The sequence below is a fragment of the Carcharhinus amblyrhynchos genome, chromosome 5, assembly GCF_965287045.1.
Source record: "Carcharhinus amblyrhynchos chromosome 5, sCarAmb.v2.hapA, whole genome shotgun sequence".
NCBI classification, from domain to species: Eukaryota; Metazoa; Chordata; class Chondrichthyes; order Carcharhiniformes; family Carcharhinidae; genus Carcharhinus; species Carcharhinus amblyrhynchos.
Genome location: NC_137328.1, coordinates 117,165,601 through 117,237,689, shown reverse-complemented (window position 1 = coordinate 117,237,689; position 72,089 = coordinate 117,165,601). Strand labels below are relative to the sequence as shown.

Here is a 72,089-nt window from a genome sequence, read left to right as displayed (position 1 = left end):
TTTAGAAGAGTGAGAGAGAACCTCATAGGAACTTCTAACAGGGTTAGACAGGATAAATTCAGGAAGAATGTTCCCAATGGTGGGGGTGTCCAGAACTAGGGGGTCATAGTTCGAGGATAAGGAGTAAACCCTATAGGACTGAGATGAGGAGAAGTTTCTTCACCCAGAGGGTGATGAATGTATGGAATTCACTATCACAGAGAGTAGTTGAGGCCAAAATATTGTGTGATTTCAAGAAGAAATTAGATATAGCTTTGGGGGCTAAAGGGATCGAGGTGTTGAATTTGATGATCAGCTACGATCAAAATGAATGGTGGAACAGGCTCGAAGGGCCAAATGGCCTGCTCCTGCTTCTAGTTTCAATGAATGTTTCTTCATAGACTCTTGACCTCCCCACAACTTAACTTTCCTGCTTATCTTTGCGTCTTCAGCAAATTTAGCAATCATACATTTGATCCTTTCATTGATGTAAATTGTTTCATGCGGCACTCTACTCGTCACATCTCGCTAACCTGAAAATGACTTGTTTGCCTCTATTCTCTATCTACTTAATCAAACGTGGTTTCGCTTTTACGTCTGTTGATTCAGCCTGATTGCATTAATATTTTCAAAGTGCCCTGCGGTAACCCCTTTAATAGGGAAACTGCTAGGATTTATGACACATTAAGCTACCTGGCCTAGAGTTAGTTACATTTGATATTTTCCAATCTGCAATCCTTTGAGCCAAAGGTGGGATTTGAATGGATTTCACAAGGATGTGGTTTTAAAATCAAGGTTCGCTCAGACTGGGAGCCAATGTAGGTCGCAGAGCACAGCGACAGAGAAACAGGACTTGCTGCAGCAGAGTTTGAGGAGTTCAGGTTTACTGAGATTTCAGTGTGAGAGGTTGACCAGGAGGGCATGGGATTAGTCTACAGGTAATAAGATAACAAATGAAAGTTCCAGTAGCAGGTGACATGTAGTAAGGTGGAGACAGATGTGCTAGAGCTGGGTGTTCTTCGCAATGAAGGTAAGGAAACTCATCATGGGGTCGGGTAGGTCTTTTAAGAAGATAGCTTTTAGCATTCAGCCATTGCATTGCTAAAGTCAGCTACAGGCTTTGACTTTGATTTATTATTGTCACATGTATTAACATAGAGTAAAAAGTATTGTTTCTTGCGTGCAAGACAGACAAAGCATACCGTTCATGGAGAAGGAAAATAGAAGTGAAGAATGTAGTGTTACAGTCATAGCTAGGGTGTAGAAAAAGATCAACTTAGTGTGAGGTAGGTCCACTCAGAAGTCTGACAGCAGCAGGGAAAGAAGCTGTTCTTGAGTCCATTGGTACGTGACCTCAGACTTTTGTATCTTTTTCCTGACGGAAGAAGGTAGAAGACAGAATATCCGGACTGCGTGGGGTCCGTAATTATGCTGGCTGCTTTGCTGAGGCAGCTGCAAGTGCAGACAGTCAATGCATGGGAGGCTGGTTTAAGTGATGGACTGGATTACATTCACGACCTTTTATAGTTCCTTGCGGCTTTGGGCAGAGCAATATCTTTGTCCTGACGGTAGAACAGAGAATGTCTGTGTTTAAGTGAGGTGGGGTAGGGCAGATAACTCCATTTTGATTTAAGGATTTTTTTTTGACTTGATTCACTCATGTTCTTTAGGAAAGGAAATCTGTCCTTGCCTGATCTGGCTGACATGACTGCAGATCCACAGCAACGTGGCAGGCTCTCTAAGTGAACCCTCAAATTGCCGAGCAAGCTACTCAGTTCACCAAGATCCCAAAGACAATTGGGGATGGGCAATAAATGCTGCTCCAGCCAGTGACACCAATGTACCTTGAAAAATTTACTTCGGTTTATATTAAATTTCAGGACACTATTTCAGTCTGAGTGGGGAAAGAGAGTAATGAGCTAGCTCTGTATGTCCAAAGTAAGCACAATGCAAAAGTTTATTTCTGTATTAGTCACAAGTAGGCTTACATTCACACTGCAGTGAAGTTACTGTGTAAATCCCTTAGTCGCCACACTCTGGTGCCTGTTCAAGTACACTGAGGGAGAATTTAGCACGCCCAAAACACTTAACCAGCCCGCCTTTCACACTGTGGGGATACGGGAAGAACGTGCAGTCTCCACACAAACAATGACGGAAGCCGGGAATCGAACCGGGATCCCTGTGAGGTGCTGAGAGGCAGCAGTGTTAACCACTGTGCCACCATGCTGCCCCAAGGCGCATTAAACATATTGGTAACCCCTTTTTGAACAGTCCACCTGCCCTGTATGTGTAGTTTGTGCCACCTGACCGTTTGACACCCAAATATCTCAATCTTACATTCAGAAAGAGGTGGAAATGATAACAAATCATTTTAAAAAAAAACTCCTGAAAAATTTGGCTTGAGGTTGCACCATTTCTGATGAAAAATCACTTCTTCCGCCAGTATACAAACTGGTACTTGTAAGCTCACCTGGCAGCGATATGAGACAAACTGTCCCTTTGACCTGCTTACCAGTGTCAGCACCAAAATCTTTATTATTTCCCATCAAATCACCAGGGACAATATTTTTCCTCTATTCAAATGCCTCCTTTTTATTTTAAGATTACGTTCTGGCTAAACATTTTATTCGGTGCTTTGCTATTTCAAATTTAATTATTGCAAATGTTAAGAGGGCAAAGAATTAATGGGAACCTGTGGAGCAACTTTGTTTACACAGAGGGTGGTACATATGTGGAATGAGCTGCTGGAGGAAGTGGTTGAGGCAGCGACGTTGACGACATTAAAGAGGTGCTTGGACGCATACATGGATAGGAAAGGTTTAGCAAGATATGAGCCAAATGCAGGCAAATGGGGTTAGCTTAGATGGGCATTTTGGGTGGCATGGACCAGTTTGGGTCAAAGGACCTGTCTCTGTGCCATAGATTCTCTGATTCCATATTGTCTTGGGCAGTTGTAGTACAATTTTAAAGTCAAGTTTATTTATTAGCCACAAATAGGCTTACGTTCACAGTGCAATGAAGTAATATAGTGAAGTATGTTCAAGCTAACTTGTTACTGTGTCAGAACTTGGTCAGTACTTAGCCTGATTCAGAAGGCTGTGGGCTCAAGTCCCATTCCAAAGCCTTGGACACAAAAATCTAGGCTGATACTTTGCTAGGACCGAGATAGCTCAGTTGGCTGGACAGTTGGTTAGTGATGCAGAGCGATGCCAACGGCATGGGTTCAATTCCCATACCGGCTGATGTTATTCTGAACCTCGCCTGAGTTGTGGTGATCGTCAGGTTAAACCGCCACTAGTCAGCTCTCCTCCTCGAAAGGGGAGAGAAGCCTCTGGTCACCTGGGACTATGGTGACTTTGTCTTTACTCGGGCAGTGCAGCAGTGTTTAAGGTTCCATCTTCCAGATGAAGTGATAAACTGAGGCCCCTTCCGGGGGATGTGCAAGGTCCCACAACAATTTTATTTTCAAGACGAGTGGGAGAGTTATTCCCCAGTGCCCTGGCTAATAATTATCCCTCTGCCAGCTTCACTAATCACAATCATCTTTTTGATTGTGGTGCCTTGGTGTTTTTCTGTGTTGCCACAGTGACCACACTTCAAAAATATTTCATTGGTTATTAAAGGACATCCTGTGGTTGGAAAAGGCATTATGTAAAATGCAAATCATCCTTTAAAATGCTCCACCCTAAAACTAGAGGGCATAGCTTTAGGGTGAAAAGGGAGGGAGACAAAAGGATCCAGAGGGACAATTTTTTCACACACAGGGTGGTGAATATCTGGAACAAGCTGCCAGAGGCAGTAGTAGAGGTGAGTACAATTTTGCCTTTTAAAAAGCATATTGACATTGCATGGCTAAGGTGGGTATAGAGGGATTTGGGCCAAATGTGGGCAATTAGGAGCAGCTTAGCAGTAAAAACAGGGCGGCATGGACGAGATGGGCCGAAGGATCTGTTTCCACGCTGTTGGCACCCCCGCCTCACTTTCGGCCATTTTCTTGTCCGGAATTGACTCGAATGCGAACAGCCCTGAAAGCGTCCAACTTGTGCAATGACTCTCGGTGAGCCTTCTCCTTCAATCCACCTCTGTGTAACTGGACATTTATTCTCCAGTTCCCAGTGGCCTTTGAGAAAATGGTGCTGAAGCATCTTGAACTGTCACGTGGTGATATGCTGCAGCTGACTGACTCGGTCAGGCCCCTGCAGAGTCCAGTTCAGTGTCAGCCTCTGGGTGGGAGTTGGAGTCACGTGCGGGGCCAAACAAGGTAAGGATAATGGGTTTCTTTTCCGAAAAGCTGGTTAGGTTTTTTTTTGGAAATGGTACCCAATTTTGTTTTAAGAATGTCATGGTGTGATTGGCTCTCGTTTCCTGGGTTACTGATCTGTCCAAGGAGAGATATTGGATAGTAGTAATGTCACTGTACCAGTACTGCACTGGTCCAGTGATGTTACTGTGCCCAGTGTTATGGGGAAATGCATTCAAACCCCAACAAGGCAGTTAGTGGAATTTGAATATAATTAATCAAATCTGGGCGGCACGATGGTACTGTGGTTCGCACCATTGCCTCAGTGCCAGGGACCCGGGTTCGTTTCTGTATGGAGTTTGCATGTTCTCTCTGTGTCTATGTGGGTTTCCTCCAGGTGCTCCAGTTTCCTTCCATAGTCCAAAGATGTGCAGGTTAGTTGGATCGACCATACTGAAATTCCCTTGAGTGTGCCAGGATGTGTAAGTTAGGGGGATTAGCAGGTTAAATATTTGGGGTTGTAGGGATAGAGTCTAGATGAGATGCTCTGTCAGAGAGTGAGTACAGACTTGATGGGCCTAATGGCCTCCTCCTGCACTGAAGGGATTCTGTGGATTCTAAATTCAATTAATGGAAAATATGAAATGAAAAACTATTCTCAGTAATGGTGATATGAAACTATCATTGATTATCATAAAAACCAACTGATTTACTGATATCCCTCAGGGAAGGAAATCTGCTGTCCTTACCTGGTCTGACCTCTATGACTCCAGATCCACAGCAATGTGGTTGACTCTTATCTGCCCCTTGAAATCAATTCAAAGGCAATTAGGGATGGGCACCAAATGTTGGCTTGCCAGTGATGCAGCCATCCATGAAGGAACTGCAAAGCTATAGCTAGAACTATAGCCACTATACTGCTGGCTTCGGGGTTCAGTGGTGCAAATGCTCCCACCCTCATCAGATATCTGTATCCATTACTATCCTGGGCCCTGGTTGACAGTTCGGTTTACAGTACGCTGACTATTTTCCCCTACCTAGCATCGTGTTGCTGTTTTCTTGTGTCCTCATGACCATCCTGAGCTCCCTTAACACGCACCAAGGTTTGAATGTGCGGAATGTCACCGTTTGTGGCTCAGCATCGCACAGTTTAGTCTACTTAACCTTCTTAAGCCTGACAATGCCTGCTTATTTCATAACTTGAGGGATTTAGTTAGCCATGTGGAAATTATACAATTTTGCGGATATAAGGAGTGGGATAGTTTTATTTTCTACTTTGGTGATGATCCATTGTGACTCGGAGCTCTCTGTACATTAGCTTACACAATTTCTCAGTCCTGTAAATGAGTTGGCCCTTTCTTTGGACTTGCCCCGAAGGCGTGACCTTCTCGCCTGATTATCAGGGAGACTACTTTTGAACTCAACTTTTGATACTCCTCAAGATGAACCAAATAATCTAGGCTGATAACCTTGCCACTACTGTTTGACAATCTCATCACGCTGTAGGGAGACCTGTCTTGCCTAACACGCTTCCTCGTGGATTTATGATCCAATTTATGACAATTCCTCAAGACTGTTTTAAAAAGAGGCGCAGATTTAAATGATATCAGGAATTTGGGCGCAGATGAACCATGATATCGTTAAATACTGGGACAAGCTTGAGGGGCTAAATGGTCTACTCCTGTTCCTATGCTCCTGCTGAGGCAATGGGTTTTAAACTTTCTTGCTGACTAAGTTTGATTCCTACTCTTTCAGCGTGGTTCCGTGATCTGTTGCTGTGTTATCTGCAGCCAGAGGGGTTTGAATGAATGGTGAGATCCTGTACTGCTTTCAGTGCATTTGTTAATTTTAAAAAGAGTATTAGTTGTTGATGCTGCAGCCTTTATCTTGTGCCGCAGGTCATGATTAGGTTCACGGGGAGCGTAGGTTTGGACCATAGAACCAGCGATGGGTTACGGCCAGGTGAAAAGTGTCTGAAATCAGCACTGCTGCCACACGGCGCCAGGGACCCAGGTTCGACTCCCAGCTTGGGCCACTGTCTCGGTGGCGTCTGCACGTTCTCCCCATCTCCTCCAGGTGCTCTGGCTTCCTCCCACAGCCTGAAAGATGTGCTGGTTGGGTGCGTTGGCCATGCTAAATTCTCCCTCAGTGTACCTGAGCAGGTGCCAGAGTATAGTGACTAGGGGATTTTCACAGTAACTTCATGGCGGTCTAAATGTAAACCTAGTTGTGACTAATAAATAAATTTTTACAATGTGCTACAGAACTTATTATTCTCTTTCTTCACTCAGGCTGCGACAGTGCCTTCAAATTTAATACAAACCAAAGTAGCTTTTTTTTTTAATTCATGGGACATGAGCGTCACTGGTTGGGCGAGCATTTAGAACCATAGGATCATAGAACCCTACAGTGCAGAAAGAGGCCCTTCAGCCCATCGAGTCTGTACTGAACACAATCCCACCCAGGCCCTACACCCATATCCCTACACATTATACCCACTAATCCCTCTAACCTACACGTCCCTGGAGACGAAGGGGCAATTTCTTAGCATGGCCAATCAACCTAACCCGCACATCTTTGGACTGTGGGAGGAAACCGGAGTACCTGGAGGAAACCCACGCAGATACGGGGAGGATGCGCGAACTCCACACAGACAGTGACCCGAGCTGAAAACTGAACCCAGGACCCTGGAGCTGTGAAGCAGCAGTGCCAACCACAGTGCTACTGTGCCGCCCTGGCACGGTATTGCCCACCCTTTATTGCCCATCCCGGATTGCCCCTGAGATGGCGGTGAGCTCTCAGAATCTTACAGTGCAGAAGGAGATGGGATTTAATGGGATTGAAGGTTATAGATAAGCCTGGTAGGTATGGATATGATCGGTGCAACTTGTGAACCTGTTTGTGCGGTAGTGTTCTATGTTCTATGAGACCATTGAGTTTGCACTGACCACAATCCCATCCAGGCCCTATCCTGATAACCCCATACATTTACACTAGCTAGTGTGCCCCTGACACCAGGGGGCAATTTAGCACGGCCAATCCACCTAACCTGTACACCTTTGGACTGAGATATTCGCACATAATCAAGTGGGCTGATTCTCTGAGTCTTGTTGCGAATCCCTGGTTTCAAATTTCGCAAGGGTCACAGGATGGACAAGGTGTTGGGAAGTTAAGAGATATTTAGTCAGCATTTCTGTTTTGAACCCCCCCCCCCACCCCTCCCCAAATTCCCATCCAATTTCCTTTGTAATTGTTTACTGTCTCACCTCCTCTACCCTCGGAGGCAGAGAGTTCCAGGTCATTACCATTAGCTGCATCAGAATATTCTTCCGGTTATTTTGGAGGGTGCTTAATAATAAATGAACTGAATGAAATGTATCCTAATTGTAAAAATTTCTTTTTGCAGACAATCAGTCGTCATTTTAGGACCATTCCAGTGAACGAAAAGGAAACGCTAGCCTATTTTATCTACATGGTGAAAAATGATAAAATCAGACACGATCAGAAAGCTGACAGCAGCATTCACTGAAACAGACATTAACTCTTCTTTCATTGATCACACGGTGACGCAGTGACAAGAGGTCCACTTCTAAAGTCAGTCACACTTAAACCTTTTTATTCTTTTAAAGCATCAGCTGAAATTGGCATGCGACTTTTTATTTTATTATGTTTTTTAAACATGAAGAGATTTCGGTCTGCGATTATGATTTTGTTTTTGTTTCCCGGTCTGGTCTCTGAATTTTAACGTCTAGAACATGTTAGTTAAACAAAGCCCACAAACAAAAAGATTCGCTCTGTGTGTATTTTTGTTTTGCTCTTGAATGACGTCCTGTTGGAAAGAGAAAATGACAATTGGGGGGTGGGGTGGGGGGGGAGTGGGCTTGGTGGTGGGGAAGCGCGGTGGTTAGCGCTGCTGCCTCACAGCGCCAGGGACCCGGGTCACTGCCTGTGCGGAGTCTGCACGTTCTCCCCGTGTCTGCGTGGGTTTCCTCCAGGTGCTCCTGTTTCCTTCCGCAGCCCAAAGGTGTGCGGGTTAGGTTGATTGGCCATACTAAATTGACCTTAATGTCAGAGTTGGGGGGTTGGGAGTTGGGGGCTAGCTAGGGGCAAATATGTGGATTTATGGAAATAGGGCCTGGGTGGGATTGTGGTGAGTGCAGACTCGATGGGCTGAATGGACTCCTTCTGCACGGAAGGGATTTTACAAATACTTTAAAAACACTGCCTTTAGGAGGTGCTGCAGGAACTTGAGATCTCTTTACTATTTTATTTGTTTTGTCCCTTCCTATTCGCAGCCACTGGGTTGCAATTTGGTTGACCCCTGCACACCGAGAAGGTGGACGAGTGTTAGAGTGTAGTGAATACAGCTCTGTGTCACAGTAATATCACGGCAGCCGCACATTTTGCGGGATTTTTGAAAATATCTTGGCTGTCGTGGTAAGCAAGAAGACTCGACTCGGAGGTGGTGGGTGGGGCGGGGGAGGTGCGGTGGAAGAAGGCCCGTGACCGGGAATGTTGTCACGCTTGTTGATCTTTTATTTGTGCTATAAAACATTCATCATAGTTGGAAGTGAACCATTGTCCTGCCTGCAACAGTGATCGATTTGTAAAGTTTGAACTTTTCTTGTGCAGCGGGATTTTCAAGATTGATTACAGTGTTAATTTTTTTCCCCTCTGTGCACAGATGTACAATGTACTGTACAATGAGACTGTCAGAAACTTTTGTAATATTTACACTTGTCAGCTTCAGTGGGTTGGGGGTATGGTTGCAGGGTATCGGTCCGTTACTACTGTACCTTGTGGGCTACTTATGACACAATTGTCAATTTTGCATTAAACAGATGTGCACAAATGACTTGTTCTTTTGTTATTTGGTAAGTTCAGAAAGCAGAGTTAATTGTCAAAAAGAAGACGACAAAGTATTTAGTCATCGTCTGTCTTTCTGTCTCCCCCTCCCTCCCTCCCTCCCTCCCTCTCTCTCTCTCTCTCTCTCTCTCTCTCTCTCTCCCCTGCCCCTCTCTCTCTCTCTCTCTCTCTCTCTCTCTCTCCCCCTGCCCCTCTCTCTCTCTCTCTCTCTCTCTCTCTCTCTCCCCTGCCCCTCTCTCTCTCTCTCTCTCTCTCTCCCTGCCCCCCTCTCTCTCTCTCTCTCTCTCTCTCTCTCTCTCTCCCCTGCCCCTCTCTCTCTCTCTCTCTCTCTCTTCCCCCCTGCCCCCTCTCTCTCTCTCTCTCTCCCCTGCCCCTCTCTCTCTCCCCTGCCCCTCTCTCTCTCTCTCTCTCCCCTGCCCCCCTCTCTCTCTCTCTCTCTCTCTCTCCCCTGCCCCCCTCTCTCTCTCTCTCCCCTGCCCCCCTCTCTCTCTCTCTCTCCCCTGCCCCCCTCTCTCTCTCTCTCTCCCCTGCCCCTCTCTCTCTCTCTCTCTCTCTCCCCTGCCCCTCTCTCTCTCTCTCTCTCTCTCTCTCCCCTGCCCCCTCTCTCTCTCTCTCTCTCTCTCTCTCCCCTGCCCCTCTCTTTCTCTCTCTCCCCTGCCCCTCTCTTTCTCTCTCTCCCCTGCCCCTCTCTTTCTCTCTCTCCCTGCCCCTCTCTTTCTCTCTCTCCCCTGCCCCTCTCTTTCTCTCTCTCCCTGCCCCTCTCTTTCTCTCTCTCCCCTGCCCCTCTCTTTCTCTCTCTCCCCTGCCCCTCTCTTTCTCTCTCTCCCCTGCCCCTCTCTTTCTCTCTCTCCCCTGCCCCTCTCTTTCTCTCTCTCCCCTGCCCCTCTCTTTCTCTCTCTCCCCTGCCCCTCTCTTTCTCTCTCTCCCCTGCCCCTCTCTTTCTCTCTCTCTCCCCTGCCCCTCTCTTTCTCTCTCTCCCCTGCCCCTCTCTCTCTCTCTCTCCCCTGCCCCTCTCTCTCTCTCTCTCCCCTGCCCCTCTCTCTCTCTCTCCCCTGCCCCTCTCTCTCTCTCTCCCCTGCCCTCTCTCTCTCTCTCTCTTTCTCTCCTGCCCCGCTCTCTCTCTCTCTCTCTCCTGCCCCGCTCTCTCTCTCTCTCTCTCTCCTGCCCCGCTCTCTCTCTCTCTCTCTCTCCTGCCCCGCTCTCTCTCTCTCTCTCTCCTGCCCCGCTCTCTCTCTCTCTCTCCTGCCCCGCTCTCTCTCTCTCTCTCTCTCCTGCCCCGCTCTCTCTCTCTCTCTCTCCTGCCCCGCTCTCTCTCTCTCTCTCTCCTGCCCCGCTCTCTCTCTCTCTCTCTCCTGCCCCGCTCTCTCTCTCTCTCTCTCTCCTGCCCCGCTCTCTCTCTCTCTCTCTCTCTCTCTCTCTCCTGCCCCGCTCTCTCTCTCTCTCCTGCCCCGCTCTCTCTCTCTCTCTCTCCCCCCTGCCCCGCTCTCTCTCTCTCTCTCTTTCCTGCCCCTCTCTCTCTCTCTCTCTCCCCTGCCCCTCTCTCTCTCTCTCCTGCCCCCCCCCTCTCTCTCTCTCTCCCCTGCCCCCCCTCTCTCTCTCTCTCTCTCTCTCCTGCCCCTCTCTCTCTCTCTCCTGCCCCTCTCTCTCTCTCTCTCTCTCTCTCCTGCCCCTCTCTCTCTCTCTCTCTCTCTCAATAGGCCCGAGGACTGGGAGCAGTTTAAAATTCAGCAAAGGAGGTCCAAGGGATTGATTACGATGGGAAAATAGAGTATGAAACTAAGCTAGCGGGGAGCATAACAGAGTGTAAAAGTTTCTATCGGAATGTGAAGAGAAAAACATTGACAAAAACGAATGTAGGCCCTCTAGTGTTGAACAGGGGAATTCACAACAGGGAAGAAAGAAATGACTGAGTGATTAAATTTGTACTTTTCCTTTGTGAAGATTGAAGCAGACATGAAAAATGTGCCCGACCATTGAGAGAAACATATTTTAGTGAGTAGCTGAAGAAAATTAGCATTAGTAGAGAAATTTCTAGCACGAGGGGGCATGGCTTTAAACTAAGGAGGGGTAGTTATAGGACAGATGTCAGGGGTAGGTTCTTTACCCAGAGGGTGGTGAGGGATTGGAATGCCCTGCCTGCTGCAGTTGTAAATGCGCCTAGTTTGGGGGCGTTTAAGAGGACTGTGGACAGGTTTATGGACGATAAGGGATTGGTTTAGGTTAGTGGGTCATTGTTGTTTTTTTTTAACTGGTCGGCGCAACATCGTGGGCCGAAGGGCCTGTTCTGCGCTGTAATGTTCTATGTTCTATGTTAAATAGTTTTGGAGAAATTGATGAGATCGAAGGTGATAAATCTCCAGGTCCTGATAATCTTCATCCCAGAGTACTTAAGGAAGTGGCCCTGGAAATAATAGATCCATTTGTGGTTATTTTCCAAAATTCTTTGGACTCTGGAACAGTTCCAACAGATTGGAGGGTAGCTAATGTAGGCCCACTGTTCAAAAGATGTATAAGATAATGAAGGGGATGGATAGGGTAGAGGTAGAGAGATTCTTCCTGCTCAGAAAGGACAGCGGGACTAGAGGGCACAGCCTCAAGATAAGGGAGGGGGGGCAGTTTAGAACAGAGTTGAGGAGGAACTTCTTCACTCAAAGGGTGGTGAATCTCTGGAATTCTCTGCCCGTTGAGGTGGTGGAGGCTGCCTCGCTAAATATATTTAAGACGTGGGTAGATAGGTTTTTGAGAGGCAAGGGGATTAAGGGTTATGGGGAGAGGACGGGAATGTGAAACTGAGCCACTTCAGATCAGCCGTGATCTTACTGAATGGCGGGCCAGGCTCGAAGGGCTAGATGGCCTACTCCTGCTCCTATTTCTTATGTTTTTATGTTCTAAAAAAGGAGGTAGAGAGATAACGGGTCACTGCAGACCAGTGAGCTATACGTCAATACTGGGGAAATTACTAGAGTTTATTATCAAGGATTTCATAACTCGGCATTTGAAAGGCAATGGTATAATCAGACAAAATCAGTATGGATTTACAAGAGGGAAATGATGCTTGACGAATCTACGGGAATTTTTTGAGCTGTAACTAGTAGAACTGACAATGTTTATTTAGACTTACAGAAGGCTTTTGATAAGGTCTCACATAAGAGACTACTATGTAAAGTTAAAGCACACGGCATTGCAGGTAATGTCTTGAGTTGGATAGAAAGCTGGTTAGCAGCTAGGAAGCAAAGAGTTGGCATAAGTGGGTCCTTTTCTGATTGATAGTCAGTGACTAATGGGTTCTGCAGGGATCTGTGGGAGGGCCCCAACTGTTCACATTATATATTTAATGATTTGGAAGCAGGAACTGAATGTATTATCTCTAAATTTACAGGTGATACGTAGAGTCTCTACAATGGAAAAGGAAGCCATTTGGTCAATTGAGATTACATCAACCTCAATCTCACCCAGGCCCTATTCCTGTAACCCCAAGGGCACTGTAGAACATAGAACATAGAACATTACAGCGCAGAACAGGCCCTTCGGCCCACGATGTTGCACCGACCAGTTTAAAAAAAAACAACAACAATGACCCACTAACCTAAACCAATCCCTTTTCGTCCATAAACCTATCCACAGACCTCTTAAACGCCCCCAAACTAGGCGGAAGCTTTCTGTGCCTGCTGGGTACCACAGGGATTGGGGTGTATTATTGACCCCTTTAACCACATTTTAATTTGATGTTTTAAGTTTCCTATACGTTTTTTGCTTTGGGCAGTTCCCCTACTTTTGGGAGCTGCCCCTTCTAATTTATCCCTGAGTTAATTTGATTTAGTCTATTCAGTTAGCCAAAAAGATTGACTCTCTTTGATCATAAATCTGTGTAATTCACCCTTGAATATATCCAATAGGCCAGCTGACTATTGGCCATGATACTGGGAGAACTGCCCTACCCTGTTTAATAGTGCCATGGACTCTATGTCTGTCGACCAAATTCCAAGGACCCTCTAAGGAGAAATTCTATGTCCACATTAAATGGATCACTTCTTATTTTGAAATTATGCCCCTATCCCCCACCCGAGTTCTGGATTCCCCGGAAGAGAAATTATCCTCCCTGCAACTCCCCTGTCAAGCCCGTTCAGTATTATATGCTTCATGAAGGATCATCGTTCATTCTCCTCGACTCCAGATGTGGGGTGGGATTTTCCTGACCCTCAGCAGTGTGTTTCACGGTGGCATGTTGCTTGTTGCCATTGGAATCTTATGGTCCCACTATAAGATGGGCCCTTTGCCACTGGGAAACTGTGGTGGGGGTGCACTGTCAGTGAGACTATAAGATCCTGCTGGTGTAAACAGCAGCAAGATTTCAGCAGTTGTCTCATCAATACCCTGTACAACTGTAGCAAAACTTCCCCGCGTTCCCCTTGCAATAAGGGTCTACGTTACTAATTACCTGCTGTAACTGCACGCGAATTTTTAGTGATTCATATATCTGGGCACCCAGATCCTTAGGTATGACAGCATTCTGTAGTCCCTCCATTTCAATAATATTCTGCTTTTTAATTCCTGTTATCAAAGCGGACAATATTTTCCCATCTGGTGATTTTTTTTTTGCCCATTCTCTTAATCTATATCCCTTTGCAAACTGTATCCTCCTCACAATTTGCTTTGCTAGCTATCTTTGTACCATCAGCAAATTTCACAGGATCACAGAATACTACAGTGAGACCCTTCGGCCCATTGAGTCTGCACCGATGCAAGAAAGGCCCTAACCTGTCCACCTAATCCCACTCGCCAGCATTTGGCTCCCATCCTTGAATGTGCCAAGTACTCATCCAGGTACTTACTAAAGGATATGAGGCATCCCGCTTCCTCCACCCTCCCAGGCAACGCATTCCAGACCGTCACCACCCTCTAGGTAAAAAGACTTTTCCTCAGATCCCCCCGAAACCTTTCGCCAGTTTGACTGCAATAATTTGTCCCTACATCCAAGTTATTAATATTGTTCATAAATAGTCATGGCTTCAGAACCGATCCCTGTTACACTCCAGTTTTCCAACCTGGAAATGATCAATTTGTCCCGGCTCTCTGTTCCCTGGCAGTTTAAAGTTTCACAACATCAGGTTAAAGTCCAACAGGTTTATTTGGTAATAAAAGCAACTGGCTTTCAGAACGCTGGCTGCCCTTTCGTCAGGTGAACAGCAAGCGCTCTGAAAGCTGGTAGCTTTTGCTACCAAATAAACCTGTTGGACTTTAACCTGGTGTTGTGAGACTTCTTACTGTGCTCACCCCAGTCCAATGCTGGTATCTCCACATCATTCCTGTCAGTTTGTCAATCCTCTATTCATGCTAATATATCAAACCTGTCATCTTGAACTATTAAACCTTTTTTGTTCAAACAGCTTTTGGAAATCCAAATACACTACATTGAAATACAGAATTCCTATAGGACAGAAGGAGGCCATTCGGCCCATCAAGACTGCTACTGGTTCCCTTTTATCCATCCTGCTTGTTACATCCTCAAAACTAAATTTGTCAAACGTGATTTCCCTTTCGCAAACTATCTTGACTCGGCCTGATCGTACTGTGACTATTCTAAATGTGTTGCTATTACTTCCTTAAGATTGGATTCTAGCTTTTTCCCAATGACAGATGTTAGACTAATTGGCTTATAGTTTCCTGTTTCTTGTCGTCATGAACAGTGATGTTGATTTTTCCCATCACTGGGACCATTCCAGGATCTAAGGAACTTTGGAAGATTACAATCACTACCTCTGCAACCTCTTCCTTTAAACTGCGGACCATCAGGTCTAGAAAATTGTCAACCTTTATCATAGAATTCGTACAGTGCAGAAGGAGGTCATTCTGCCAACTGAATCTGCACCACCTCTAAGGCACAGCATCCCATTCTGGCCCAATCCCCAATAGCCCATGTATTTACCCCACTAATCCCCCTAATCTATGCATCTCAGGACATCAAGGGACAATTTAGCATGGTCAACCACCTAGTCTGCACATTTTTGGACTATAGGCGGAAACTGGAGGACCTGAAGGAAACCCACACAGACATGGGGAGAACATGCAAACTCCACACAGACAGTGACCCAAGACTGCAGTTGAACTCATACCCCTGGTGCTGTGAGGCAGCAGTACTAATCACTGTGCTAACCCAAATTAGTCCCATTAATTATTCCAGTACTTTTTTGCTGGTAATCATGACTGTTTTGAGCTCCTTGATGCCTTTCAAGTTTCTTTTTGTGTCTTCTGTGAATATAGATACGAAACATATCTTCAATGACATTTCTTTATTTCCCATTATTAATTCTTAAGTCTCATCCTCTAAGGAAATAACACTTATTTTACCTCCCTTTTTATATACACACAGAAGCTTTTCCTATCTAGACCATAGAACATAGAACATTACAGCTCAGTACAGGCCCTTCAGCCCTCGATATTGCGCCGACCAGTGGAACCAATCTAATGACCCTCTAACCTAAACTATTCCAATGTTATCCATATGCCTATCCAATGACCATTTGAATGCCCTTAAAGTTGGCGAGCTCACAACTGCTGCAGGCAGAGCATTCCACGACCTTACTACCCTCTGAGTAAAGAACCTACCTCTGACATTCGTCCTATAATTACCACCCCTTAATGTAAAGCTATGTCCCCTCGTGTTAGCCATCACCATCCGAGGAAAAAGGCTCTCACTATCCACCCTATCTAATCCTCTGATCATCTTGTATGCCTCAATTAAGTCACCTCTTAACCTTCTCTCTAATGAAAACAACCTCAAGTCCCTCAGCCTTTCCTCATAAGACCTTCCCACCATACCAGGCAACATCCTGGTAAACCTCCTCTGCACCCTTTCCAATGCTTCCACATCTTTCTTATAATGTGGCGACCAGAACTGTACGCAATACTCCAAGTGCGGCCGCACCAGAATTTTGTACAGCTGCAACATTTGTTGCAATCATCTGCTTTTATTTTTCTTTCTAGTTTTCTTTCATACCCTAATTTCTCCCTCATCATTTTTTAAAAAGTTATATTTTCCTCATTTCGAACATTTTCCCAATCCTTTGGCCAACTACTAATCTCTGCTGCACTGGACCTCTTTTCATTCAATTTGATACCATCCTTCACTTGATTAGTTGGCCACAGATGATGCATCATTTGCATAGTGTCTTTCATTCACAGTGGAGTATATAGAAAAGACTCATAGAAACCCTACAGTACAGAAAGAGACCATTCGGCCCATCGAATCTGCACCGACCACAATTCCACCCAGGCCCTCCCTCCAAATTTTACCCACTAATCCCTCTAACCTATGCATCTTATGACAATAAGGGACAACTTTACTGTGAATTATGAAATACCCCCTTAAATAACTGCCACTGCTCCTCTTCCCAATTTAACCAATTTTCCTCAGCTAACTCTGACTTTATATCCTTGTAATTGCCATTATTTGAGAGTAAGGTGTGAAGGTGTGCCTGGATGATGATTGGGGGCAGGGGAGAAAGGGGGAAGAGAGAAGATTGTGTCAGATAGCCATTGGGGCCCGGGAGTGGTGGGGGCTATGTGCAAGTGGATCCAGGGTTTGGGGGGGGGGGCAGGGGTGAGGGGGGGTGGTTGTGGTGGTGGGGGGGGGTGGGATAAGGGGGTCAGTCATGTTGGGCGGGGAGTCTAATGTCTGTGGGGGCCAGAGGAAGACTGTATCTGGCCCGGGGGGGGGGGGGGGGGGGGGAGGGGAGGAGACGGGGGGGGTTGGTGGTGGGGGGATAAGATGTTGGGGGAGGGTCCAATGTCCGTGGGAGCCAGATCTGGCCCAGGAGGGATCTTGCAGGGGTGCTATTTATTTTAGTTTGTTTCCTGCGCATGTGCAGTCCGAGGCTCCGAGCGGAGCTGCAGGTTTTTGAGCATGTTAAGCCCCGCCCACTGCCTTCTGTAGCAAAAAACGGACGCGCCCAAAATTGTGTTGGTAGGGTGCTTAAGATTGGGCCTAAAAATGCGACCAAAAAAACGGATCTGGAACTCTCCCCGTTTCATGCCTGCCCGAGACTGAGAAAAAAAATTTAATAAAATCCGGTCTCGTACTTGCAGGTGCAGTTGCTCTGCTTCACAAGAGTGTCCATCAACCCCCACATGCTTCAGCTGCAGCACAGCACCTGCCTTGCTACATATATCAAGTTTCATTTGACTAACTTGTTTTCACATTTAGAAATTTTACTCAACGGTTGCCTGTAATTATGCCAAGTTATTTAACTATAAATTTAACGCAGTACGTACATCACCCCATTTGCAATTGTTTAAAATTGTTTAGAGAGATAAAATATTTTTTAAAAACTCACTAAACAATCACCTTCTCGCCTAATTAAAGCCCTGAACAATCACTAGCCACTGGAGGTTGAAAAAAAAATTTAAAAAGCAACATTGACTTCCTTTTCTGAAATGAGTTCACACCCAGGTTAGTGCATGTACCTCGCTGCACTCAGGCCTTATGGGATCATAGAACCCCTACAGTGCAGAAGGACGCCATTTGGCCCATTGAGTCTGCACTGACTCTCTGACAGAGCATCTTACCCAGGCTGACCTCTCCCCACCCCACCGCCCCATTCCCTTAACCCCACGCATTTACCCTGCAAATCACACTAATTTGCACATCTTTCATACTAAGGGGCAATTCAACATGGTCAATCCACCTAACCTGCACGTCTTTGGACTGTGGGAGGAAACCAGAGCACCCGGAGGAAACCCACGCAGACATGGAGAGAATGTGCAAACTCCACACAGACAGTGACCCAAGACCGGAACCAAACCCGGTTTCCTGGCGTTGTAAGGCAGCAGTGGTAAGCATTATGCCACCATGTGCCCTATGGGTATTATGGGTTGGGATCTTCACCACCTTCAAGTTCCCCTCCAGGCCACTCACCATCCTGACTTGGAAATATATTGTCCGTTCCTTCACTGTCACTGGCTCAAAATCCTAGAACTCACTCCCTGACAGCACTGTCAGCTTACCTACTCTATATGGACTGCAACGGTTCAAGAAGGCAGCTCACCACCATCTTCTCAAGGGCAATTAGGGAATGGGCAATAAATGTTGGCCCTTGCCAGGGTTGCTTGCACTCATTGAATCAATAAAAACAAGCATAACCTGACTATCGTTTTAGGTAGCTGAGTGAAGAATTACGATGTGGCGATGCTGGCGTTGGACTGGGGTAAACACAGTAAGAAGTCTCACAACACCAGGATAAAGTCCAGCAGGTTTATTTGGTAGCAAACGCCACTAGCTTTCGGAGCACTGCTCCTTCATCAGGTGGGTGGGAGTTCTTTTCTCAAACAGGGCATATAAAGACACAGACTCAATTTACAGAATAATGATTGAAATGCGAGTCTTTACAGCTAATCAAGTCTTAAAGGTATAGACACTGTGAATGGAGAGAGCGTTAAACACAGGTTAAAGACATGTATTGTCTCCAGATAGGACAGTTAGTGAGATTTTGCAAGTCCAGGCAAGTTGTGGGGGTTACAGATAACCCTGAGCAGAGACTGATAGCCAAGTTCTGCACACATGAGGACAGCCTCGACTGGGATTTTGGGTTCAAGTCACACTATCTGTAACTCCCACTCACCTGACGAAGGAGCAGTGCTCTGAAAGCTTGTGGCATTTGCTACCAAATAAACCTGTTGGACTTTAACCTGGTGTTGTAAGATTTCTTACTGTGAAGCATTATGCGCAGTTCTGGGGGGTGGGTGATGAAGGCAGGGAGAGGGGGAGTTGAGGGTGATGCAAATTGAATCCGAGGCCATATTCAGATCAGCTACGATCTTATTGAATGGAGGAGCAGCCTCAAGGGGATGAATAGCTCACGGCTGCTCCACATTCTTACGTTCTTATCTAGATAGGCTGGGCGAATGGGCCAGGAAATGGCAAATGGAATTTAATGTTGGCAAGTGTGAGGTGGTCCACTTTGGTAGGAAGAATGGTAGGAAGGACTATTTCTTACGGGGCGAAAAACTGCAGCAGGCGACGGTGCAGAGGGGCCTTGGGGTCCTTGTGCATGAGTCGCAAAAACCCAGCTTGCAGGTGCAGCAGGTGGTCAGGAAGGCTAATGGGATGCTGGCCTTCATAGCGAGGGGGATTGAATATAAAAGTAGGGAGGTCTTGCTGCAGCTGTATAGGGCATTGGTGAGGCCGCAACTGGAGTACTGTGTGCATTTTTGGGCGCCGCACCTGCGCAAAGATATTTTGGCCTTGGAGGGAGTGCAGAGGAGGTTTACTAGGCTGATACCGGAGTTGAGGGGGTTGAGCTATGAGGAGAGGCTGAATAAACTGGGCTTGTACTCGTTAGAGTTTAGAAGAATGAGGGAAGATCTCATTGAGACGTATAAGATGATGAATGGGATGGATAGGATAGAGGTGGAAAGACTCTTCCCGCTCAAAAAAGACAGTAGGACTAGGGGGCACAGCCTCAAGATAAAAGGGGGGCGGTTTAGAACGGAGTTGAGGAGGAACTTCTTCACTCAAAGGGTGGTGAATCTCTGGAATTCTCTGCCCGTTGAAGTGGTGGAGGCTGCCTCGCTAAATATTTTTAAGACGCGGGTTGATGGGTTTTTGATAGGAGAGGGGATTAAGGGTTATGGGGAGAGGGCGGGAAAGTGGAACTGAGCAGCGACAGATCAGCCATGATCTTATTGAATGGCGGGGCAGGCTCGAAGGGCTGGATGGCCTACTCCTGCTCCTATTTCTTATGTTCTTATGTTCTTATGTTCTTATGATCCTTTCAACCCAACTCATTTATTAATCATGACTCAGCTTCATGTCATTTTAACCAACTTCTTGTGATCATGGAACAGTCCCCTGTGTTTCCAGTAGAGGTCACACAACAGCAGTCCAGAGCAGGAAGCCCTGAGAAATGAAGGTTAATTGTATTCCAGTTTCGGCATGGTGGCATAGTGCCAGGAGATTTATCACAGGGCCAAGCGCCCAGGTTCGATTCCCGGCTTGGGTCACTGTCTGTGCAGAGTCTGCGCATTCTACCTGTGTGCCTGCCTGGGTTTCCTCCGGGTGCTCCGGTTTCCTCCCACAGTCCAAAGATTAGGTTGACTGGCTATGCTAAATTGCCCCTTAGTGTCAGGGGGGTTAGCAGAGTAAATACACAGAGTTGCAGGGATAGGGTGGGATTGTTGTCGGTGAAGGCTCAATGGGCCAAATGGCCTCCTTCTGCACTGTAGGCATTCTATGATCTGATTGCTCCTCTACTGCTCTCCAAGACACTGAAAGCCCTCAGTCATCTCCATCCCTGGTTGCCACATTTAACGCAATTTCCTTAAACCCATCCTTACCCCAGAGGGAATGGCCCGGGCAATCATTAAAATAATTTGCTTCTAATTAGGACTTAGGCAAGTAGTGTGTAGAGAGAGGAAAAAGAAAACTACAATCAGAGTCGGAATGTTTGTGAAATAAAAAAGCTTTTGACCAGCTGAAACTGTTTAAGTATTTTTATTATACCTTTCAAAACAGTGACAATATAACAATAAAATTGCTTTGATATATCATAAGAGAATCTATAAAATGGGGCGCTAAATAGTTTTTATGTTAAGTTTTAAGATGCCACAAATAGTAAGTGTTACTTGAATGTACATTTTGGAACAAGTAAGTTCACAGTTGCTGGGAAGACAAGCTGTGCAGGATCAAGAGAGAATTATGGAATTAGTTTGGATAAATATCAGTAATTTATATGCATTTGAGCTTGTTCTTTTAGCAGCAAGAAATTAAAAGTAAGATTGCTGCTAAACAATAATATATGACCATCATGTGAGATGGGCAACAGAAGCTGTTGACTCAAAGGCTACATTGAAGCACGTGTACAACTGAGTGTATTTTAGTGCTGACATTATCTAACAGGGTTAGACAGGGTAAGATTCAGAAAGAATGTCCCCGATGGTGGGGGAGTCCAGAACCAGGGGTCATAGTTTGAGGAGAAGGGACCTTTTAGGACTGAGGAGAAATTTCTTCACCCAGAGGGTAGTGAATCTGTGGAATTCACGACCAAAGAAAGTAGTTGAGGCCAAAATGTTGTCTGATTTCAAGAAGAAATCGGATGTAGCTCTTGGGGCTAACGGGATGAAGGGGGAATGGAGGATCAGGATATTGAATTCGATCAGCCATGATCAAAATGAATGGTGGAACAGGCTCAAAGGGCTGAATGGCCTCTTCCTGCTTCTAGTTTCTATTCTTTTGGGTCTATAAACATAGAAAATTATTTTACAATTGCTCACAGGGCATAACAGCTCTCATATGGTGAGTCACATTCTATATCTGTTTCTAAATAAAAGTTAGAAGTGTTCTGTACACAGGGAAGCACTTAATTCTTCATTTGGTTCCAGATGGTAAAAGGCTTTCCTGCTGCTGTTAGATTTCCTTCTTATTGAGAATTGCAAGGAATCACAAAAGAAATCTTTGGTCCAAAGAAAATGTCCCTGAAACAGAACAAGATTGATTCAGTCAAGCAAAATGCTGTTAAATGTCAACAGTTCCTTTAAGGCCACATGTCAGCTTTGACAAATACTGGCTGTGATAATTGAGTGGTGCTGGTTAACAAGTGGCAACAGTTAATGGGTGGCGCTAATCACTGATGATCAATGAATGGGAGCTAGTTAATGTGTGGTGTTAGTTAATTTTAACAGACTTCTCCTACTCGAGAAGGCATGGCCCCTGACTGCAGTTCTATCTTCATGCTGCATCCACACAAATGATTCCATTTGTGAATTTGCTGCATTGCGATTGTGGGGACTGCTTCCTCCCCTGTCTTGCACAGGGACACGACAACTCAATGTTCTACCCAGGGATAGTGTAATGAGTTCACAGAGGCACAAGTCCCTTCACCAGAATCCCTTTATTTACAATTCCAACAGCGGTGCACAGAGTGCTATCAGTCAGCAGCCCACCCCAGGGAGTGCCAGAGGAACTGACACTCCCGGTTATATACAAACTAGATCGGCCGATCAATTGCCTTCTCAATCAGGGGCCGCTTTTATGGCCCAACCAATTAAGCAAAATCAAATTAACTCAGGGACGATTCAAAAGGGGCCGCTCCTTAAAAGGAAGGGGACTGCCCGAAACAAAAGGCCTTTTCCTAGGTGGTGGGAGGTGTGGGCGGAGTTAATGGATAGCAGGCTGGTTTGTGCGGTGCGGTGGACTGGGCTTCATTCACTATCCTTTGTTTGCTCAGCTGTGATGTGGATTATAGAGACTGCACTGTAAAGATAGTCAGAAGCTTTTTCCCAGGGTGGAAGAGTCAATTACTAGGGGACATAGGTTTACGGTGCGAGGGGCAAGGTTGAAAGGAGATGTATGAGGCAGATTTTTTACATAGAACATAAGAAATAGGAGCAGGAGTAGGCCATCTAGCCCTTCGAGCCTGCCCCGCCATTCAATAAGATCATGGCTGATCTGAAGTGGATCAGTTCCACTTTCCTGCTTTCTCCCCATAACCTTTAATTCCCTTGTCTGTCAAAAACCTATCTACCCGTGTCTTAAATATATTTAGCAAGGTAGCCTCCACCACTTCAATGGGCAGAGAATTCCAGAGATTCACCACTCTTTGAGTGAAGAAGTTCCTCCTCAACTCCGATCTAAACTATCCCCCCTTATCTTGAGGCTGTGCCCTCTAGTCCTGCTGTCCTTTCTGAGCTGGAAGAATCTCTCTACCTCTACCCTATCCATCCCTTTCATTATCTTGTACGTCTCTATAAGATCCCCCCTCATCCTTCTAAACTCCAACAAGTACAGACCCATAGAGGCTGGTGGGTGCCTGGAACTCACTGTCAAGGGAGGTAGTGGAAGCGGATACAATAGTGACTTTTATGGGGCATCTTGATAAGTACATGAATAAAATGGGAATAGAGGGATACAGTCCCTGTAGGGGGTTTTAGTAAAGTTAGGCAGCATGGTCGGTGCAGGTTTGGAGGGCCGAAGGGCCTGTTCCTGTGCTGTAATTTTCTCTGTGTTCTCAAAATGGAAACTTAAAACATCAAATTAAAATGTGATTAAAGGGCTCAGTAATACACCCCAGTCCCTGTGATGTCCAGCGGACACACGAGGCATTAACAGTGTCCTAGGACACCGTATGCTCCCCCTCCAGGACACCCAGCCAAGAAGATACCCCTTAATCAGGGAGTTTGTATTCCAATAGGCCAACTTCAATGGCCTGATTAAAGTCATTACAGTTAGCTAATTCAATATAAATAGTGTTTGGAGGTGGGGGGGGAAGGGGGTATGGGGGGAGGTGGTGGTTGGGACCTTCTTCATGTTTGGCCCTCTGCGTGTGGACGGAGGTTGCTGAGGCCCAAAAATGCCAACGCCAGTTCCCAGCGCCATTCCTGGTGCCGGCTTTTTTAGAGGAGGAAGGTTCAGGGGACATGCCTCCACGCTGATGAACTCATTGGGAGCCTTGTTAAGCCTAAGTAAAGGAGGGCCACCAGAATTTCTCTTTCGGTGTCCACTTTTCCACATTGGTTGGGGACAGCTTAAAAGACAGGGATTGGTGAATGGCAGGGGAGGGGGTTGGTGGGAGCAATGGTCCAGGCAAGCATGGAGACTGTTGTCCTGGATGAGAGAGCCGGCTGCCCTGTCAATGTGCGCCCTCCCCTCCTCACCCCACACTGTGACGGCCTTGTTGGTGCGAGAGCTGAAGTTCTGTCCCTGTTACTTGCCACCAAAGCTTGCCGCTCATATTCAGCTGGCAGGCCACTGCTGAACACCTACCTGCCAATCTCCTTCAGACTGGGAACCTGTTGCCACGCCAACTAAGGAGGCAAGTCTATGAATATCACAGCAAGTGACTGTTTCTTCCTGGGAGCAGTTCTGGGTCCCAGAGACAGTCCTGTGCCAGGAGGGCACAACCCAATAACTTTGGCAAATAACTTTGTCAAGGAGATACTGTACATAATGGAGTAACTTAGATTTTCATTTACTCGGTCAAATAAGAGCAAACAAAGAAGCACAATTTTAAGCTACATTCACAGGAACACTGCTGACTCTCAGTGCCAGGGACCCGGGTTCAATCCCAGTCTCGGATGGCTCTCTGTGTTGGGTTTGCAAGTCCCCCCTTCCCCTATGTCTGCATGGGTTTCCTCTGGGTGCTCTGATTTCCTCCCACAGTCGAAAGATGTGCAGGGTTGGTGAATTGATCATGCTAAATTGCTCCCAAGATGCGTAGGTTAAAGGAATTAGTGGGGCAAGTGCTTGGTGTTACGGGAATAGGGTGTGGGGCAGGCTTAGGTAAGATGCTCTGTCGGAGAGTCAGTGCAGACTCGATGGGTCAAATGGCCTCCTTCGGCACGGTAGGGATTCTATGATTCAAGATAGACTAGCTATAAACTACTCAATTTGTAACATCGTGTAATTTATTACATTCAATCATGGTAAGTCATTATTTGGTAGCTCAGGATTCAATTATTCAGGCAAATTCAATTTAATTCATTTTAAAGTTGAATCTGTTGACAGGAGACATCTGATATGGAAAGAAATAATTTGACAAGCAAATCTTTCTTTGTGGAGAGCATATATTATTGATATGTTCTGATTTAGGACATTTCATTTACGATTGATTTATCCATTATTATTATCGACAACATAGACAAATGAATGTTTGGCTCAAAGCCTGGTGTGGTAGAAGTGGGTTCCAGTTCATGGGGCTCTGGCACCAGTACTGGGGAAAATGGGAGCTGTATCATTTGGGTGCTCGACATCTGAATTGTGCTGGGACCAGCTTTCTCGTGAGCTGCGTAACTGGGGATTTAGACAGGATTTAAAACTAAATAGTGGGGGAAAGGATCAAGTTTGGAAAGATGTGGCAAATCAAAAAGTAAAGTTAATTTATTAGTCAAAAGTAAGGCTTACATTAACACTGCAAGGAAGTTACTGTGGAATTCCCCTAGTTGGCACATTCGGGTCAATGTGCCTTACTGGCACGTCTTTCAGACTGTGGGAGGAAATTGGAGCACCTGGAGGAAACCCACAAAGACACGAGGAGAACATGCAAACACTACACAGGCAGTGACCCAGGGAATTGAACCCAGGTTCCTGGCGCTGTGAGGCAGCAGTCACTGTGCTACCGTGCCGCAGTACAGACAAGGCAAGAGAGAAACGAACACATATGGAAAATAATAAATAGACCGTGGCAGCAAGGGATAGAGTACAAATCTAAGAATAAATCCAGAGATAATGCCAGAAGTTACAAAAGTAATAAAAGGGCAAAACTAAAGGCTCTGTATCTGAATGCACGTCACGTTCAAAACTAAACACATGAACTGATAGTGCAAATACATTTAAATAATATGATCTGAGAGCCAGAGAGGTGGCTACAGGATAACTTTGATTGGGACCCGAACACTGAAGGGAAAATGACATTTAGGAAAGAGAGGCAGCTAGGAAAAGGTGGAGTGTGATTGGTTAATTAATGATGCTATTAGCACAATAAAGACTTAAGTTCAGGAAACCAGGATGTAGAAGTGGTTTGGGTAGAGACGTACCCACTTGGTAGGATGGAGTATAACAGAAGAAATAGTGGGAGTTTGTCAAAAAGCTATGGCGATAATCTTTGGGGGATTTTTATCTACTTAGAATTGGAAAAAAAAAATCAGATGGGGAAAAGTAGCCCAGAAAAAGATTCATAGAAAGTTTTCAGGATGGGTCCTGAGGGCATCACATACTGAAGCCAATGAGAGAGCAGCTAACGGATATTTGAAAAAAAGATTAAGAAAGTATTGTAAAATAAGACAAGGCAAATTAATTCAACAGGTATTTTTCATCAATCTTCACTTTAGAGAATACCAACCATCTCTGATCCTATTACTTACCCGTTCTTAGGGGATTTTCATTGCAGTGTTAATGTCAGCCTACTTGTGACTAATAAATAATCTTTACTTCATTAATGTTAACTATTCAAAAGAGAAAAGGATGATTTTCATTTATGTGGCACTTTGAAGAATAATTATTGGCCAGGACATGGGGCAAAAATCACCCACTTCTCCTTGAAATAGTGCCATGGGGTGTTTTAAATCCACACAAGAGGGCAAGGATCAATGTGGGGGTCTCAGTCATTTACAATCTATGTTAAAGACTTAGACAAAGAGGCAGAGATCTTAAGTTTTTTAAATTCTTTCACAGGATGAGGGCATCTCTGGTCAGGTCAGCCCTTATTGCTCATTTCTAGTTGTCCTGAAGAAGGATGGCAGTGAGCTGCCTTCTTGAACTACTGCATGTGGTGTAGGTACACCCACAGTGCTGTTAGGGAATGTGTTCCAGATTTGCTGTCAATACAAAGCTGGGTAGAAATTTAAGTTTTGAGGGGAACACAAAGCAAAACAGACAGGTTAAGTGAAGGGGCAACAAGGTGGCAGAGGGAGTGTAATGTGGGCGAATGTGAGGTTATTCGTTTAGGCTTGAATGAAAAAGCAGCATTTCTTTCAAAAGACATGAAACTTGTAAATTATAATGTTCAAACATTCCTATTAAAAAAAATACAATTTAACAGAATTCAGTGAAACCGGATTAAATCTGTAATCTCTTATTTAATCTCTTTATAATTACTTAGCTAAGATTTGTACATATACATGACATGGCTGCAAGCTGTGAGTGACCACACAATGACATGCTCGGCATCGTATCTATGAGTTATGAGAATGGGTGGCATGGTGGCGCAGTGGTTAACACTGCCGCCTCACAGCGTCAGGGACCTGGGTTCAATTCTGGCTTTGGATCACTGACTGTGTGGAGTTTGCACGTTCTCCCTGTATCTGCATGGGTTTCCTCTGGGTTCCTCCCACATTCCAAAGATGTGCGTGTTAGGTTGATTGACCATTGCTAAATTGCCCCTCAGTGTCAGGTGAAATAGGTGGGGTAATGGGGAAAGGGTCTAGGTAGGATTGCGGTCAGTGCAGACTCAATGGGCCGAATGGACTGTAGGGATTCTATGAGTTAACAAATAGAATTCAATGAACTTTGAATTAATTTCAGGAGTTGTTGCTGTGCCAGAGATCTCATGTAACATTTAATATAATTACTGTACTGTGTGTCTCCTTAGGACATTCAGATTTCCATAACTTTTAGGCTTAAGATGAGACTCAAACGTTTGCGTGATTTAACAGGCTCCTTGCCATTTTCTCTATGCATTGGTGAAGGATATAATAGACATGGGTAAGATGGGTATAGAGGGACATGGGCCAAACACGGACAATTGGGACTAGCTTCGTGGTTAGAAAAAGGGTGGCATGGACAAGTTGGGCCGAATGGACTGATTCCACGCTGCAAACCTCTATGACTCTATAAATACACAGTAGCCATTCATCGCAGGATTGGTTAGGGCGGTAGACTTCACCGACATAATCATTTCCATCAACTTGGTGCTCATCTCTTCCGACACAAATGCAATTCTGTGATTCCTGATCACTGGTCTTCTCCTGGAGAATAGTGAGCCCCTGAGACAGGCTTGCAGTTCATCCACTGGCTACCGATTTACTGAAATACTTCGAGAATGAGCTGGATCTGATTCTGGCCGGTGCTGAGATCACCTCATACTAAAAGCAGTGCTGCGGAGCATGAGGACCAGCAACCTCCTCGACTGGGTTTGATCGCTTAAAGTGTTTGGGGAAGAACGTCCCAGATTTCTTATCTAAAATCAGGTGGAATTTTGAATTTTTCTTTGACTCCCAGGTTTTCAATAGGAATCCAGATCAAGTAATGCACTTGGCATTGTGAATGTGTGTGGCGGAATGTTTGATGTTGGACCTCTTCAGTCCCTTCTCAATCACTCCACCCCTCTCCTTGCCTATTCGCTTAGGCTAAAAGAGCCTGTTCCTGCCTTTATGTTGTATTTGACCAAGGTGAACTGTTGACCACATATCCCCACTAACTATTTCCAACTCCACCCCCACCCCACTTCAGCTGGTGCTGAAATCCTCATCCATTCCTTTGTTACCTCCAGACTTAACTATTCCAACACACTCCTGGATGACCTCCTGTCTTCCACCTTCTTCAAATCTCTGCTGCCCATGTCCTAACCAGCAGCAAGTTCTGTGCGCTTGTCAGGGATCTACATCGGCTTACAGTCTGCCAATACCTCGATTTTATCATCTCGTCTTTATTTTCCAAATCTCTCTATGGCCCATCTCTGTAATCTCCTCCAGCCCCACAACCCTCTAAGATCTCCCAGTTTCATTCATTTTAGCCTCTCGCACATCCCTGGTTTTAATTACTCCACTCTCTGTGGCCATGCCTTAATTTTTCGAAGCTCCATACTCTCGAATCTCTACCTCACTTTCCTCCTTTAGGCCACATTTCGGTCGAGCTTTTGCATATCAGTCCTTAAACCTCCTTGTATGATTTGGTGTCAAATTTTGTTTGATAATTCTTTGTGACAAGTTTTGGGTCCCTTAAAGAGTGCTACATGGATACAAGTTTTTGTTGTCCGTTGCTCATTTTAACATAATCTATCTGTGCCATTAATTGTCTGTCAAATTAAATTACATAATTAAAGAAAATAAAAGACTCTTACAATGTCACTCAAAAATGTCTCAAAATGTCTTGAATGCAGGTTGTTACATACATGTAGCATGTTTGATGTGGAAAATGTCTCAGGGCACTTTACAAAGGGAACAGAAAAAAAGTCATAATAGGTAAACAAGCAGTTGTCTAGACGCTGGGGGAAGGAATAAGTAGGCCACTAAAATCTTGGCAGAGAGGATAGATTTGGAGAAGGTTCTTAAAGGTGGAAAGACTTGGAGAGAGAGAGTTTGAGGGAGATTGGTTGAAGAAATAAAGGAAGGAGAGGCTGCATTGAAGGTGAGAATCAGAGAGCTGAAGGATGCATGTGTATAGTGCCTGTCAAATCCAAGGGCCAGTGTGAAGAATAGTAATGAGATGAATGGTCTTTACTCTTCCTATGGAGTAGATTGGACAGTGAATCTGTAAGTGTGCATTCAAACACAGAAATTAGGATGTTGTCCGCTTTTAAGAATGGATACAGGAGCAAGAGTAGACCAGATAGCTCATTAAATTTGAAGATTTGAGTTTAGAAATAGGGATGTTTTATTGCAATTATACAGTGTATCAGTGAGGCCACACCTGGAGTATTATTTGCAGTTTTGGCATTCTTATCTGAGGAAGTGCAGCGAAGGTTTACCAGGCTGATTCCTGGGATGGCAGGTCGGTAACATGAGGAGAGACTAAGTCAGCTAGGATTCTATTCATTGGAGTTTAGAGAGTGAGAGGGGATCTCATAGCAATTTATAAAATTCTAACGGGATCAGACAGGGTAGATTCACATATCTGGCATAGTCGGGACCTTGCTGGGAACCGGGGGGAACAGCAGGGAAATCATTTAAATCAATTTTTAATCTTGGGGGTATCTGTCGGGGAGGGGCGGGGCCTGCTGGGAGAGGAATCATCACTGTTGGGGTGGGGGAGGGAATGTTGGAGATCAGGGCACTCCTGGACGGGGGGAATTGGGGGTCAGGGCTGGTCTGGGAATGCTCGTGGGGGAGGGCGGCACTGTGGAGGGTCCCTGGCTGGCCAGTATTCGAACTGGTCAGCAAAGTGCAGACTGACAGTTTGGGGCCACTGCGTATGCGCACGAGTTCAGATTCTGGCACGAATAGGCCCCACACCCAAAGCTTATAATGACATTCACGAGAGTGACCTCTGCGTTGCACAGAGTGTGGGAGGCTGCAGTGTGAACTCCCGCTGAAAAAACAATCGTGATTTACACCAGTTTTTTCCTGCAAATCCAGCACTTTGAGATTAAGCACTTAGAGATCTTTCTCTACACCTAGCTATGACTGCAACACTACATTCTGCAACCTCTCCTTTCCTTCTCTATGAACGGTATGTCTTGTCTGTTAGGCGCGCAAGAAACAATGCTTTTCACTGTGTGTTAAAACATGTGACAATAATAAATCAAATCAAATTTGATCTTTTTTGGGAGAATTGCACCCCCCCCACCCCACACACACACACACAATCTATCTATCTCCGTTTTAATTGTATTCCACGAAGGCACATCCATAATCCTCTATAGATTCACAACCCTTTGAGTGAAGAAATATCTCCTCATCTCAGCTGTAAATTATTGGTCCCTTACCCTGAAACTTGAAGATGAAATATAATGTGAAGTTATGCACTTTGGTAGGAAGAATAAAGGAGCTGAATATTACTTAAATGGAGAAAGATTGAAGCACAGGGGGATTTGGGGTCTTCGTACATGTTTCAAAAAATCTAGCATCAAAGTTCAGGAAATAACAAGGAAGGCAAAAGGAACATTGGCCTTTATTTCAAAGGGAAGGGAGTAGAAAAATGGGGAAGACTTGCTAAAAGTATATGAGGCACTAGTTAGACTGTAAGTAGTTTTGGTCCCTTTACGTAAGGAATGATGTATTGGTGTTCAACCTGGTGTTGTCAGACTTTTTACTGTGTTCGAGGAAGTCCAGAGGAGGTTCACTCGGTTGACCCCGGAGGGATTTTCTTATGAGGAGAGGTTGAGTAGGTTGGGCCTGTACTCACTGGAGTTTAGAAGAATGAGAGGCGACCTTATTGAGATATATCGGATTCTCGGGGGCTTAACAGGGTAGATGCTGAGCAGCCATTTTCCCTTGTGACTGAACGAGGATCAGAGGGCTTAATCTCACTGTAAGGGGAGGTCACCCATTTAGAAGGAGATGAGGAGGAATTTCTTCTCTCAGAAGGTAGTGAATCGGTGGAATTCTTTACCACAGAGAGCTATAGAGGCTGGGTCATTAAGTATGTTCAAGGCTGAGACAGACAGATTTTCAATCAGTAAGGGAATCAATGGTTTATTTATTATTTATTAGTCACAAGTAAGGCATTAACACTGCAATGAAGTTACTTGAAATTCCCCTAGTTGCCACACACCGGTGCCTGTTTGGATCAATGCACCTAACCAGCATGTCTTTCAGACTGTGGGAGGAAACTGGAGCACCCGGAGGAAACCCACGCAGACACGGGTAGAACGTGCAAACTCTACACAGACAGTGACCCAAGCCGGGAATCGAACCCAGGTCCCTGGCACTGTGAGGCAGCAGTGCTAATCACTGTGCCACCGTGCCGCCCACCATGGGGATTATAGGGATAAGATAGGAAAGTGGAGTTGAGGATTATTCAGGGCGATTTTCCCATCACGACCTGCAACTTTTCTGGTGGGCCGGACTGGGAGATGCGCATTGTCGACCTTTTCCCAGGATTTCCAGGAACACACGCACATCTCCCAGAGCTGGAGAACAGTCAGAGTCTGGCCCACGCTGGAAACTGGCGGGAAGGCAGGTAAGTCATTCGAATCTTCTTTTTAATGCAATTTAAATATGCTTCGCATTTCATTATCGGGAACTTGCCGATCCCGATTGAATCTCCCATTCCAGCGGGGTTTAGAGTAACTCCCCGCATTTGGGGAACTAGCGGGAGACCCCACCGGAATGAAGGGGGGGACAATGGGGGCCTCCCAGGAGTCGGGTAGTGGGAGGGAAGGTGCCCTCTGGGCATGTGCACCCTGGCAGTGCCAGCCTGTGCCCCCGGCACTGCCCAAGGGGCAAAGTGCCCATGCCCAGGGGACACATTGGTGCTGCTCATCATGCATCAGTCAGTGACAAGGGGGTGGGACCTACTGTGGGTGGGGCCGAGAGGTTAATTGGTGGAGGTGGGTGGGGGGTCCCGCTGCCACTCTGCCGACTGGATCAGTCTGGGACGAAGGGAGGGCAGCGATTGGGATGGGCTGGTTGGGGGGGGTGGGGAATGGAGGGGGGGGAGGGGTTGGTGGTGGGGAGGGAAGGTGGTGGTGGTGGTGGTGGGAGGCAGTCTGCTGGGGGTGGGGGGGGTTTACCTCGCGGAGGGGGTTTGACCCCAGGAGAGAGGGTCAGCGGGAGGAGGGGGGGAGGAGGGGTTCTGCCAGGGTGAGGGAGTGGGAGGATCGCCACTGCTGAGTGTGGGACATGGGGTCAGTCCGGGGCAGGGGGATGGGTCAGGGCTGACCTGGGAATTGTTGTGGGGGTTACCATCGGGCTGTGGGGGGATGGAGGGCAGCATTGCAGGTTGGGCCAGCGATGGAGCTGACCAGCAAAAGGGGAGACTGACAGATCGGGACCACTGCGCACGTACAGAGTTCCAGAACTGTCAGACTCCGGCACGAATAGGCTCCACCATTTTTAATGAGATTCACGATTGGGACCTCTGCAGTGCACACAGTGGGGAATCTTCGAGTGCGAAGTTGAACTGAGAAAACAGTCGTGACCTGGGACAGTTTTCCTACCAATTCAGCACTTTTGGGAGAATCGCCCCAGTTATTTAAGATCAGTCATGAATGATCCAGTTGAATGGTGGAGCAGACTCGATGGGCTGAATGGCCTACTCCTACTCCTACATATTATGATCAGACTGTTCCCTTGTTCTCAACTCCTCGGCCAGAAGAAACAACCTCTCTCTCTCTACCCTGTCAAATTCCTCCCGAAGCTTGAATATTTCAAGGAGATTACCTCTCATTCTTCCGAACTCCCGGGAATGTAGACTTAACTTATTCAGCCCCTCATCATAAGATAATCTCATTGCAAGCCAGTGAACCTTTGCTGAACTGTCTCCCTTGCGAGTGTATCCTGCCTTAAATATGACAAAATTGCACATAGTTCTCCAGGTGCCATTTGCTCTCTACCTCTGCAATATTTTAACATAAGAACATAAGAAATAGGAGCAGGAGTAGGCCATCTGGCCCTTCGAGCCTGCCCCGCCATTCAATAAGATCATGGCTGATCTGTCGTGGCTCAGTTCCACATTCCCGCCCTCTCCCCATAACCCTTAATCCCCTCGCTTATCAAAAACCCATCAACCCACGTCTTAAAAATATTTAGCGAGGCAGCCTCCACCACTTCAACGGGCAGAGAATTCCAGAGATTCACCACCCTTTGAGTGAAGAAGTTCCTCCTCAACTCCGTTCTAAACCGCCCCCCCTTTATCTTGAGGCTGTGCCCCCTAGTCCTACTGTCTTTTTTGAGCGGGAAGAGTCTCTCCACCTCTATCCTATCCATCCCATTCATCATCTTATACGTCTCAATGAGATCTCCCCTCATTCTTCTAAACTCTAACGAGTACAAGCCCCGTTTATTCAGCCTCCCCTCATAGCTCAACCCCCTCAACTCCGGTATCAGCCTAGTAAACCTCCTCTGCACTCCCTCCAAGGCCAAAATATCCTTGCGCAGGTGCGGCGCCCAAAACTGCACACAGTACTCCAGCTGCGGCCTCACCAATGCCCTATACAGCTGCAGCAAGACCTCCCTACTTTTATATTCAATCCCCCTCGGACTTGGATCCAATGTCCAGAGTAAACTTGGCATTGAAATCCATGTAATGGCATAAAGTTGTGGCATTCACTCACCAGGTACCCATTAGACGTGACAGAAAACATTAGGCTGGTACCTTCAAGCGTAGTGAATTTTTAATGCCACGCTAAGTCTCAATTAATGTCAAACAATCTCTTTGGCACTGGAAGTTTACTTTTATAAGAGTGGAGTCCCATTCTTTCAGAGTTTAATTATTGTTTGAGATTTTTTAAAACTTAAATTATTTTGACTTTGCCTTTCCATCTCCTCCCCTTTGTTTTGCTTTCTGTACAATTGTACAATGAATTAACTGATATTTCTTGATGTAATCATTCACTCTAAGCAAGACAGGGTGGTTGTTAGATTGCCAATTCATATAATGTCTGGATTTCTTGAAAAACAAACAAAAATACAATTTTAAAATTGTTTTTGTGAGAAATTAAAAAGGAAACAGCACATTCAATGTGCATCCTTGTATGGAATCACAATATTTTTCATACGTATTTTAAATGTTAGATTCTATGTTATCTCAGTGACAACTTTAAGGCTGAAGATTACATTGCTTGCTCAAGCCACAGATCTCCTGTGCAAGGTGCCATGCTGTGAAGGCTCCCTTGTAATTGTAGGCCAGAACTTCCAAGGAATGCCGCAGTCGGACTACAACAGAATCCCTGTAGTGCAGAAGGAGGCCATTCAGTCCGTCAAGTCTGCACCAACTCTCCTTGAAAGCATCTTTTTTAAAATTAATTTGTGGGACATGGGAGTCACCGCCTGGACCAGCATTTATTGCCCATCCCAAGTTACCCGAGGGCAATGAAGAGTCAACCACATTGCTGCGGCTCTAGAATCACAAGTAGGCCAGACTTTGTGATTCCAGAGCCGCATGGTAGCACAGTGATTAGCACTGCTGCTTCACAGCTCCAGGGTCCTGGGTTCGATTCCTGGCTCGGCTCACTGTCTGTGTGGAGTTTGCACATTCTCCTTCTGTCTGTGTGGGTTTCCTCCAGGTGCTCTGGTTTCCTCTCACAGCCCAAAGATGCGCCGGTTAGGTTGATTGGCCATGCTTAGAAATTGCCCCTCAGTGTCCAGGGATGTGTAGGTTAGAAGGATTAGTGGGTATAATATGTAGGGATATGGGGGTAGGGCCTGGGTGGGACTGTGTTCGGTGCGGACTTGATGGGCTGAAGGGCCTCTTTCTGCACTGTAGGGTTCTATGATCTAGACTGGGTAAGGATGGCAGATTTCCTTACCTGAAGGACATTAGTGAACCAGATGGGTTTTTCCAACAAACGACAATGGCTTCATGGTCATCAATAGATTCTTAATTCCAGATTTTTAAAAATTGAATTCAAATTCCACCAGCTGCCATGGAGGGATTCGAATCTGGGTCCCCAAAACATTAGCTGAGTTTTAACCACAGCTGGTACCAGAGTCTCAAGCGTATAATCCCGGTGGCAGCTCAGTCTGGTACCACTAGGCCATCACCTATCTAGACTCGCCCCTGTAACCTCTTGTATTTAGCATAGCTAATCCACCTAATCTACACATCTTTGGATACCAAGGGGCAATTTAGCATGGCCAATCCACTTAACCTACACACCTTTGGAGTATGGGAGGAAACCCAAGCACCCAGAGGAAGCTCACGCAGACACGGAGAGAATGTGCAAACTCAGCACAAACAGCCACCCAAGACCAGAATTGAACCTGGGTCCCTGATGCTGTGAGGCAGCAGTGCTAACCACTGTGCCACCGTGCCACCCCTATTCCACTCCTTTTTACATATGCTGGAGACCAGCTGCACATCTTGTGTCCGAGCTTCTGACTCAGGCCTCTTTAGAAAAATGCGACGTATTGGGTTCCTAAGGCCTTCCTTATGGAATAGCAGAGTCAGAGGAAAGGAAGCCTTAAAGAAGTAGGTTTAAATATCCAAGCCAAATTGAGAAGGGGGGATTAAGACGGAGTGGGGGAAGTAGTTGTGGGGTACTGGGAGGAGGGAGGTGCTGTTTGGGCGTGTAGCTAGGATCAGGACAGGGATTAGTTGTGGGACTGGGAGGGTGTTTGGGGGGGGTGGTGACGGGGATATGGGTGTTAGTTGTGGAAACAGGGTGGGGGGGTGGTAGTCTTGTCGTCCAGTGGGGATTTGGGGATGTCACGAGGTCGTTGGGGGGATCAGGAGGGTGGTCAGGTGGGGAGGGGTTGGGGATTAATTATGGGGTTCATTGAGATAGTCGTGCCTACTGGAGGAGGGGGAGGGGGAGGGGGAGTGGGGGAGGTTCGGGAGGCGGCCCAGGGATTAAAAATGCTTTAAATTCCTAATTTTTTTCCTGGGTAACTATTCAGCGAAGAGAGTCAGAATCATCTAAAGTCTCTGATTTAAATTGGAATTTCAGAGCAGAGGGTTGCACCAGAAGTTTAAACTTCCCAGGCAATTCCTGTCCTTGTGTCGGGACTTCCAACCTGTCCCCCAGACATCATCTGGGGTATACGCCCTGGGTGCCACTCCCCTGGAGCTCGGCAGTTCAGGGCCAGTAATTCACTGCTCAAAGGACCATTAACTGTCTGATTTCAGCTCTAGGTAAGAGGGAGAGCCGTTCCTCAGCACTGACCACAAAGTCTGGGCTGGTGACTTTATGTAGATAAACAGAATTGAAACAAATCCCCTCAAACAGGAATAACATTAAACCAGTGTCCTGTCTGTGCACTGGCTGGATGTGGTTCGGGGCCACTGCTCATGTGCACAGACCTGCTGGTTTCAGTCTCTTGGGCGAGAATAGACCCCGTTCCCCGTAATCTAATGATATTCACGCTTTTGGTTTCTTCATTGCACAGAGTGTGGGAGATTCGAATGTGAACTCCCATCGAAAAACCCAACGTGAATTGCTCCAGTTTTCCCGCAAACTCAACATTTAGAAGTTTTTGGGGAGAATTCCGCCCAGGTGTTTCACACTTGTCGGTGCAGACTCGATGGGCCGAAGGGCCTCTACTGCCCTGTATGATTCTGTGATTACATTATTGGCTGGTAAACACTTCAGGTACAGGGGATAAAAGGCATTTTTTAATGCAAATTATTTACAAGTAACTCATTGCATGTGAAAACTCCTCAGGGAGGGGTGCGGGGTGTGGGGGGGGGGGTGCCTGAGGGTGTTTATTTTGTTTATTAGTGTCACAAGTAGGCTTGCATTAACACTGCAACAAAGTTAATGTGAAAATCCACTAGTTGCCACACTCCGGCGCCTGTTCGGGTACACTGAAGGAGGGTTTATCATGGCTGATGCGCCTAACCAGCACGTCTTTTGGACTGTGGGAGGAAAGTGGAGCACGGCAGGAAACCCACGCAGATATGGGGAGGATGTACAAACTCCACACAGACAGTGTCCCAAGCCGGGAGTTGAATTTAGGTGCGGTGGGGCAGCAGGGCTAACCGCTGTGCCACCGTGATGCCCTCTGTGCCACTGGCATGTTGGTAATAAACTAAAAGACACTCCACGCATCCACAGAATTGGTGTTGTAGGGAAGAGCGAATTGTAAATATTCAGTATCATTATTAAACTAGACTTGGCAGTATTTATCAGCGAATCGCAGTACAGTACAGGGAAAATAAAAGTGTGTACTAGTTTGGTAAGTGACTCATTTACTCCTGGCACTGTTCGCAAGTTTAGTGGTTGTGTTAAAGCTGCTCCCCCTGGCGGTGCTGTGAGCTATGCTGCTGGCGGTGTCTGTAACAGGAGCGACTTACTTGGGACAACAAAGCAATTCCTGGAAATTGCAATAGCAGACGACCTCGCAGTCGTTCCCGGCCCAGAAGTGATCCGCCAGCCCCTTGTCAATGGGTCGCAAGTGCTCGGTCCCAGCGGGGATGTTGTGGCAGCTTCTTCGACCCTTCAGCAGTTTTTTGTAGCAAGACATACGATTGGCAGGCATGGCTTGGGCAAGGAGCAGAGAGCTCAGAAGCAGGAAAGTAGTGAGCACTCTCATCTTTAACTGTGGAGCAGAAGATGGCAAAGGTCCTTTATCGACATATTGTATCTGAGAGACACACAGATATATAACATAACATCTGCCATATGTAATACATATTATATAATACATAACTTCTCAACCCCTGGACAAGAAAGGCGCTGATTTCAATTTTGTAACTCCTTTTTGTAACCCAAATATTTACTTTAAAAAAAAATCAATTTAGGAATAATTTCTGAATGAATTCGACATCCGCCAACTCAGACCTGAGCTTGGGGACGACACAAGCCATTGAATTCTCTATTAACTGGAAGCCAATCTATTACACACGGATAGTCTTGCAACCCAGGCAAGAGTGTGGGTCGATCACTCTTTCGTCAGTCATTCTCAGCCAGACAGGGTGGTTGCTACGCTACCAATTCATGTAGCAATCCAGATTTATTGAAAAAAAACAAGCAAAAATAACACACACACAAATACATACATGTATACAAATATATATATATATACACACACACACATATATCTGTAATGACTGCACTTGTGAGAATTGAAGAGAGGGAAAACACATGCAGTGGTAAGACATATATGCAACCAAGACTGTTAAAAAAAACTTGAATAAATTCCTAACTACAGCCTTTATTTCCAATTTGGATAGTCTTAAATTGTGCAGATGTAAAAGATAATTAACTGGAGCAGCGATATATGTTACATTGAAGATTGCTCGCTAAGGTACAGCTGCTATTTTTTTAATTTGCAGGATTTCGAATATAGATTTGTTTATATTTATGCGGTTTAAAGACCACTTACCTTTCTGGAGTGGTGTGTGCCTACAGCTGAGCGAGGCAGATGTGGACTCCTATAGACGCCTAGGCACTTTACCCTTCCTCCCTCCCCTCTCTCTCAGTGTGGGTTGGAAAAAGACACGGCCACAAACGGGGCTTTGTGCTGGGTCTCGGGTAATTGCCAAGGTTTGTAGCCAGCCAGTCAATCACACACACTCTCTCTCTCTCCCCCTAGCTACCCAGGGATTTTAACTAGCCAGGATCTGCAGGGGGTAGGGGGCTGGGGGTAGGGGGTGTGGGGGAGGGACGAGGGGGGAGGATTAAGTGTCGAGCGAGAAAAGAAACACTTTTGGAAAGAAACAGCGATTTGCACAGAGCAGGAGGGAAGAGATGGGGCCTCAGTCTGTGCACTATCAAGCTCCGAGGGTGGAATTAAGATCCATCCGGCTCAAAGCTCTCCTTTGTCTCCCAGTCACTTACAGACCTGTCTCTCGGCCAGTCCCCTCTATTGAAATGAAAGAAACTTGCAAAGGAAACATTCGGTGGAGGGCGAGAGAAAGAGGAGCATGGGCTCTCGTGCAGTGAGCCAGTATAGACCCGCTGGGCCGAATGGCTCCTGCTGTTTTTATGATTTAATAATTCCGTCTGGGGTTTGATGGAAGAGACAGATTTCTTTCAGACAGAGAGAAAAAAGGCTTCATTTTCACAAAAGGAGCGAGTTTCATTGTTGCCCACGTGTTTTAAGTTACCTGGCTATTTTTCACTGTTGATCTTTTCAAGGCATGTGGCTTTGTAACCGGCGTTGCAAGTTATGTTCTATAGTAGCTTTAACCTCATCAGGCGGGAAACATAATTAATTTCTGCAGATTTTACTTCTTTCTTCGCCTGAAAGGAGGGACACATCTTGTTTCCCTGAACTATCACTGGCAGGATTGGAGAAAGTAGGCGAACTTTGCCCAACTTTGCAAGTGTGGGAAGCACAAAGCCATTGCCTCTGCAAAGGAGATCTAATAGAGTAATGATTGTGGCTTTGTCCGGACATATTTAGTGGTTATCGCTGCTGTTCCAGCTGTTTCACCTGTCCCACGGCACGGTGACACTGCTGGCCAGCGGTGTTTGTTATTGTGGAGCCCAATTCTGTGCATGATGGACCGGAGCACAGAACGAGAGACCACACTCAGCATTTCTACACCATCTCCAAGGCGAAATCTCATCGCCAAGACTGAGCTGTTTCATTTGATGGTGAGGAGGCCCTCTGCTGGAAGATGCGCAGGAACCCAGCCAGCCCATTTTTAAATAGATTATTTATCAAGTAGGCTTACATTAACACTGCAATGAAGTTACTGTGAAAACAACCTAGTCACCACACTCCAGCGCCTGTTTGGATGCACTGAGGGAGAACTTAGCACGGCCAACGCACCTCGCCAGCACCTCTGTGGTAGTGTGAGAGGAAACCAGAGCCCCTGCAGGAAACCCGCGCAGACACGGGGAGAATGTGCTGATTCTGCACAGACAGTCGGCACAGTGGTTGGCGCTGCTGTCTCACAGTGCCAGGGACTCGGGTTGAATTCCAGTCTCGAGTCACTGTGTGGAGTTTGCATGTTCTCCCCATGTCTGTGTGGGTTTCCTCCGGGTGCTCCGGTTTCCTCCCACAATCCAAAGATGTGCGGGTTAGGTTGACTGGCCATGCTAAAATTGATCCTAGTGTTAGGGAGATTATCAGGATAAATATGTGGAGTTATGGGAATGGGGCCGAGGTGGGATTGTGGTTGGTGCAGACTTGATGGGCTGAACAGCCTCCTTCTGCATTGTAGGGATTCTATGATCCTACAGTCTCCCAAGCCAGGAATCAAATCCCAGTCCCTGGTTTGTGAGGCAGCAATGCTAACCACTGTGCCACCCTTAGTGATATTAGAAAAAAGACCTCAGGGTATTTCTCCGTAGGCGCTGTTCCAAGTGCTGTTCTTTTTGTGAATCAATCTTCTGCCGAGGCTGCTGCCTCCAGCTGTGACAAAGAGCCATCCAGACTCGAAACGTTGGCTCTAATCTCTCTCCACAGATGCTGTCAGACCTGCTGAGATTTTCCAGCATTTTCTATTTTTGCTGCTGGCTTAAATCAAAACTCACTTTCAAACCAACTCTATCCTCTCAGACTTTGATTTGATTTGGTTTATTATTGTCACATTTATTAGTATACAAGTGGCGGCACGGTGGCCCAGTGGTTAGCACTGCTGCCTCACAGCGCCTGGGACCTGGGTTCGATTTTCACCTTGGGTCACTGTCTGTGTGGAGTTTACACAGTAAAAAGTCTGACAACATTGGATGTCAGACTTCTTACTGTGTTTACCCCAGTCCAACGCCGGCATATCCACATCGTGTGGAGTTTGCACACTGTCCCTGTGTCCTCCAAGTGCTCCAGTTTCCTCCCACAGCCCGAAAGACGTGCTGGTTAGGTGCATTGACCCGAATGGGTGCCAGAGTGTGGCGACTAGGAGAGTTTCACAGTAACTTCGCTGCAGTGTTAATGTAAGCCTTACTTGTGACACTAATAAATAAAACTTTACTTTAGCTGTAACTTATTGATTCTTGTGCACTGTACAGACAAAGCATACCATTCATAAGGTACATAGGGGAGAAGGAAAGGAGAAGGTGCAGAATGTAGTGTTACAGTCATAGCTAGAGTGTAGAGAAAGATCAACTTAGTGCAAGGTAGGTCCATTCAAAACTCTGACAGCAGCAGCAGGGAAGAAGCTGTTCTTGAGTTGGTTAGTACATGACCTCAAATGTTGTGGCCAGAATTTTACCTCGTCCATCTTGTCTTTTGATATGCTGGGTTCCTCCATCACTGAGAATCTGGATATTTGTGAAGCTGCTTTTATTGCCCTCCACCATTTAGAATTGGATGTGGAAGATTGTGGATGACTGCTGATATAGTGGTTGTGGGATCACTTAGCTCTGAATGTAGCAATGTTTAGTATGTGTGTAGCTCTCTGTTGTAGTTTCGCCACGTTGATTGTTGAGCAGTTGGCTATGGAACATGGGCTTGCAGCACAACAGCCAAGATGTTGCCAAGACCAATAGTCTTTGTTTTATCTAATGCAGCCAAGCGCATCTTAAGGCCATGCAGGGTGAGCCAAATTGACTGGATAATGATATTTATGCTGGCAACCTTAGGAAAAGCCCAGTCAAGATCATTCAATTGTCATGTTTTGCTGAAGACTCTTGTAAATATTTTAACTTAAGTCCCTTGCGTATGTGTGGTGCCCTACAAATGTAGTCTTGTTCTACTCTCAATAATAATGCAGCACCTTGAGTGTGCAAAGGCAGACCTTTGTCTGCTTCCATAGCTAGTAAGTCTTGGAATAGGTCTCCGGGTGCTCAGGCTTCCTCCCACACTCCAAAGATGTGCGGGTTAGGTTGACTGGCCATGCCAAATTGATCCTAGTGTTAGGGAGATTATCAGGATAAGTATGTGGGGTTATGGGAATGAGGCCTGGATTACCCATGGCAAAGTTCAAAGTGCAAAACTTATAAGAACATAAGAGCAGGAGTCGGCCATCTGGCCCCTCGAGCCTGCTCTGCCATTCAATCAGATCATGGCTGATCTTTTTGTGGATTCAGCTCCACTTACCCGCCTGCTCACCATAATCCTTAATTCCTGTACTCTCGTCAGGCGTTATACCTTGAAGAATGCCACTTCACATCAAGCATGGCTCAGCAAGAATCTCTCCCGCTCCTACTGCTAGGTTATGCTCTCTCATGTTGGAGTTGATCATTGCCCAACATTTATGTGGCATGAGCATCACTTGTCACATACAGAGTTAGCCCTAGATACTGTAATTGTTGTAATCCAGGTCAGAAACTCCCAAGGTGCCTTATGAAATCAGCCGACACTGTAAGACCATAAGACCATTCTTTACAATTTATGTAGATGATTTGGAGTTGGGGACCAAGTGTAGTGTGTCAAAATTTGCAGATGACACTAAGATGGGTGGCAGAATAAAGTGTACAGCGGACAATGAAAATCTGCAAAGGGATTTAGATAGTCTAAGTGAATGAGTGAGTCTGGCAGATGGAGTAGAATGTTGGTAAATGTGATGTCAACCATTTTGGTAGGAATAACAGCAAAATGAACTATTATTTAAATGGTAAAAAATTGCAGCATGCTGCAGTGCAGAGGGACCTGGGTGTCCTTGTGCAGGAATCTCAAGGAGTTGGTTTACAGGTGCAGCAGGTAATGAAGAAGGCAAATGGAATTTTGTCCTTCATTGCTAGAGGGATGGAGTTTAAAAACAGATAGGTTGTAGCCATCAAAGTGCTGGTGAGGTCCACACCTGGAGTACTGTGTACAGTTTTGGTCTCCTTACTTGAGAAAGGATATACTGGCACTGGAGGGGGTACAGTGGAGATTCACTAGGTTGATTCCAGAGTTGAGAGGATTGCCTTATGAGGAGAGGCTGAGTAGACTGGGGCTATACTCATTGGAATTCAGAAGAATGAGGGGAGACCTTATAGAAATATATAAGATTATGAAAGGAATAGATGAGATAGAAGCAGGGAAGTTGTTTCCACTGGCAGGTGAAACTAGAACTAGGGGGCATGGCCTCAAAATAAGGGGAGCAGATTTAGGACTGATTTGAGGACGAACTTCTTCACACAAGGGGTTGTGAATCTGTGGAATTCCCTGCCCAGTGAAGCAGCTGAGGCTACCTCATTGAGGTTTTTAAGGCAAGGATAGATAAATTTTTGAACAGTAAAGGAATTAAGGGTTATGGTGAGCGGGTGGGCAAGTGGAGCTGAGTCCACAAAAAGATCAGCCATGATCTTATTGAATGGCGGAGCAGGCTCGAGGGGCCAGATGGCCTACTCCTGCTCCTAGTTCTTACGCTCTTATAAGTTTTGCACTTCGAATTTTGCCATGGGTAAGCATAAGATTTTTCACTCCAGATATGATTCAAATGACCCTCTAGGGAGCTTTTACCAAACAAAGTTTATTTAAGAATACAGTTAACTCATAGAAAGAAAATTAGCAATCGCTTTTATCAATTACAAAGAAGAAAAAGAAATTCTGATTTTGTATAAACCTTAACAGCTCGATGTACTATTCCAACACATAAACATTCTTACAAACACACACCCCAGTCTTGGTTTAGCACATAAAGTAAGTATGCTCACACGATGCTGGATCTTACAGCTTTGCAACACCTGATGTGAATGGGTCCTTTGGATGGAGAATTGAAACCCTGAATTCTCCATCCTGGAACCCCCAGCACACCTCAAGTTAGAGAGAGCCAATGCTGGCTTCTAGCTTTTAGCCAGCAAACCACTGACAGCAAAAAGTTTCACTCCAGCGAGGCAAGAAAGACTACTCCCAAATATCCAGCAGAATTTCCAATACCAGGGAGAGAGACAAAAACAATCTTTGCAATCTGGATCCAACAGCTTCTAACTAAAAATTGGCAAGTCATGTCACAGCTTGATAGAACCTTAGTTAAGCTGCACTTCAAATATAGTATTCAATTCTGGTCAACAAATTACCAGAAGGATGTGGAGGCTTTAGTGAGGATACAGAAAAGACTTACCAGGATGTTGCCTTTTATGGAGGGCATTAGCTATGAGGAGAGGTTGGAGAAACTTAGTTTGTTCTCACTGGAATGATGGAAGTTGAGGGGTGGTCTGATAGAAGTCTGCAAGGTTACGAGGGGCAGGGACAGCGTGGATAGTCAGAAGCTTCTTCCCAGGGTGGAAGAGTCAATTACTAGGGGGCATAAGTTTAAGATGCAAGGAGCAAGGTTTAAAGGAATGTACGCGTCAAGTGTTTACACAGAGGGTGGTGGGTGCCTGGAACTCACTGCCAGCGAAGATAGTGGAAGCAGATACAATAGTGAGTTTTAAGGGGTATCTTGACATGAATAGGATGGGAATGGATGGATATGGAAGGGTAGGGGGTTTTCATTCAGACGAGCAGCATGGTCAGTGCAGGCTTGGAGGGCTGAAGGGCCTATTCCTGTGCTGTTATTTTCTTTGATCTAAAGCTCAAACTAACACTGGAGTTCCCTACAAAGAAAAAAAATCATTCCAAAGCACCTGACCTGCCAAACAGTCGTAAATTAACAAGTCAGAAAGGTTGTAAACTCCAGGGCATTGCATTAGGCCCAAATTAAAAATAGAAAAAAAAGCCTATATAAAGCCTAATAGAAAAAAGAATTAGAAAAATAGAAATGTGTCTTCAACAGACATCACGGCAATGATACCAAAGAAAACAGCAGAGAGACAGGATTAAAGGCACAATAGTCTCACAGACTGAATAATGACTTTTTGAGGTTGTACCTAAAATGGCAAAGCAAACAATTAGTCAAGATATTAATACAAAAAAACCGTGCCTGGATCACAACAGTCATTCAACTTCATTATAATTCATTTTACCTGAAAAACCTTGAGCTGTTAGGGTTCTTCTGTAAACACATATTCCGTTTAAAGTTACATGGTTCAAAAATTGAATAAATATTTCACATTTCATTTCCTGAGTTAACAAATAAATTTATTCCATATTGTAATGTTCAAATAAAACCCTGCGCATTAGGCTCACCCTCTCCCTCCTCCTTTCTGGAGCAGCTGTTCTTATTTTTGCCAACAGAAATCACAGTTAATTGAAATATTTAGAAATATGTTATGCTCTGTTAAAGTGTAACTGTTGCCTGGGAGAGTAGGAAGTAACATTCCAGGAATAAGGTTTAAAATCTTAAATTTCAACTTGGCCATGAAACAATGGCCATGACTAATACTCTGCTCATGGCTGATCCCTGTTTCCAATTGATGAAGGGTAAGGAATGAGAGGTGGAGTGAAAGGGGCTGTGCGAATGTGCCTTTGTATGCTTCAGCCTACATAGAATCATAGAATCCCTTCAGTGCAGGAGGAGGCCCATTGAGTCTGTACCAACCACGATCCGACCCTGGCCCTATTCCCTTCCCCCTCATTTACTTGGCTCATCTCCCTGACTCTAGAGGCTATTTAGCATAGACAATCAACCCCACCCTCACATCTTTGGATGGTGGGAGAGAACCGGAGCACCCACAGGAAACCCACACAGACACGGAGAACTTGCAAGCTCCACACAGACAGTTACCCGAGGCCGGAATTGAACCTGGGCCCCTGGCGTTGTGAGGCAGCCGTGCTAACCACTGTGCCGACCCCAAATAAGACATTAGGAGATGTGAGGACAGTTCACCAAAATCTCGGTCAGAGTTGAATTTTACAGAGCTTCCCGCTGACGAGATGTTATGATTCTGCCCGATGGTGACCCCCCCCGCAAACCCAAACCCCTTCGTCCCGATGCCCCCATGGTGGATTCCCCGGTGGCTGCGAGTGCAAACTAGCAAAACGCTGTGGATAGCGGAGGAACTGGAAAATTCCACTAGAGGCCAATGGTGAGCTGCTGGAAAACACTGTGTGAGGGGGATAGAGGGGAGAGGGATGGGGGAGGAGGGGAGGGGTTCGATGTGGGGGCTGGGGGAAGGGGGAGAGGGGAGGCAGAAAGGAGGAGGGGGCTGGGGGAGAGTGTTAGGGAGGAGGGGGATCGGGAGGATGGGACAGGAGGGGGAGGGAATTGGGGAAAGGGGGACTAGGGGAGGGGGATGGGGCGGAGCAATGGGAGAGAGTGAATAGGAGAGGGGGTAGATAATCCCACCCAGCAGGTTTTAAGGAGTGTGTTAAAGGAGGAAATCAAGATAGACAGGTTCACAGAAGAGGGGCCTAATGGATTGCTCCTGCATGGTGGCACAGTGGTTAGCACTGCTGCCTTACAGTGCCAGGGACCTGGGTTCGATTCCCGGCTCGGGTCACCGTCTGTGTGGAGCTTGCACTTTCTCCCCATGTCTGCGTGGGTTTCCTCCGGGTGCTCTGATTTCCTCCCACAGTCCAAAGATGTGCTGGTTAGGTTGATTGGTCATGCTAAATTGTCCATTAGTGTCAGGGGATTAGCAGGGTAAACACGTGGGATTGTGGGGTGGGATTGTTGTCGGTGCAGGCTCAATGGGCCAAATGGCCTCCTTCTGTACTGTTGAGGTGCTGTGATTCTATGAAATCCCAGAGCTTTGCAGCTGGAAGAGATTAAAGAGAGAGGGACAAGCGAGGGATGTGAAAACCAAGGTGAGAATGTTAAAGGAGGATTGAGAACACCAGCTCCCTTAATGATAAGAAAAGAATTGAGAAGTGGGATTGGTCAATAGCCTGTTTGCAATCCTCTGACTGTGAGTAGAGCCAATGCTTGTAGCACAGTGTCAATTCTCCAGATATCTCTCCAGGGCCATCCAATCCGCTTCCTAATCCCCTTCCTGGCTCACATGACCAGACAGATGAATGACATCTGTGGCTGCAGTAGTACTGACAACAGGCACAACCTCTGTGAGCAGACAGGCAGATGAATTAGGAGCAGGCGTAGGCCACCAGGGTCCCTCGAGCCTGCTCCACCATTCAGGTATACTGTGGCTGGTCTAATTTTAAAGGTAATGGGAGAAAACCCCTGGCTTGGTGAGTACATGTAGTTTGCTGCGTCTAAGTGGAAGAAAGCACTCGACACCTCTCTCCATTTTGTCAAAGGAAGTGACACCACAACCAGTACGTAACCGGATCCTTTCTTAGGTTTGATTAAAAACAACCAATGATGTTTACACAGCACCTTTAGAGTTGTCAAACCACCCACTGAGTTTTTAAGAGTTTATTTTTCAGTGTCACAAGTAGTCTTACATTAACACTGTAATGAAGTTACTGTGACAATCCCCTAGTCGTGGTGGTGCAGTGGTTAGTCCTACAGTGCTAGGGGGCCTGGGTTCGATTCCCGGCTTGGATCACTGTCCGTGCGGAGTCATTCTCTCCATGTCTGCCTCTAGATGCTTTGGTTTCCTTCCTTCCGAAAGATGTGCTGGTTACATTCATTAACCTCGCTACATTCTCCCTCAATGTACCCGAACAAGTGCCAGAGTGTGACAGCTTGGGGATTTTCACAGTAACTCGGTTGCAGTGTTACTGTAAGCCTACTTGTGACCAATAAATAAACTTTAACTTTTAGTCGCCACACTCCGGCACCCATTTGAAGAATTTAGCATGGTCAATGCACCTAACCAGCACATCTTTTGGACAGTGGGAGGAAACTGGAGCACCCGGAGGAAACCCGTGCAGAGACGGGGAGAACGTGCAGACTCCACACAGACAGTGACCCATGAATTGGATGCAGGACCCTGGCGCTGTGAGGCAGCAGTGCTAACCACTGTGCCACCGTCCTGCCGCTACGCACTATATAAGAACATAAGAACATAAGAAATAGGAGCAGGAGTAGGCCATCTGGCCCTTCGAGCCTGCCCCGCCATTCAATAAGATCATGGCTGATCTGTCGTGGCTCAGTTCCACATTCCCGCCCTCTCCCCATAACCCTTAATCCCCTCTCTTATCAAAAACCCATCAACCCGCGTCTTAAAAATATTTAGCGAGGTAGCCTCCACCACTTCAACGGGCAGAGAAATCCAGAGATTCACCACCCTTTGAGTGAAGAAGTTCTTCCTCAACTCCGTTCTAAACCGTCCCCCCTTTATCTTGAGGCTGTGCCCCCTAGTCCTACTGTCCTTTCTGAGCGGGAAGAGTCTCTCCACCTCTATCCTATCCATCCCATTCATCATCTTATACGTCTCAATGAGATCTCCACTCATTCTTCTAAACTTAACGAGTACAAGCCTAATTTATTCAGCCTCTCCTCATAGCTCAACCCCCTCAACTCCGGCATCAGCCTAGTAAACCTCCTCTGCACTCCCTCCAAGGCCAAAATATCCTTGCGTAAGTACGGCGCCCAAAACTGCACACAGTACTCCAGCTGCGGCCTCACCAATGCCCTATACAGCCGCAGCAAGACCTCCCTACTTTTATATTCAATCCCCCTCGCTATGAAGGCCAGCATCCCATTCGCCTTCCTGACCACCTGCTGCACCTGCAGGCTGGGTTTTTGCGACTCATGCACAAGGACCCCGAGGTCCCTCTGCACCGTCGCCTGCTGCAGTTTTTCTCCACGTAAGTAATAATCCTTCCTACCATTATTCCTACCAAAGTGGACCACCTCGCACTTGCCAACATTAAATTCCATTTGCCATTTCCTGGCCCATTCGCCCAGCCTATCTAGATCCTTCTGCAGACTCTCCACACCCTCCGCGCAATTTTATGAAACAGAATATGACATAGAGTCACACGAGGAGAGGACAGAAAGCTTGGTTAGAGAGATGGATTTTAAGGAGAGTCTTAAAGGAGAACCAAGAGGTAGAGAGGCAGAAAGATTTATGAAGAGAATTCCACAGCTTAACGCCGAGACAGCTGGAAGCGCCCCTAATCCTTGAAAATTTATGACACAGAACAAGGCCATTTGGCTGACCATGTCCATGCCAACTAAAGGCAATAAATTAGGCAGCAGGATAATAGTGGAGGGATAGAAGCTGGGAATATGTAAGAAGCCAGAATTATTGTATTCAATCATATCCTTCCTAGCTGCATTTCATATTTTTAAATATGAGGACAGGCAATGGCCTAGTGGTACAATTACTACACTATTCATCCAGAAACTCAGCTAATGTTCTGAGGAACCTGGGTTCAAATCCCGTCATGGCAGCTGGTGGAATTTGAATGCAATAAATATCTGCAATTAGGAATCTACTGATGACCAGGAAACCATTGTTGGTTGTTGGAAAAACCCATCTGGTTCACTAATGTCCTTTAGGGAAGAAAATCTGCAGTCTTTACCTGGTCTGGCCTACATGTGACTTCAGAGCCACAGCAATGTGGTTGACTCTTAATTGCCCTCTGAAATGGCCGTGCAAGCCATTCAGTCCAAGGGCAATAAATGCTGGCCCAGCCATCGATGCCCATGTCCCATGAATGAACAAAAAAAAGTATCCTTTCACAGGATGTGGCCATCGCTGGCTCAGCTCTCTGTCCCTAATTGCCCTTAGAAGGTGGTGGTGTACCGCCTTCTTGAACTGCTTCAGTCTGTCTGGATCAGGTTCACCCACAATGATGATTCTTCCCACTCAGAAAGGACAGCAGGACTAGAGGGCACAGTCTCAAAATAAGTTGGGGGGGGGGGGGCGTGCAGTTTAGAACAGAGTTGAGGAGGAACTTCACTCAAAGGGTGGTGAATCTCTGGAATTCTCTACCCATTGAAGTGGTGGAGGCTGCCTTGCGAAATATATTTAAGTCACGGGTAGATAGATTTGTGATAGACAAGGGAATTAAGGGTTATGGGGAGAAAGCGGGAAAGTGGAACTGATCCACTTCAGATCAGCCATGATCTTATTGAATGGCGGGACAGGCTCGAGGGGCTAGATAGCCTACTCCTGCTCCTATTTCTTATGTTCTTATGTTTCTTATGTTCTTATGTTGGAAAGGGAATTCCACAATTTTGACCCAGTGACATTGAAAGAATGGTGATAGATTTCCAAGGCAGGATGGTGAATGGATTGGGAGGGGAACTTGCAAGTGGTGGTGCTCCCAGGTCTCAGCTGCCCTTGTCCTTCTGGATAGTCATGATGTGGCGATGCCGACGTTGGACTGGGGTAAACACAGTAAGAAGTCTCACAACACCAGGTTTAAGTCCAACCAGTTTATTTGATAGTAATCCTACAAGCTTTCCTTGTGGGATTACTATCAAGTAAACTTGTTTGACTTAAACCTGGTGTGTTGTGAGACTTCTTCTGGATAGTAGCAGCCAGAGTTGTACACAATGCTCCCAAGTGCTGCCTATGATAAATCAATGATGTGCGAAATATCTTTCCTCTGGAGAGGATGGAATGTAAGGATTTGAAGGGGTAGAACCATCAGATGACAAAGACCATATTATTAAACGATCGGAGTGAAACCGGCGGCCAAGTAGCACACAGCAATTGTGAGAATTGAAGATGAACCAGGAGAACTGTCCCAGTCTTCATCTAAGTGGTGGCTATGGTGGGAACTTTTACATCTGAGAGGGTGCCAGGGTGGCACAGTTGCTGCCTCACAGCGCCAGGGATCCGTGTTCGATTCCCAGCTCGGCTCACTGCCTGTGCGGAGTCTGCACGTTCTCTCCGTGTCTGCGTGGGTTGCCTCCGGGTGCTCCGGTTTCCTCCCACAGTCCGAAAGACATGCTGGTTAGGTGCATTGGTCATGCACCCGCAGTGAACCCGAACAGGGGCCAGAATGTGGCGACCAGGGGATTTTCACTGTAACTTCATTGCCTTGTTAGTGTAAGCCTACTTGTGACAATAAATAATAAATAAATTCAGATGAGAAATGGCAAACAGAAGGGCAGATCATCGACATAATGAGGAGAGCAGTGAACGTGGAGAAAAATCAGGTGAACATTGAGATAGAGCGAAAGACAAAATATTGAGTAAAATGGAGATGAAACGCTACGGTAGGAATTTTCTTTCCTTGCCTGCAATGGAAATTGTATTGGGCAAGAAGGGAAAATACCTCCCCATAGGGTTTCACCCTTGCTCTAACACTACATGGGGCCTGAGGATTTTAACTATTTGAATGGTTAGAATTTGGCACGATTGTTGTCCAATTTTAACATGAGCTCTAACCTTGGGCTTACCCTGGGTGACAGGGTGGCACAGTGGTTAGCACTGCTGCCTTACAGCACCAGGGATCCTGCTTCAATTCCAGCCTTGGGTCACTGTCTGTGTGGAGTTTGTATGTTCTCCTTGTCATCTGTGTGGGTTTATTTATTTATTAGTTACAAGTAGGCTTACATTCATGCTGCAATGAAGTTACTATGAAAATCTCCTAGTCGGCACATTCCAGTGCCTGTTTGGGTACACTGAGGAAGAGTTTTAGCATGGCCAATTCACCTAATTTGCCCAATCTGCACACTTTTGGACTGTGGGAGGAAACCCACGCAAACACAGGGAGAACGTGCAAACTCCACACAGGCAGTGTCTCAAGCCGGGAATCGAACCCAGTTCCCTGGCACTGTGAGGCAGCAATGCTAACCACTGTACCACACTCCAGGTGCTCCGGTTTCCTTTCACAGTTCAAAGATATGCAGGTTAGGTTGATTGGCCATGATAAATTGACACTAGCATCAGGGGGATTAGCAGGGTTAATATGTGGGATTGTGGGAATAGTGTCTGGGTGGATTGTGGTCAGGGCAGACAATGGGCTGAATGGCCCCCTTCTGCACTGTAGGGAATCTATGAAAGTAACTATAAACGCTGGTGATCTAGAACTCCAACCAAGGGCTCAGAATAGATGATGTCAGCAATTCATTTTCCCATTATTTTCAAAAATAACATCGTAATCTCAACGCCATGAATCCTGCGATATTTACATATCAGGTAACTTACTGGAGAAATGAGAATCATTTTTACAGAAAGCAAAACAGTCCACGTGCTGGAAATCTGAAATAAAACCGAAAATGTTAGAAATGCTCAGTGGACCAGGCAGTATCTGCAGAGAGAGAGAAAAGCATCAGAGGATGAGGGGGGACCTGATTGAGGTTTACAAGATTATGGCAGGCTTGGAGAGAGTGGATAGTCTGAGTCTTTTTCCCAGGGTTGAAGGGTGAATTGCTCAGGGCATAGGTTGGAAGTGAGAGGGGGAATGTTTAAAAGAGGTGTAAGGGCAGGTTTTTCACACAGAGGTTGATAAATATCTGGAATGCACTACCGGAGGAGGTGGTGGAAGCAGATTCTGTAATAATGTTCAAGAGGCATCTGGATAGATGTATGAATAGGCAGGGAATAGAGGGATATAGACCGGGTAGAGGCAAGAAAATATTAGATTAGAGTTAACGTTTGAGATCTTTGAACAGGACTGGAAAAGGAACTGATGTGAGAGGTTTTGAGTAAGTGAAGTGGTGGGGGAATGGTTGTGAGGGGGTGTTGTGGGGTGGAGGATGGGAAGAAGGTCAGACAGAAAGGTTTGTGAAAGGATGGAGGACAGGGGAGGTGAAATGGTAAAAATGTGCCCAGGTCTAAGGGATGGGAGTGGGACAAATAAGGAAACAAAAGATGTGACTGGATGAGGTGTGACTGGGAGGATGGCTGCCATCTGAACACATGGAAACTAAAAGCCGGAATAGGCCATTCAGACCTTTGAGTCTGTGCCGCCATTCATTATGATCATGGCTGATCATCAAATTCCCCCTTCCACCCATATCCCTTGATCCCTTTCGCCCCAAGAGCTACGTCTAATTTCTTCTTCAAGTCAGATAACATTAGTTGCTAGTCAAACAATGTTAGCTCATTAAGTTTGAAGTTTATTTGTTAGTGTCGCAAGTTAGACAAAGGAAATGAGAAACCAGAAAAAGAAGCAAGCTGGCAAAGAAATACGAAGGAAACTCAGGACAAAGGTTAGGGTCTAAAAGTGTTCAATTCATTTGATTTGATTTATTATTGTCACATGCAATGAAAAGTATTGTTTCTCGCAAGCTATACAGACAAAGCATACTGTTCATAGAGAGGGAAAGGAGAGAGTGCAGAATGTAGTGTTACTGTCATAGCTAGGGTGTAGACAAAGATCAACTTAATGCAAGGTAGGTCCATTCAGAAGTCTGGCAGCAGGGAAGAAGCTGTTCTTGGGTTGGTTGGTACGTGACCTCAAACTTTTGTATCTTTTTCCCGACAGCAGAAGGTGGAAAAGAGAACGTGCAGGGTGTGTGGAGGCCTTAATTATGCTGGCTGCTTTGCCGAGACAGCGGGAAGTTTAGACAGAGCCAATGGTGAATCCAAAGACTGTTAAGTGCAAAGTTGAGAGGTTGAGGTGCTGTCCCTCAAGCTTGCATTGAGTTATGCTGGAACACAGAGGCAGGCCAAGGACAGAAAGGTCAGAGTGGAAGCACAGTGGAGAATTCAAGTGACAGATGACTTGGAGCTTGAGATCACTTGTGAGGTGTTCTCAAAGTGGTCACCCAGTCTGCGCTTGGTCTCCCCTTCGTAGAGGAGACCACACTGTGAGCAGCAAATGCAGCATACTGGATTGAAAGGTCAGATAAATTGCTATTTCACCTGGAATGGAGCATTTGGGGCCCTGGATGGTCTGCTTCCATTTTATTTAGTGCTCCAAGAGGTAACTCCTGTAACCGCCCCCCCCTCTGAAATGGCCGCTCAGTTGTATTCAAGAAGGGAGCTAACAGGGGCAATTAGTGTTGGGCAATAATTGCTGGCCTTGCCAGTGATATGAATTAACTTTAAAAGATGCTTCCACAGAGGCTAACATCCGCTTCCATGAGGAACCTGGATACGTTTTTTTCCCCCTTTGCCTAGAATGGCAATCGGAAAAAAATCCAGGCGTAAATATTCTTGTACATCCTTCGTCCATGTTGGGGAATTAGTCAATCCATCGGCCCCTTAAAATAAGGTGACATGTGACCAGATTTATAGGCCCCTATCTCAGAGCTGTGACCAATTGAATTGGATAGTCATTTATCATTCATTTTGAGTCAGTATGCAACCTGTATTGGGTTAATCAAGGGAGAAGGAAGAAATATATTGATTTATATATACCTTTATTTTTGTCATTAAAACTACTCCTGACTGCCACCTGCTGGCCAATGTTCATAACTCCATGTAGGCAAAACCTTTTTCCTAATCTGCATATGTACATTGAAGGATATTCATGGATGTTTTAAGCTTCAGTTTGTTTATTAATGTCACAAGTAGGCTTACACTAACACTGTAATTAAGTTATTGTGGAAACCCCCTAGTTGCCACACTCTAGCGCCTGTTCGATTTTTGGCCTGATTTGATTTGATTTATTATTGTTACATGTATAAGTATCCAGCAAAAAGTATTGTTTCTTGTGCACTACATAGCCAAAGCACGCCATTCATAGGGAAAGAAAAGAGAAGGTGTAGAATGTAGTGTTACAGTTAGGATGTAGAGAAAGGTCAACTTAATGCGAGGCAGGTTCATTCAAAAGTCTGATGGCAACAGGGAAGAAGTTGCTCTTGACTCGGTTGGTATGTGACCTCAGACTTTTGTACCTTTCTCCCGACGGAAGAAGGTGGAAGAGAGAATGTCCGTGGTATGTGGAGTCCTTAATTATGCTGGCTGCTTTGCTGAGGCAGCGGGAAATGTAGACAGAGTCAATGGATGGGAGGCTGGTTTGAGTGATGGACTGGGCTTTGTTCAAGGCCCTTTGTAGTTCCTTGCCATCTTGGGCAGAGCAGGAGCCATACCAAGCTGTGATACAACCAGAAAGAATGCTTTCTATGGTGCATCTGTAAAGGTTGGTGAGAGCTGTAGTTGAAATGCCAAATTTCCTTAGCCTTTTAAGAAAATAGAGGCATTGGTGGGCTTTCTTAGTTATAGCATCAGCATGGGGGGACCAGGGCAAGTTGTTCGTGATCTAGACACCTAAATATTTAATGCTGTCAACCAATTCTAATTTGTCCCCATTGATGTAGGCAGAGGCATGTTCTCCACTATAATTCCTGAAGTTGATGACTATCCCCTTCATTTTGTTGACGTTGGGAAAGAGATTATTGTCATTGCATCAGTTCACCAGATTCTCTATCTCTGTCCTGTACTCCATTTCATCATTGTTTGAGATGCGACCCAACAAACTTGAAAATTGAGTTGGAGGGGAACTTGGGTGCACTGAGGGAGAATTTAGCACGGCCAATGCACCTAACCAGCCCGTTTTTCGGATTGTGGGAGGAAACTGGCGCAGCCGGAGGAAACCCATGCAGACTTGGGGAGAACATGCAGACTCCACACAGACAGTGACCCAAACCCAGAATTGAGCCTGGGTCCCTGATGCTGTGAGGCAGCAGTGCTAACCACTGTGCCACATGCCTTAATGTGCTACACAAGGTGTGACATCTCTAACATTGTAAGGCCTTACTGTGCAGTTGTTACATTTGCCTCTATTACAATGAATACACTTCAAAATGAAAAGAAAAATGTTTTTGTCAAGGTTCATTCCGAGCTTTTGGGACTGAAGTGATCAAGGGATAACTTTGCACCATTTGTAGTGACCATTTTGAAATATCTGTAATGTTTCTTTGACTGAAGCACCTCAGAGTGCAACATGACGTGCGTGGAGAACCTGGATAAGATTGCGTTCTTTAGAGGGGACTGCACTGTGTAAAGGCAAAAGGTCTTTAGTTTAGAAAGATGTCATGTGTCGTCGCAGGCTTGTTGGGCTGAAGGGCCTTCCTGTAACATAGTGTTCTTTGCTTTTGTGTGTTGGCCATTTTAAAGTGTTTGTAATGTTCTTTTAGGCATTTATGAATAAAGTATATTTTTTGCAAAAAAAATTCTTTAAAGTTCTTTCATTGATTGAGAAGCCCTTTGGGTCATGACTACAGATGTTGCATGAATGGAAATTCTTTCTTTTGATCTATCACCTAACTAAAGATGCAGCAAACTGGTTAGCACTGATGCCTCACAGCACCGCAAACCTGCATTCAATTCTGGCCTTGAGTCACTGTCTGTGTGGAGTCTGCTTGTTCTCCCCACACTGTCTGTGTGGGTTTCCTCCGGGTTCTCCGGTTTCCTCCCACAGTCCAAAAGGTGTGCTGGTTAGGTGCATTGGCCGTGCTAAATTCTCCCTCAGTGTACCCAAACAGGTGCCAGAGTGTGGCAACTAGGGGATTTTCACAGTAACTTCATTATAGCGTGAATGTAAGCCTACTTGTGACACTAATAAATAAACTTAAACAAATATCCCATCTGTGTACAGAGTGTACACTGGACATGATGCCACTATAAAGACTAAAAAAAAGTATATTCTGAATAAACCATGTAAATATATTTTTTATTGTTTTTTACTAGAGTTACTCCATAATAGCTTTTTAATTCAAATTCCTCAAAGTTGCACCTAGGTTGATTGATAAGATGTTTGAAAGCTGGTAGATTGCATTTAAATGGAGGTGTCAGTGTGGGTGGAGGTGAAGGATTGATCGAACAACAGAGTGACACAGTGGCACAGAAGTTAGCACCGCTGCCTCACAGCGCCAGCGATGCGGGTTCAATTCTGACCAAGGGTCACTGTCTGTGTGGAGTTTGCACTTTCTCCCCGTGTCTGCGTGGGTTTCCTCCAGGTGCTCTGTTTTCCCACCACAGTCCAAAGATGTGCGGCTTAGGTTGATTTGCCATACTAAATTGACCCTAATATCAGGGGATTTAGCAGGATAAATGATGGTTACAGGAATAGGGCCCGGGTGGGGATTGTGGTCAGTGCAGCCTTGATGGACGAAATGGCCTCCTCCTGAATTGTAGGAATTCTATGATTCTAAGCCAACATTGCAATGAACGAAGGATCAAAAGCAAAGTTGTTCGGTGCTGATGATGACTTTGGGAGGAAGTTGTTTTCCCAGGATAGACCCAAGAAGAAATGTAATTGGAAAGGGCAGGTTGACTGCAGTTCATTAGGGATCAGCAAGTGGTTAGAACTGGTATCTTAAATCAAAGGGAACATTGGAATTAGAGAGAGTATTGGAATGGCGGGAGGGGGTGTGCAGTTGTGTAAATGGAAAGGTTTAAAGAGGACCAGAGGTGATGAATTCTGCAGAGAGAGGGCAAGAGAAGCTGAGTGAATGAAAGAGATTGGAATTGTCATTGGAATCATTGGCTGTCTACTTGTCATGTTGGGATTTGAACGCAAGGGATGAGTTTGGACCTCAGTATCATTAGTCCAGTGACATGTCCACTACATCACTATCTCCCTGTATCATAGAGCTAGTGCTGTAGAGAGGGCTTTAAACTAAATAGACAGAGGTGTGGGAGGAGAGTTTAGGAACATAGGCACATAGGAATTAAGAGCAAGAGTAGGCAATGTAGCCCTTTGAGCCCACTCTGGCATTCGATATGATCATGGCTGATCTCTATCCCATCCTACCTCCACTTCCCTGCCTTTTTCCCATTGTCCTTTATCCGGCTTTTGATCAAATATTAATCTATCTTTTTTTTGAATCCATTGATTGATTCTGCATCCACTGCACTCTGGGGCAGGGAGTTCCATTGATTCACAACTCTTTGTGAGACATAGCTTCTCCTTATCTCTGTCTTGAACCTCCATTCTCTTACTCTCCAACTATGACCTCTTGGCCTAGACTGTTTGAGAGGGGGGAACATTTGGTTAACATTTGGTTTTACTTGAGAGGAAATTTGAAAAGTTGAAAAGGAAGGGGAAAGAAATAGTGGCGGCTGACACTACCCCACTGCCCCTGACCACCTCAATGGCCTCTGGTCCCAACTGCAAGACCATCACGACAGGTGAGGGACCCTATGTGTCCCTCGCTGGCGAGGACCTTTTTTTGGTGAGGTCATTATGGCAAGTAAGCCCGGTGATTCCACCCAGGGCTCACTAATGATAGTTTAAAATAGATTTAAATATTTAAATCAGCCTTGCGCCCTCCCCATACAGGGAATCCAGGGCCTGTAAGATTGTGAGGGGCGAGAAACCAAGTGCAAACTCGGTATTTCATGTCTCTCGTGATCTTACTGGTGTGTCACTCTGATGGACCAGTGGCATGAGCTGGGATGATCACCCTCATAGTTTTATAGAATATTAAAACTGAAACTCAAGATGGCTCCTCTAAGTTATTGTGGATTAAACCACCTTATCTGTCAAGAGGACAAAGACAACAAAAACACATCTTCTGATACTGGGTGGGATTCTCCAGTCTTGTCCACCCCGCCAGTGCTGCCAGCGAGAATGGAGAGTTTGGCACTCAGCCAAAACATCATTCACTGCAGCAGGACTGGAGAATCCTAGTTGCAGGCCGGCTTGGAGGTTTCCAATGATTGACTGACTGTGGTTTTGGCCAAGCAGATAAACAAAAGTCAATTTTTAAAAATTTGTTCATGGGATATGGGTGTCGCTGGCTGGCCAGCATTTATTGCCCATCTCTAGTTACCCAAGGGCAGTTGAGAGTCACCCACATTGCTGTGGCCCTGGGTCACATGTAGGCTAGACTAGATAAGCATGGCAGATTTCCTTCTCTAAAGGACATTAGTGAACCAGATAGGGTTTTCCAATAATAGTTTCATGATCATCAGTAGATTCTTAATTCCAGATTTTTTAAAATTATTGAATTCAAATTCCACTATGTGCCATGGTGGGATTCGAACCTGGGTCCCCAGAACATCAGCAGACTTTCTGGATTAATAGTCTAGCAATAATAGCACTGGGCCATCTCCTCCCCTCCATTGATATCTCTGTTGTAAAAATGTAAGCTTACCTTGTCAAATCTGAAGGCTTTGGCCACCTAAAAAGGACATTGATGGGAGAAGACTTCAGATTGCTAAATTAATTACCCCAAGCCCTTATTTGGGTCCATGACCCGACACTGAGGCGAGGTCACATGATACAGCAACCATTTTGGCTCCTTGCTATGGCAGGAAATCCAAACTGCTCTTCAAAGACAAATTCAAAGATGAAGACAGAATTCCATCAGAGAGTAGGGCTGGAATGTTACAGCCGATCATGCCGATTTTCCCATCCCACTGCAGTGAACGGAGATTTGGGTGGGTGCTAAACTCTCAGACTTTGCTGCAGTGGGAGCATGGTGTAATGGCCAGTAAGATCGCACCCCAAGGTCTAAAAGGCAAAGTCTGATTACTGCAATCAGTTAAACTGTAAAGTCACTTCCTATAATATCTTGAATTGGGGAACTAGACCTCTCTGTCCTAACCTGCACCTTTTTCAAGTCTACCTGTGGAAACAACACCTATGGGCTGATTAACTCTAGGGAACATCACAACTGCTGAGAATGCTCTGCATTTTTGAGTCCTTCATCTTGGTCAAAGTGACATTGTAACATCAGGCCTGCATCAAAATAGAGAGTGAATTAAATTATATATTTATGAAGTTTTACCTTCTACTGTGTCTATTTGTGTGTGCGTGTGCAATAATATGGGTGAGTTATACAATCATAGAGTGCCAACAGTGCAGAAGAAGGCCATTCAGCCCAATAAGCCTGCATTGACAACAATCCTACCCAGTCAATGTAGCGTGGCCAATTCACCTAACCTGCACATCTTTGGCATCATGTAACTGAGATGTCACCTTCTCAATCATCTCCAAGGCAAGTGTGTGTGAAATAAACTAATCTTCTACATTTTTACAATTAAAAGCTTGCTGCTGGGTTATTTAAATTGTGTCACAGACAGGAATGGGTGGGGACGGACGGGTGGGGAGTTCAATTAAAACTGCCGTGATGTCCCCATTCACTGCCATCTGTAAACAAAAAGATACATTTTTATTCTGTTTCCCCCCCCTTTATAAATGGCAGCATATTTTCCCCAACTCTTAAATTTGGAGTGTTCAAATCCCCAAGAATAACCTGCCTGGCAAACCAGAGGTCAGATGAAATCAAAAGGATTGGTTCATTTTTACACACAAGTGCAAAAAGAATTTTGCAACATCTGCCTCTTTTGCACTTTGGCAATAAATGGGGAAATAAGGAAAAAGGGATAGGGATTCAGGAGATGAGGAGACATTTCTTCACCCAAAGAGTGGTGAGCCTGTGGAATTCATTACCACAGAAAGTAGCTGATGCCAACACATTGAATGTATTCAAGAGGTGGCTGGATATAGCACTTGGGCCAAATGAGATCAAATGTTACGGGGAGAAAGCAAGATTAGGCTATTGAGCTTGATAATCAGCCATGATCATAATAAATGGCGGAGCAAGCTTGAAGGGACAAATGGCCTCCTCCTGCTCCTATCTTCTATGTTTCTATGTTTAATATCTGGGATGAAAGATACTGTAGTCACTATCATGCACTTTGTTGAAGTTCCGCACATTATACTGACAGTCTTCTCTGGTCTGATTTTTATAATAGTTTCTTTTTGTTTTGACACTCTCTCACTGGCTATTGACCATGGGGAGGCAATGGCCTAATGGTATTATTGCCAGACTATTAATGTAGAAACTCAGTTAATGTTCTAGAGATGACAGCAGGTGGTGGAATTTGAATTCTACAGAAAATATCTGGAATTAAGAGTCTACTGATGACCACAAAACCATTGTTGATTGTCAGAAGAATCCATCTGGTTCATTAATGTCCTTTAGGGAAGGAAATCTCCTATTCTTACCTGGTCTGGCCTACATGTGACTCCAGAGCCACAGCAATGTGGTCGGCTCTCAACTGCCCCTCTGAAATGGCCTCGCAAGTCACTCGGTTCAGGGGCAACTAGGGATGGGCAATAAATGCTGGTCAGCTAGTGATGCCCATGTCCCATGAATGAATAAAGATGAATAAAGAAGATCCAGCCCACATACTGGTCACTCACTTCTCCTGATGATGCTAACCCAGTGTTGACCTTCTTGATAAAATGCCGCACCCAGTGAACTGACAGGATATTCCTTTCAAGCCAAAGGATGTCACCATTATAACAGGTGGAACTTCAGAAAAATTCTTGAAAGCAACAAAAGCAATCTCATCGCTTGGGATCTGTCTGCTTACTAGCTCTTTATTTAAGCACTAACTCACTGTGTCTTCCAAGATTTCCTGTGCAGTCAACATGTTGCATTTGTAACCCCTTCCAAAACTGTGACTTTAAAATGATCTAAGATGTCAAGGATAACTCATGACATGCAGCATGAGTTAAGGCCATTCACCATGTCATACTGACTGCTAGGTTCTTGAACCAGAACTGAACACCAAGTTGCGTTGCTGCGAAGGTATTGTGATGATACTGTGCCTTTAAGAAACATATTTATATCATGTTTCTCATAAGGGGTATTTTTAAAATTCAGCTCTGGTTTACCTGGCTAGGGGTATGTTTAAAATTCAACTCTGGTTTACCTGGTGCCGATCTGTCTGCAAACTGTCTTTGATGTCTTAAAGCTTTCTATTCATATGTATCACAATTGGTAATACTAGGCTGATACCGGAGTTGAGGGGGTTGAGCTATGAGCAGAGGCTGAATAAACTAGGCCTGTACTCGTTAGAGTTTAGAAGAATGAGGGGAGATTTCATTGAGACATATAAGATGATGAATGGGATGGATAGGATAGAGGTGGAGAGACTCTTCCCGCTCGGGGCACAGCCTCAAGATAAAGGGGGGGGCGGTTTAGAATGGAGTTGAGGAGGAACTTCTTCACTCAAAGGGTGGTGAATCTCTGGAATTCTCTGCCCGTTGAAGTGGTGGAGGCTGCCTCGCTAAATATTTTTAAGACGCGGGTTGATGGGTTTTTGATAAGAGAGGGGATTAAGGGTTATGGGGAGAGGGCGGGAAAGTGGAACTGAGCCACGACAGATCAGCCATGATCTTATTGAATGGCGGGGCAGGCTCAAAGGGCTAGATGGCCTACTCCTGCTCCTATTTCTTATGCCTTATGCCTTATAATCCAAAATAATGGGGTATTTGTTTCAATCTGAGCTAATTCATTGTTGTTTATTTTTGTTTTTTACCCTGGAGTTTCAGAGTAGGGTTTAATTAGGTTGACTGACAAAAAACAAAGTCATGTAACTGGGCATAGCTGGATTTAACAAGGAAAAACAGTTTGGTTTCTACTTGATCCTGAAAGAAGCAAGAAGTGTTTTTCTCTCTTTCTCTCTCTGGAGGCTGCTGCTTGAGTGTCTAGGGACAGGTGTTTCTCTGTATCTCTTTGCAGAAAGGTTGGATCTAGGATAAGTAAAAACATATAAACTTGTGTCGTTTTCTAATTGCTTTTGAAGAGGAGTGTATGTCTATGAAGAATATTGCTGAAATTGGAACTAATAGAGATAGGTTAGAATTGTATCTTGTCATGTTTAAGTACTTCAATTGGTAACAGTTAATTCATTTGTTATATTCAAACTATTATTAACATGAAGTTTGTTTTGATAAAAGCTCCCTAGTGTGTTAATAGAATCATGCCCGGGTGAAACTCCTTATCCTCACACTAACACCAACAATAAAATAAAAATGGGGGCTAGTCCAACTTCCTAATCTATCTTGGGGTTTCTGGTCTGGACCCTAACAATATAAAGACACCAATCACTCGTAAGGGGTTTGGTAAACAGTTGTGGCTTCGTTTATTCCAGTTAGGGTGTATGAGAATAAATACATACGAAAAGAAAGCTTAAAAACATCAGAGTTGTGCTGCATTCTGCTCACAGGCAAAAGTGAGACAAGGCTGGATCGCATGACACACTTCCCTTCTATTGATACTGTGCTGATATCCCTTAAAGGCATATTGCAAAAATCTGATTTCACACATTGACACATTTTCCTTTTTGAAACTCGGCCATTCTGTCTCTCCCATTCCCTCTCACTACATTGATCAGTGAGTCTCCAACACTTCCTTTTCTCAGGTTCGCTCTGTTTCCCAGTAAATATCTATTGCCATTTTAAACTGCAGGTCTTTGACACTCTACTCCCTCAGGCTTATTTTCCAAATATTCAACAAAGATTGCTTGGCTAAACCTCAACTTGTGTATTTGAGTCCAGTTTCTCCTGGGCTTGCTGACGGCTTCCAAATTTTGTTTTCATTCTCAGATTTCCAGCATCTGTGGTATTTTGCTATTTGTAGAAAATTAGTCACCTGGGAAGGACTCTTGGGTATTTGAACCGCATTTGTTTGCACAGTTGCTTTAGTGCTGAACTCTGTGTGATATAGGTGGATTGGCCATGCTGAATTGCCCCTTAGTGTCAGGGAGACTAGCTGGGGTAAATGCAAGGGTTATGGGGATAGGGCTTGGGTGGGATTATGGTCGGTGCAGACTCGATAGGCCGAATGGCCTCCTTCTGCCTATATGATTCTATGACTGGCTCAGTTTGTCACACTTCTGCTTCTGAAGATTGTGGGTCCAAGCCCCACTTCAAGGACTTGAGCACAAAATTAAAGCAGACACTCCCAGCGCAGTAAAGAGTGGGCAATCATGCAATGTCAAAGGTGCTGTTTTCTTCAGATGAAACGTTAAATCAAAATCCTGTCTGTCCAGTCAGGTGGAAGAAATGGATGCATGGTGTTAATTTGAAGCGAGGGTTATCCTTGTGTCCTGGCCAACACTTACCCATCAACCAAAATCTGGTCACGGTTACATTGTTGTTGGTGGAATCTTGTGGCATGCAAAATGTTGCTGTGTTTCCTCCATTCACAGTCTAAGAATTCAGTTAAGCCATTCAGGATTGAGATGAGGAAGAACTTCTTCATTCAGAGCTGTGGCCCTGCGGAATTCTCTGCCACAGAAAGCCAACCCCCCTGACAATAAGGGGCAATTTTAGCATGACCAATCAACCTAACTTGCACATCTTTGGACTGTGGGAGGAAACCGGAGCGCCAGGAGGAAACCCACACAGACACGGGGAGAATGTGTAAACTCCACACAGCCAGTGACCCAAGCCAGGAATTGAACCCACGTCCCCAGAGCTACGAAACTGCAGTGCTAACCACTGTGCTACCATGCCACGATGTTCGATAGAGCTTTGGGGCGAAGGGGATCAAAGGATATGTGGGGAAGGCAAGACGGGCTCTTGAGTTGGATGGTCAGCCATGATCATAATGAATGGTACAGCAGGCCTGAAGGGCTGAATGGCTCTTATTTTCTATGTTTCTATGTTAAGGGTTAATTATTGCAATGAATAAATATCAGATCCATCTGAAGGGTAAATGCTGGGAAATGTAAATACTGGAGTAGAAATGTGCTCTTACACCACACCTGGTAACAGTTATGGCTCTTTAGAGTTTTGTTGCCAATGTTTGCTTGCAAAAACAACAATTTCCAAACTTCAAGTATTAATTTATTGGCTGTGATGTGCTTATCTAATATCTTTCAGCTGACATGTCAATTTAAGGACCATTTTGGAGAACAGGGGAGTTTTGCCAACAGTTATTCCTCAACAAACGTCACATAAAACAGATTATCACATTACTGTTTGTGGGGCCTTCCTGATTACAAATTCACCGTCCAACCTTACACCAGTGACCACATTTTGAAAATATTTCGTTAGTTGTAAAGAAATCCTTAGGGCAACAAAAGGTGCTATATAAATGTAGGATCTTTCTTACCTCCTTCATACTTTTGGAGTGTCACTTGAACTTCAAATAATATATAAATATGTAACATTTTCTTTCATAATATAGAATTATTTTTCCTTGTATGGCAAAACATTCGGAAGATGTTTCCGTATAATTTTGGGAAAGTATCATTATAATAATCCACTCTTGTAGCATTGTATGAATTGCAGAAACCCTACAGTGCAGAAGGAGGCCATTCGGCCCATCAAGACTGCACTGATAACAATCCCACCTGGGCCCTATCCCCATATATTAAGCCCACTAATCCACACATCCCTGGACACTGAGAGGCAATTTAGCACAGCCAATCTACTTACCCCACACATCTTTGGACTGTGGGAGGAAACCAGAACATCTGAAGTAAACTCATGCGGACACAGGGAGAACATGCAAATTCCACACAGACAGTGGCCCAAACCAGGAATTGAACCCAGGTCCCTGGGTGGCCTTTGATCTCAAGCATTAAAATTGACCACCCAGCTTCTGCTGAATGAAATGTTTTATGCTGTTTTACTCATCATGAAACAACAGAAATTGAGTGGTTGTATTTCTGTGGGGATGGGATTCCCCAATCTCTCATTTCAACTTTAACAAGTTGTATTTATATAGTGCCTTTAACATGATGAAGATGCTTTCACAGGAGTATTAGAAAACAAACTAGTAATTGGGGGTGGGGAGGTCATGCTGGCCATCGGGGAGCATAGGGCTGGCGATCAGGTGAAGTGAGGGGGGGGCTTGCTGTCTCTCTGCATTGTGATCAGTGGGGATCGGTTTGAGTGGAAGAGTGCATGTTGTAGAGCCAATCGATCTTGGCATGCGTGGGTTGTCACAGGAATTGATTGGTCTGGTGGGCGAGGGTTGTGATAGACTGTGGACCCCCGTAGCAACTATGTTTAAGCCATGGAGGCTAGCTGAGAACAGCAGAGGTTGAGTGACAGGCCCCTCTGCTCTCAAACCAGAGGGACCTGCGCATGTGCAATTGTGGCCTCTGCTGCTCTTAGTGTTCAGGCAATTTGGCCCCATCCCCTCCTCCAATAGGTGAAAACAATTTTAAAAGTTTTTTGGTGTAAATACATAAGTTAGCAGATTTGGACCTGGCCAACAATGGATCAGGAACTCTCCTGCTTTCACATTTATCCTTGACTTAGAATATTTTCATAAAATCACCTGCTTTGAATATTTTTAAAATAGAGGTCGATAGATTCTTGATCAGCCAAGGGACAATAGACTACAAATTTGAGGTTATTATCAGATTGGCCCTGATCTTATTAAATGCCCAGATTATTTTTTTGCATGTTCATATGTGTAAATTTCAGATGATCACAACAAGATAGATTACAGGGGAAAAGGTTGCTGATTAGTTGCTAATTCACCTCTAATTGGCTATGGCATTGCATGGAGAAAACAATAGGTTCTTCATGCTTTGGGTAAAGAAGATAAAAGGCACAAGGCTTGGATATATTCCTTTAGTTTGCGGATGATTTTCTCTTGCTTCTAGCAACAAGTTATAAGTTTGACCACAATGCTCACAGCCCATAAATGGGTGAAATAATTCAAAAGACCCTAATTGATGTTGGCTGTTCTTTGGTAAAATAAGTTAGTTTCTCTTTTAACATTAACTGTTTTTTATTTTCCTTCACTTAAGACTATTTATTTTCAGTGTTGCTATAAGAACAAATCTCAGATGCAAATAATCAGGAATAAAAGGCAACGTTCTTGAGAAACAGGACATAATTTTGATGAGAAGTCACATCTGTAACAGCAACATTAGGTCCAGAATCTTCCTGTCCCGTCCACCGCAGGAATTGTAGCAGGTGGGACACTGACTATGCAAAGGTCTGTTAACCTTGGATGGGATTTTCTAGTTTTGGGGCATGCTTGACTGGAAAATCCCACCCTACATTCTGCACCTTATCCTTTCCTTCTCCCCTGTGTACTCTATGAATGGTATGGTTTGCATGTAGAGGGCAAGAAACAATACTTTTCACTCTATCTCAATGCATGTGACTATAATAAATCAAATCAAATCAAATCAAAAGCAGGTTCAGGCGAGAAAGTGCAACTTAAGAGCAGGGTTGCTGATCTGAGTGAGTCTCCACTGTTCTGAAGCTGGACGGTCTGAGAATTGCATCTCCAAAGCAGTCAAACATCTTGGGTGTGTGGTGGAAGTCTTCAGCGCAGTACTCAACACGTTTTAAAGATGGCTTAGACAGTCTTTCCTCCGTGTCATCCATCACAGACCAGCGTTATCTGTGGAGAGGTTGCAGACACTCCAAACCTTCTCTCCAAATGTTTAAATTTCACCTGGAGAGCGAGTTCTCCTGGACAACTGGAAGAAGTCTCTTATTACATGGCTTGAGTAAAACATCTTGAATCACAATGTGAAACAGTAACATATTAATAATAATGCGCTTACAATTTAATATCCGCACATGAAGGGAAAAGTCAGAGTTATTAGGAATTCACTATTGGCTATTTGATTATGTGGCTACATCAATTTTGAAAACTTTCTATGAGTGTTAATAAAAATAATAAAAATTTTAATAAAACTGAGAATTAATTATTAACAAGTCTGAGTAATAAAAACAATAATTTTACTTGAACTCTACCAAGCAATACATCATTTTTTTAAGATATGGAATATTTAAAACACACTCTTCCTCATAACTTAAATTACATAAAAATTATATTTCCAGACTGAAATATTTGCTAAACATTTTTTTAAGTAGCAGTATCAATATTTTGGGAGGAATTTGGAAGTTACGTCAAAGCTTTGACACAAAAGTTTGACATAGTGACAATTTAATTGGAACATCTTTTTAATTTTTAAAAATTAATTTAACAGGATGTGGATGTCACTGGCTGGCCCAATATTTATTATCCAGCCCGAATCGCCTTCCATTTCAGGGCGGCATGGTGGCACAGTGGCTTCATAGCACCAGGGACCCGGGTTCAATTCCCAGCTTAGGTGACCGTCCGTGTGGAGTTTGCACGTTCTCCCCCCTGTCTGTATGGGTTTCCTCTGGCTGCTCCAGTTTTCTCCCACAGTCCAATCCAAAAAATGTGTGGGTTATAGAGATTTATAGCATGGAAACAGGCCCTTTGGCCCAACTTGTCCATGCTGCATCTTTTTTTTTAATCCATAAGCTAGTCACAATTTTCCGTGTTTGGTGTGTGAAACAATTGTCCCTCTGGACTCTGTTATATAGATTGACTGGCCACGCTAAATTGCTCCTTAATATCAGGAAGATTAGTAGGATAAATATGTGGGGTTACGGGGAGAGGGCTGGGTGGGATTGTTATTAGTGTGGGCTCAATGGGCCATATGACCTCCTTCTGCACTATAGGGATTCTATGATTCGGAGGGCATTTGAGAGTCAACCAGATTGCTGTACATCTGGAGTCACATGTAGACCGGGCAGGGTAACAACAGCAAATATCCTTTCCTGAAGGTCATTAGTGAATCAGATGGGTTGTTATGACAATCGATAATAGTTTCATTGCTAAACTTTTAACTCCAGATTTTTATTGAGTTCAGGTTTCACCATCAGCTGTGGTGGGATTTGAACCTGGGTCCCCAGATCTTGCTCTGGGTTTACTGGATTACAAATCCAATGACAATACCACTACACCACTGCCCATCCTTTAATAATTTTCATAGTAGGCTTTTTTTGTTCCATTCACTGTCTTACAATTATGTACCCCCATTAAAAATGTCTGTCTGCAGATCAAAGGGCTGATTAGTCAGGGGTGAGGCAGTCCCAGTTCCACTTTCCTTGTGTTTTTAAACAGACCACTCAGGACCCCCTGAAACAGGACAAGGTCAAACAATGCATGTCGACCCAGAGCTGTGACTTCCACTGCACTCCCAGGCAGTGCACTCCTTAAATAGGAAGTCCTGTTAATCTGTCTGACAATGGGAACAGTTTCTCCCCAGCAACTCTATTCCATGGGATGGCATGGTGGCACAGTGGTTAGCACTGTTGCCTCATGGCGCGAGCCACCCAGGTTCAATTCCAGGCTCAGGTCACTGTATGTGTGGAATTTGCATGTTCTCCTCGTGCCTGCGGTTTCCTCCGGGTGCTCCGGTTTCCTCCCACAGTCCAAAGATATGCGGGTTAGGTTGATTGGCCATGCGAAATTGACAGTAGTGTCAGGGGATTAGCAGGGTAAATATGTAAGGTTACGGGAATAGGGCCTAGGTGGGATTGGGGTCAATGCTGATTGGATGGGTCAGATGGCCTCGTTCTGCACTGCAGGGATTCTATGATCCCTCATCATTTGGAACCTCTTTATCAATTTTCTTTTAATCTTCTTTTCTCTGAGGAGAACAGTCCAGCATGTCCAATTCAGCAACGATACTGAATTTTGGGTGTGGGACATCAGGTACCCGCTTATTTCTGAATACGATGTCTGTGTACACTGCAGGAAAACAGATCTGTTAACATTCAGGCCCCCTGCCAACAAACATAAGAGGCCCAAGAATATTGACTATAAAAGTGACAAAAAGCTCATTAATAGTAATCACAAAAAAATACAGATGGCTCACTGCAATAGTCATGTTATTTAACTAATAATCTAAGAGATCTCATTTCACATTGCATTTTGGAGAAAGTGAAATTACTTCTCAAAATCAGGAACAGACTAATGTCAGTAAAATTGATGCTCAAGATGCCAAGTTGTAAGAACCCAATTAGTTCATCGATATTGTCTATAGGGAAGTAAACCGTACCGAGTCTGCCCTACATTAACCTGCTGAGAGGATGCTGTCAGGATCTAAAATTGGTGGCATGGTCTAAAAATAAAATACCCTCCATTTAAGACGGAGATTAAAAGGGAATTCATCTCCCAGAGAGTGGTTAGTCTTTGGAATTCTCTTCCACAGAGACTTCTGAAGTCTGGGTCATTGAAGGTGGTTGGAGAGGTTTTTCATTGACAAGAGGGGTGGGGGTGGTCAAGAGAACCAAGCAGGAAATTGGAATTAAGGCCACAATACATCAGCCATCATCTAGTTGAATTTGTGCAGCAGACTTGGTGGGCCGAATGGCCTGTGCCTGCTCCAATATCTAATGATGTTATGAGTACTCGTGGCTGCCCTGTGAAGTAATTAAGTGAAACTAAGCAAAGTCACCACAGTCTCAGATGACCATTGGCTGTTCTCCGCTGTGAGGGTGATTTTAACCTGAGGATCGCCACACCTCAGGCCAGAGGCAAGGCTGAGAAGGTGCAGCCTTCATGAATCACCTCAGCCGGTACAGGGATTGAACCTGTGCTGTTGGTCTCGCTCTGCATTATGAACCAGCTGTCCAATCGACTGAGCTAAAGGGGATCATGAAGAATGAAGAGTTTTAAAGTGATGTTCGTTGAGTTCCAGCTCTTCTATTTCATTTTATGCAAGGATTTAGCCCTGATATCTGTCTCCATGATGCAAATACTCAATTGAATGGCTGGTTTCCTTCACATTATAGTTCAGGATCAATTGGGCAGCATGGTGGCACAGTGGTTAGCACTGCTGCCTCACAGCGCTAGGGACCCAGGTTCAATTCTGGCCTCGGGTGACTATCTGTGTGGAGTTTGCACATTCTCCCTGTGAATGTGTGAGTTTCCTCCGGACGCTCCGGTTTCCTCCCACAATCCAAACATGTACAGGTTAGGTGGATTGGCCATGTTAAATTGCCCCTTAGTGTCAGGGGAACTAGCTAGGATAAGTAGGTGGGATAATAGAGAAAGAGCCTGGGTGGGAATGTGTTTGGTGCAGATTCGATGGGCTGACTGGCCTCCTTCTGCACTGCAGGGATTCTATGATTTTAAGGCTATCAGGATGACCATCCTGATCCTCTCCATGGTGACATGCTTAAGGACGTGTTTCTCTCTGATAGATTGCAGGGGCTGGGGTAGAGCAAATTAAGACCCCACCCAAACCATGTCTGATGTGACTCAACCCCGAGAGAAACAGTCATGAGCCTCACAATTTGGCATCAAGGATTTTTTTAAAAACTCATTTGTGTGACATGGGTGTTACTGGCTGGCCACTTTTATTGCCTATCCCTGGGTGCCCGAGTTGAGAGTCAACCACACTGCTGTAGCTCTGAAGTCATATGTAGGACAGACCAGGTGAGGGCAGACCCAACCAGAAGGGTTTCTCCAACAATCGACAATGGTTTCATGGTCATCAGTAGATTCTTAATTGCAGATATTTATTCTTCAACATTACTGTGATTAAAGGGTCGGGGTTCATTCCAAAGCAAACAGACTAGAGTTTCTTAATTTTTCAGATATATGTGTTGCAATCCTAGAATAATGATTATAATCTCTAGCAATTATTTGTCTCTCATTAGAAACACAGTTATTTATAGATACTACATGTTGATATTTAGAAGAATTATATTGTTCGCTGTTTTAATACTCACAAAACATATCTGGTAATTATATATTTACGGGTTATTGTCAAGAAATTTCACACCTCTATCAACTAATACAAAACTGAGTTGATATGTTTAGAGTATTGTGAGCAGTTTTGGGCCCTGTATCTAAGGAAGGATATGCTGGCCTTGGAAAGGGTCCAGAGGAGGTTCACAAAAATGATCTCTGGAATGAAGAGCTTGTCATATGAGAAATAGTTGAGGACTCTGGGAGCTTAGAAGGATGAAGGGGGATCTTATTGAAACTTACAGGATACTGCGAGGCCTGGATAGAGTGGACGTGGAGAGGATGTTTCCACTAGTAGGAAAAACTAGAACCAGAGGGCACAACCTTAGACTAAAGGGACGATCCTTTAAAACAGAGATGATGAGGAATTTCTTCAGCCAGAGAGTGGTGCATCTGTGGACCTTTTGCCACAGAAGGCTGTGGAGGCCAGGTCATCGAGTGTCTTTAAGACAGAGATAGATAGATTCTTGATTAATAAGGGGATAAGGGGTTCTGGGGAAAAGGCAGGAGAATGGGGATGAGAAAAATATCAGCCATGATTGAATGGCAGAACAGACTCGATGGGCCAAGTGGCCTAATTCTGCTCCTATATCTTATGGTCTTATGGACTAACTCAGTAATCTTGATGGCAAGTATCAATTTTCTAAACATCAGATCAGATTCATACAAGGCTTAGTAACAGCAATAGACTTCCGCTTACAGAGTCTCAAATTATACATAGACAATCTATGCACTCGAGTGCAGATGAGTAAGAGCTTATTGATTTGACTTGTTTAAATTTATTCAAGTATTTGTTATGTTCGATAGAGAGGAACTATTTCCTCACTCACTCACACTCATCTTCACTCACTCATCATTACAGACACACTCATCCTCATTGAATGACACACATCACCACTCACTCACACACTCATCATCACACACACTCACTCTCACTCACACATACTCACTGTCACTCACCCTCACACACACTCATTCTCACTCACCCACTCATCCTAACTCACACACTCATCCTTAGTCGCACTCACTCTCACTTACACTCATCCTCACACACTCACCCTCACTCGTTCATCTTCAGTCACTTACACACTCAACCTGAGTCTCACACACATTATCACTCACTCGCACATTTATCATCATGGGCACACACTCATTCTCACTCACTCGTACTCAACCTCATTCACCCATGCTCATCATCCTCACTCACATGCACATGCATTCTCACTTACACATGCATTCTCACTCACTCACACTCATCTCACTCACTCTCATTGTCTCACATGCTAATTCTCACTCACATACTCGTCATGCACACACACACTCATTGTCACTCACATACTCATTCACACACATTCTCGCTCGCACATTCATCCTCACTCACACACACACTCATTCCCACTCACACACAGATACAATTTTACTCACTCACTCACACACTCATTCTCATTCATACACAAGTTCATTTTCAGATAAACATTCAATCTCACGCAC

At 45.1% G+C, this 72,089-nt stretch overlaps 2 protein-coding genes across 2 annotated transcripts in view; one reads left to right on the top strand and one right to left on the bottom strand.

The window, feature by feature from the left end:
• The window catches only part of sap30l (sap30-like), a 24,233-nt gene extending 16,157 nt beyond the window's left edge, over positions 1–8,076 (top strand). The window contains exon 4 of the mRNA XM_080189753.1: positions 7,626–8,076. Coding sequence (XP_080045879.1) covers positions 7,626–7,748 — 123 coding nt within the window. The 3' untranslated portion in view covers positions 7,749–8,076. The remainder of the gene's footprint in view (positions 1–7,625) is intronic.
• Positions 8,077–20,569: 12,493 nt separating this feature from the next.
• Positions 20,570–38,290, bottom strand: LOC145343501 (scrapie-responsive protein 1-like). The gene is made up of 3 exons (XM_080189751.1): positions 38,219–38,290; positions 37,188–37,432; positions 20,570–21,553 (listed from the first exon to the last, which is right to left on the bottom strand). Exons 2-3 carry the CDS (start codon positions 37,424–37,426, stop codon positions 21,499–21,501), a joined length of 294 nt encoding a protein of 97 aa, XP_080045877.1. The 5' UTR covers positions 37,427–37,432; positions 38,219–38,290; the 3' UTR covers positions 20,570–21,498.
• Positions 38,291–72,089: the final 33,799 nt, after the last annotated feature.

Excerpts from the sequence above, each read along its gene's own strand:
- LOC145343501 (XM_080189751.1), bottom strand. The coding sequence starts at position 37,426 with ATGAGAGTGCTCACTACTTTCCTGCTTCTGAGCTCTCTGCTCCTTGCC. Across the intron at positions 21,554-37,187 it reads GAATTGCTTTGTTGTCCCAA|GGACATTTTCTTTGGACCAA; the intron begins GTAAGTCGCTCC and ends GTTCTGTTTCAG.